At 32.5% G+C, this 71,912-nt stretch overlaps 1 protein-coding gene and 1 long non-coding RNA gene across 3 annotated transcripts; one reads left to right on the forward strand and one right to left on the reverse strand.

The window, feature by feature from the left end:
* The first annotated feature begins 31,299 nt into the window (after nucleotides 1-31,299).
* Nucleotides 31,300-59,929, forward strand: LOC143075864 (uncharacterized). The gene is made up of 3 exons (XM_076251450.1): nucleotides 31,300-31,367; nucleotides 45,132-46,158; nucleotides 56,926-59,929. Exons 2-3 carry the CDS (start codon nucleotides 45,142-45,144, stop codon nucleotides 58,810-58,812), a joined length of 2,904 nt encoding a protein of 967 aa, XP_076107565.1. The 5' UTR covers nucleotides 31,300-31,367; nucleotides 45,132-45,141; the 3' UTR covers nucleotides 58,813-59,929.
* Nucleotides 33,913-40,027, reverse strand: LOC143075862 (uncharacterized). Of its 2 annotated transcripts, XR_012978438.1 has the most exons (5): nucleotides 39,500-40,027; nucleotides 37,539-37,598; nucleotides 36,542-36,598; nucleotides 35,420-35,556; nucleotides 33,913-34,019 (listed from the first exon to the last, which is right to left on the reverse strand). It is a non-coding gene; the product is annotated as an uncharacterized LOC143075862 (long non-coding RNA). The 2 variants fall into 2 exon arrangements; XR_012978437.1 differs by lacking the exon at nucleotides 39,500-40,027 and having other exon boundaries at nucleotides 37,539-37,675.
* Nucleotides 59,930-71,912: the final 11,983 nt, after the last annotated feature.

The raw sequence follows: 71,912 nt of genomic DNA on the forward strand, positions 1-71,912 counted from the left end.
GTCAGTCCTGTTATTATCATCGCCACTTCTCTCAAACACACAACAGAATTTCATGGAACTTTGTAGATAACAAGTACATACTATGTAGATGTACATATCGACAGGAAATTATGATTCAATATTTTAGAGTTATATAAAAATAGGGAGATGTGGTATGATTGCCAATGAGACAACTATCCACCAAAGTTCAAATGAAGTTGATGTAAGCAATAATCGGCAACCGTACGGCCTTGTATCGTATAATGGGCTATAAAAGGCCCCGACATGAAAAATATGAACAATTCAATTGAGAAAGCTAACGGCCTAATTTATAACAGAACAATTTACGATAAACACATGACCGACATGAACCAGCGACAACCACTAAACTACAGGCTCCTGACTTTGGACAGGCACATACAGAATGTGGCGGAGTTAAACATGTTTGTGAGCGCTCAACCCTCACCAAACCTGGGACATTGGTGAAGCACCACAACATAAAAAAACAACTATAAAAATCAGTTGAAAAAGGCTTAACTCATTAGATCGATACAAAGCAGAAAACCAGCAAACAAAAACACAGACCGGACTTGGCAAGGTATTTATCCATCCCTCATCCCTTACAACAAAATTGACTTAAGTACAGATCTGAGAGTACTCGCAGCTACTGACAGCTAGTTCACAGCCAAAAACAACCTCTTAAAAATATCATGTATCTAAGACTAGAATATCAATCAGTACACATCTAAGATCCAATGCATTTAGTATAAAGACGTAATTAACAGTCAGATAAAAACACGACCTTGTGCTATGTTAGAATATAGCTATCGACAGATTGTAGTATCGAGAAAGAACATATGCTTAAATGACAATAATTTTTAGTGTGGATTTAATTTACTGATAACAAAATCAATATGTATACCAATAAAATCATATTCAAAGTTTTAATTACAGAAAATTTTCACTCAATGTTTTGGCTTTTCTGTTATTCACGAAACTTGTATGCACCTTTGAGCTTAGAATTTTGGCCTTAGCATACTACTGCAAAAGTTGTCAACACAACTCCTCTGAAAAAATGTGAAAACACACCAAATAATTTCATGAAACTTTGTAGATAATAGGACATACTACTGGCGCATATCAACAGTAAATTATGATTCAATTGTTTTAAGGAGATATGCCAATTTGAACTTAGAATTTTGACCTTACTATATTACTGCAACAGCTTTTCAGCTTAACTTCTTTAAAACCACACAACAGAATTTCACGAAACGTTGTAGTTAATGAGGGCACAATATGTTGATGTGCATATCCACAAGAAATTTTTATCAGTCGACTTTCGTTGAAAATAGGAATCTGGTGAGATTTTGTTTGCTCAGTGACAATGTGGGACCGTGGGTTATGTGTGCGTGCTACAAAGGTTTTTTTCATTTTTATTGTCTCGCCTTGACGGAGTCAAAAAGCGAAACATATGTCGGCGGCGGCGTCAACAGTGTATTAGTTTGTGATTAGGTCTAGTTTATGGTGAACTTCAAGTGGTAGGTCAATGCTATTTGGTATGCAGTTGTACAGAATTAGCATTGGTAAATCTCATTTCCATGGAGATTAATTGGCCCTGCCCCCTTAGTCATGGTCATGACCTTAATATATTACCGCAACAGCTTGTCAGCTTAACTTCTGTGAAACCACACAACAGAATTTTACGAAACTTTGTAGTTAGCTGGGACTATTGTACTAACGGTACTGGAAACTGATCGATCTGTTGAGTTTTCATTGCTCCGATAGTGGATTATTGGTTTTATGTTTTGATTGACAGCTTATCGTGTCACGTAGTAAATTAGCATTCGGTACATGTTAACAATAGATTTCGGCAAACAAGTCAGCATATAAAGAAAAACAGTTAAAATTGGTGGATTTGAAATAAAGAATAGTTATTGAATCAATTTGTTTAAATGCAAAAAATAGATATTGTTTACGAAAAAATATTAATAAGTAGTCAATATATTAGTGTTGAAAATAAACCAGATATAGTCGAAATGCCGGCACTTTACTTGACCACTAAGAAAACAACGTATCAAAGGTTAACAGATCATAAATAATCCTGATGAAAACAATAAATGTGCAATTAAAACAATGTTGACAATTTCAATTCCTAATTAATTCATATAACAAAAGTTACCCTGGTCTCGTGAAAACATAGCCAAATTGTTTTGAACTTTCGTAAACTTCGTGTTTAAACCAAAATTTCAATATTGTGTTAAACATACACAATTAAACGTACTGTCTTTGTTTAATATTTGTTTACGCGTGCAGTATTATTATTGTATTATAATTGTATACTAATTTCTCTATAACATCATGTTTATGAGAATAAAATATTCGTATATATATTCGTTGTAGAAAGATAGAATTTGCTTTAAAATATAACAATGCATAACTTAATTTAACGTTTCAGTTGTAAATTTAAAAAATGTTGCAAATAAAAAGATTGTTTTCGGAGAAACACAATACATTTAAATGTATCAATAAAAAGTACGCATTTAATGTTGAAGGGTCTGAATTCAAATATTCATACAGAGAGTTTTATATTTATAAAAAAAAATCAAATTTCAAAAAGGGGATTTATATAACATTGTGTTGCTTTTTAAAATTAAAAAAATCTAAAGGATATATAAGTATTAACCTTTACCTGAAGCAGAAGAAAACAATTTATCCTTCACAAACTATATCAGTGCTATTTCATTTCATCCATTAAAATGATCATTACCTATGTTTTATCTTTAGTTCATTATAAAAAGTGAACTCTTATTTAGGTTTGAATATTACAATGGGAAAGGATAGTTTTGTAAGGTCACTCGAAAGTGTGAATATGTTCTAAATTGGTCAGACAATACTTGGTCATGTTTTGTGAAGATTTAAGCCCTCGGCTTCGCCTTGGGCTTAAATCTTCATAATACATGACCAAGTATTGTCTAACCTATAATTAGAGAAAATACAATTCATGTGTTATTATAGATACTTTCATGAGTTGTCTACTCACTATTTTTTTATTTTATTTTCTTAATCTGTAGTAACATATGTTTGCTATTTGTTAAATAAATCATAAATATTTTAATTTTTAGTTGTCACTTGGGAATTCTTGAAACTTTGCGCAGTAACTTAATACATAGCCTTGATAACTAATTTTCCAATTAAATTAATATATTTTTTTTCAACCATGGTAAATCAATGAGACAAGGCGTTTAAGGGATAAACTTAGCTGTAATAACAAGGCTTAGTTATTACAGGCATGTAACTTATTATATGAGACACTTGGGAATTACTTGGAAGCTTGCGCAGAACCTCATTACATGCACTGATCATTATATTTCTTACAATAAATTAAAATGCATTGTGATTAAGCATGCTATATGTCTGAGCAAAGGCTTGAAGTGATGTAGAGAAGCTGTAATAACACCCTTTAGTTATCACAGGCATATTTTTATACGAGTTTACAACTTTGAATTACCTCCCTTACAATGCTTTTAAATTATGTTATAACAAATGTTGTATTGTCTTGAGGTGATTAGTTATCAATTCATTTTTAGAAGTTACTATTTTAATAATTTTAAAATTGCTGATTGAGGTCATTTTTTAGCTATGATTATGTATGTCATTTTTTATTTTAAGACTTTTATGATGTATTTAAATGGGTTATTATGGTTGCAAACTTCATTAGAAATTTGAATTGATATTATGACCATGTCTTGAGGGAAAGAATTTTTTTTTGAAAGAGGGGGGGAGGTTAAATAAAAATTTGGGGTAATAAAAAATTGGTGGTGGGGGTGGGGGAACATTTTTTTCTCCTCAAGATTTCAGAAATCAAAAAGAAAATTTCTTTAAATATTTTTCTTTTTGAAAAAAAGGGTGGGGGGTAAAAAAAAATTGAAAAAGAAGGGGTTGAAATTTATCTTAATTTTTGGAGGGGGAGGGGAGCGGGTCCAATTCGCAACAGCATAGTGTATTGCACAAAAGCAATAAATTGAATATAAATTCAAATCATATAGCCAATTCTAAGTTCTTTGACTACAGTTTGTCTGTGTCAGAAACCTATTATGTGTCAAATATTGAATTACAATCCAAATTCAGACCTGTATCAAACGCGAATAGTGTGTCCATTTTTGCCTCAATAGTTCATGGTTGGACCTCGACGGTCGTATTCGGCTGCGCTCGGCGAAGCAATTTATTTTACTTTCTTGAAAGTTTTTCAAGCTGGCACGCTAAATGTGAAGCGCACCTCACTGACCTGTCATTAACTGACTTTATTGAAATTAGACAACAAAACCTTCCATTTAAGTCCAATCTAAGGAACTCAATACTGCAACAAATAGTGGATTACACCTCAATGAAACAACAACCAAACCACACAAATATCTAAACATCTATTCAAAGGCCAGCGTACTGTCTTCAAAACTTGACCGATGTCTATACCATCTCAAACACAAGTTGTGAAGAAGTCGAGAATATCTATGTGATTATATTTATTATGAACAATCTACAATCTACCGAGTTCTCCACCCCCAAAAAATGTTACGATATATAACATAAGTATATACATCTGTACATGGAGAAGATACTTTCAAGGACAATCAATTGCAACTACCACAAGTCGAAGATAATCTGACAACACCATGGCAAAAAAAAAGAAAAATATACGAAAAGACAAACAATAGACAAATTAACTTGACACCGAAAACCAAAGATTTAACAACAAGGACCCGACAAACAAACTCGGATTTAATTATCTGAGCTTTCTCCATTAGTGACACCCGTTGTATTTCGCATGACAAATTCACTTTCGGCAATATGTCGCATTCCGCAACAGACAAGAAAAGTAATCTAGATAGGATTGTGTCTCCATATTGAACATATACTATAGTACTCGTACCAAGACAGTCTTATCGTAGACTATGTTTATCAATGCCGCCTTCCTTCTCATTTCCCACAGGTTAAGATTATCGGCACATAGAAATTGCTTCAACAAAAACGCCACTAATAAATTTAAAAATATTCCATTCTCCGAGCGCCTGTGATTAAGTCGACGATTTTTCCAAGCCAAATTAAAATTCTAATGAAAAGTGTTTCAACGCACAATCGGGACACGTTAACGACATTAAATTCTTACGTAATATATATGATTTAGGTCTTTTAGTATAATGGTAGTAAAAGGTACAGTACATAGAAAAATCAATAAAATGTTTGATCACTATGCACTTAGAGCATGTAACCTTGGTCTATATAGTTTTCCACTAAAACTGTTATCAGCATATTCCACGAAGTACGATATTAAACAAATAAATATTGACATCCGATTTTGTTATTTAGCAATTCATTTCTCCTCAAAATGTCTTTTTTGTTTTATTCAATTTATTTTTAACCAAAGGTGCATATCAACGTATTAAAAAAGAGTTCAGCCGTTAAAGTATGGTTACCATTGGTCTAGCAATTTCATTTTGACCATCATGTTATCATACACCATGAAATTGATATCCTACGCAACGAAATATCCCAAGCGTATGGTATAACGTTTTGACCCGTCAGTCCTGTTATTATCATCGCCACTTCTCTCAAACACACAACAGAATTTCAGGGAACTTTGTAGATAACAAGTACATACTATGTAGATGTACATATCGACAGGAAATTATGATTCAATATTTTCGAGTTATATAAAAATAGGGAGATGTGGTATGATTGCCATTGAGACAACTATCCACCAAAGTTCAAATGAAGTTGATGTAAGCAATAGTAGGCAACCGTACGGCCTTATATCGTATAATGGGGCTATAAAAGGCCCCGACATGAAAAATATGAACAATTCAATTGAGAAACTAACGGCCTAATTTATAACAGAACAATTTACGATAAACACATGACCGACATGAACCAGCGACAACCACTGAACTACAGGCTCCTGACTTTGGACAGGCACATACAGAATGTGGCGGGGTTAAACATGTTTGTGAGCGCTCAACCCTCACCAAACCTGGGACATTGGTGAAACACCACAACATAAGAAAACAACTATAAAAATCAGTTGAAAAAGGCTTAACTCATCAGATCGATACAAAGCAGAAAACCAGCAAACAAAAACACAGACCGGACGTGGCAGGGTATTTATCCATCCCTCATCCCTAACAACAAAATTGACTTATGTACAGATCTGAGAGTACTCGCAGCTACTGACAGCTGTAGTTCATAGCCAAAAACAACCTCTTAAAAATATCATGTATCTAAGACTAGAATATCAATCAGTACACATCTAACATCCAATGGATTTAGTATAAAGAAGTAATTAACAGTCAGAGCAAAACATGACCTTGTGCAATGTCAGAATATAGGTATCGACAGATTGGAATACCGTGAAAGAACATATGCTTAAATGACAATAATTTTTAGTGTGGATTTAATTTACTGATAACAAAATCAATATGTATACCAATAAAAAACATATTCAAAAATGTGAAAACACACCAAATAATTTCATGAAACTTTGTAGATAATAGGACATACTACTGGCGCATATCAACAGGAAATTATGATTCAATTGTTTTAAGGAGATATGCCAATTTAAACTTAGAATTTTGACCTTAATATATTACTGCAACAGCTTTTCAGCTTAACTTCTTTGAAACCACACAACAGAATATCAAGAAACGTTGTAGTTAATTAGGGCACAATATGTTGATGTCCATATCCACAAGAAATTTTTATCAGTTGACTTTTGTTGAAAATAGGAATCTGGTGAGATTTTGTTTGCTCAGTGACAATGTTGGACCGTGGGTTATGTGCGCGTGCTACAAAGGTTCTTTTATTTTTATTGTCTCGCCTTAACGGAGTCAAAAAGCGAAACATATGTATGCTGTTTCCGGCGTCAGCGGGGGCGTCAACAATGTATTAGTTTGTGATTAGGTCTAGTTTATGGTGAACTACAAGTGGTAGGTCAATGATATTTGGTATGCAGTTGTACAGAATTAGCATTGGGACATCTCATTTCCATGGAGATTAATTGGCCCTGCCCCCCCTTGGTCATGGTCATGACCTTAATATATATTCCTGCAACAGCTTGTCAGCTTAACTTCTTTGAAACCACACAACAGAATTTTACGAAACTTTGTAGTTAGCTGGGACTATTGTACTAACGGGACTGGAAACTGATCAATCTGTTGAGTTTTCATTGCTCCGATAGCGGATTATTGATTTTATGTTTTGATTGACAGCTTATCGTGTCACGTAGTAAATTAGCATTCGGTACATGTTAACAATAGATTTCGGCAAACAATTCAGCATATAAAGAAAAACAGTTAAAATTAGTGGATTTGAAATACAGAATAGTTCTTGAATCAATTAGTTTAAACGCAAAAAATAGATAACTTATATGTGTTTACGAAAAAATATTAATCAGTAGTCAATATATTAGTGTTGAAAATAAACCAGATATAGTCAAAATGCCGGCACTTTACTTGACCACTAAGAAAACAACGTGTCAAAGGTTAACAGATCATAAATAATTCTGATGAAAACAATAAATGTGCAATAAAAACAATGTTGACAATTTCTATTCCTAATTAATTCATATAACAAAAGTTACCCTGGTCTCGTGAAAACATAGCCACATTGTTTTGATCTTTTGTAAACTTCGTGTTTAAACCAAAATTAAAAAAAACCATACAAGACTAACAAAGGCCAGAGGCTCCTGACTTGGGACAACCGCAAAAAATACGGCGGGGTTAAACATGTTTTGTGAGATCTCAACCCTCCCCTATACCTCTAGCTAATGTAGAATAAACAAACACACAGCAATGCACACAATAAAACTCAGTTTAAAAGAAATCTGAGTCCGATGTCAGCAAAGGTAACAAAAGAAACTAAGAAAAATGAAAATGATACATAAATTAACAAAGGACTACTAACAGTTACTGAAATGACAGCTCAAGACCTCAATTAAACTGATTGAAAGAGTATGTCTTCATCATATGAAAATCAAGCGCAATCCCTCCCGTTAGGGGTTTAGTATCATACCATCACAAAACCTGTCATGTTTATAAGTACATGTATTCGGGTAACCTTTAAACAAATTAACTTTCCAAGAAAATCATGCACTGAAGCCAACTATGGTTTTCTCTGAATTCCTTTTTAAATCTTAACTACATAAATATTCGTACCATATATGTAATTTAATCTTTTAGTTTAGCCATGTGACCATCGTTTAATGTATAAAAGGAGATTGTGCTTTTTATCTAATCGCCTCATTCCAAAGTATGCACACGTACTTCATCTATAGTAAATCCTAGGTAAGCCAATTTAGTATTTTCTTTTTTATTTCAATACCATTTCAGAAACATGACCATTTACAGAAACATGGTATATAAAAGGTAGAAAATAATTATTCTCATATTATTTTCTTATTTGGTAGTCATTATTTTTTTACATTAATTAAAAGAAAAAAATTAATTCTAAAGTTTTTAATTAAAATTTTAAACACGTGCACGCAATTTTCTTCTTTTTATTTTCGATTTTATGAGCACTTAGACTGAAGGGTTTGGAGTCTGATTTAAAAAAACAATATATTTACAATCACAATGTTACATGTCAGATGAATATGAATTTTGCTTTGAACTAAACTGACAGACTGAACCGGATTTTCAACGGACAAAGTATGCCCCTTAGCAGAGAAATGTTCCGATATGAGTATATCCGGACCGTTGCTTACAAGTTTGTGCCAGTACACTTTTGTTTTATGATCCCGTTATTTTAATGAAACTCTGTTTTAACATTATTATCAAAAGTCTCTTTTTAAGAACTTATTAATGTATAGTGCTTTATTTGTCGTTTTAGGATGACTGATTTTTGACGAATATATTTTATTATGCAAACAAAAAACTGTGTTTTAAAGTTATTATTAAAAGTCTCTTTTGAACAAATTGATTATTTATACTTTTTATCTGTATTATTGGCGCAAATGAAATGTTTCTTTTTTCGGCACAAATAAAATGCCCTTTGGCGCAAAAGCAAAGCACCGGATAACAGTGAACAGGAAAGGCATGTCACTCTGTACCCAGATACATTATTCTAACTGTAGGCCGATATGTCTTTGCTCTTAATGTCGCGTTTTCATCGGAAAAGCAGCTTTGGTTTCACCTGATCGCGATGATAATTACTTTTTATATCGTTATGGTAAGACCAAATATCTACAAAATTGACAGATCTGCATATCATTTCGCTTTTAAGCTTGTGCTTTTCTTAGAGCAATTTCCTAATGCATGTAGTTTAAAGGTTTGGTTGGCTTGCTTGCTTTGTTTGTAGAAATGTTTGTTCAAGCATTGTTATTAAGATTGACATCTGCAATCATTAGATAGCTTGTATAATGTTAATGGATGTTAAGTACGATGCAGAGTATAATGTATTTATACAAACTTTTTCTTTTTCCAAACAACCTTTTCCTATTTTTTCGTCGCTTGAATTTAAAGTATACTTGAACAATTTCATGATCAACTTTTGGTATGAAATATGTTTTATTTCTTTGTTTAATGAATATTTCTATTATCAGCCTTAAACCTGCCTATTTGGGAACAAGTCCTCGAAATTTTGTAACATGTGAATTTTTTCTTCATTCCGTGTATTTCTCTAACACATCTTTTATTTTGATTTTATCCTTCATTCATTTTTTTTGTACTTCTAAATGTTTCAATTATATATTTTGTTCAATTTGCAATTTATGTTATGAGAGTCTATTTCATTTTTTATAAAGTTAAAATATAGTTAGATTTTGTAAAATATTATTGTTCTTAATTTGTTTTGACAAAGTATCACAAAACAAAATATGTAAATAACAACTTTTCTCCATGTTTATTTTAAGGAAGTTCGCTACTCAGTTTCAAAATAAATAGTTTTCCACAACACTAGTATATATTGATAGGGGATTAATTAAGGAAGCGAAAAAGCAAAAAAAAAAATATAGAGGTCAATGTGCTTGTTTTCGAGATATTAGCCATTGAAATTTTGGCGGGAAAATGTTCTCTATTGATTTTTCATTGCTTTATCATTGACACGTTAAAGTTCTCAACATCTATTAAAAACTAAATAAAATGTTATAAGACTTTACAAATGGCTTATAATTAAACATGTAAAAGATTTATAAAAAGAAAAATGGGGGTCAATGGTCAAAATTTTTTAAGGAATTCAAATGGATAAAACCACAGGATTTCGAAAATCTGACAAAAATTCCAAAACATGACAAGCAAACATCCTTAAGTTACATTGATTAATTACTAGTCATTATGTGATTCACACTCACATCAATGAAGTACTATCAAAATATTTCCTGATTGTTCAACATTTAAACTTAAAATTAGATGGTTTTCAAGAGAATAAACTGAAGTTCCTACTTTGTCCGATATCACTCTAACGACTGACGGCCTGTTTTAAATTACGACTTGCTTGGAGGGGGGGAGGGGGCGTCAGACGTTAAATAAACCATGGAGTAGGTCACACGGCACAAACAAGTCTTAGAATGAATAGTCAGACGTCAGATCACATTGGAATATTTCCCAACGACAGCTGTAAAAATCTCAATATCTGATTGTTTTGGATATGCATTGGTGTGGACTCAACATCTAACATTTTAAAAACTTATTCCAAGTTTTACCATCATGTGTAGTTGATCATAGTAAACCGTCATTTTTATTCGACCTTTCGTACTGCAGCTCTGTGATTTTGACTTTTTTTTTTAGTGTTGTGACAATTATACCTTGTAAACTCAACTCCTCTGAGACCGTTTTGACATAAAGCGTTCATACTTAGTAGAATTGGTTGCCATCATCAGTAATTGACTATATTATGCCGTCATTTTGGTCTGACTACTTTACGGAACTTATTGCACTTTTACTATTTTTTGGATGTATTGTATTATTGTCACCTTATTAATGCAGCTCCTTTGAAACCATTGGACAGAAAATGCTGAAATTGTTCGCCATTATGTGTAAAAAGTAAAATGACAAAAATACCGAACTTCAAGTAAAATTCAAAACTGAAAGCCCTTTAACGAATGGCAAAATCAAAAGTTTAACCACATCAAACGAATGGAAAACAACTGTCATACTCCTGACTTGGTACAGGGATTTCCGTATGTAGACAAGGCGGATTCAACATAGTTTTAGAGCTAGCTAAATCTCTCACTTGTGTGATAGTCGCATAAGATTCCAATTGACCCCATCATACCGTAATTTCATTTGACCATTGCAGTGCTATGGGTCTTCTTCTATAATTTGACAATCGTACCACAATTACACATTGTGACACAAAATTTAATTCCTTCATTTATATGGCGCAGGTTACATTTCCCTACGGCGTAGAAAATCTTGTTTTATATTGATTTCAAATCAATATGGTTTATATAGGTACTTTTCTGTGGAATATAGACCATAAGTAGATACTTCCGCTGTCAGTGTCATAATATAGCGTACTTTACCCTGATTCTGAAAATGTAAGATAATTAGACTCTTATTCTTAAAAACAGTGCAGAAAACAATAATTTCAGTTTCCATAATATCACGTCTAGATAACCTTTTTAAGGTCAAGTACACCTTTCATTATCAGAAGACAATGTGGTTTTTGTAATGTATCAGTTTGAAATATATTAAATTACTTTCAAATTAAGGATGTTTGCTACTCTGTTTCAAAATAACAAGCTTTTTAAAAGACTGTTATGAATTGAAAGTATATATATAAAGGAACTAAAAAGAAGAAAAAATGAAGGGTAAGTCTGTTTGTTTTCGAGATATAAGCCATTGAAATTTGGCGGGAAATAATTCTCTCTAGACTTTTCATACATTTAACATGAGCACCTTTTTTTCCAAAAATATAAAAAAATAACAAGGATTTTATAGGATTTTTAAATATGGCTATTTAAACTATGTGTAATAAAATTATGAAAAGAAAACTAGGGGTTAGTGGGGATTTTTTTTTTAAATGGCACTACATGGATAAAACCAGAGGATTCAGAAAATGTTTCAAAATATTCAAAAACAAGAGTAGCGAACATCCTTAAAACAATTTCAGTGGTAATAACACCTATAAGAAGTCATATGATTGATTCAACTAAATGTATCAAATGAGCATTGCCAAAACCTTAACATCCATTTTATACTTATACTTTATAGACACAAGAGACGCGATAACAAAAAGTGAAATAACAAAAATACCTAACTCCAAGAAAAATTCAAAACGGAAAGTCTCTTATCAAATGGCAAAATCAAAAGTTCAAACATATCAAACACATTCATTGAATGGAAAACAACATAATCATAATGACATAATATTGACATATGACCTCGATATCAGATTCCGAGTTATATCCAATGATTTTTAATGACTTGGTATCAGCTGATATGCATAAAACTACGTAAGTTAAGATTTGTTCCGAACGGACGGAATTTTCTACATGTCCTACGATAAATTAGTACCACGATTGGAAATCTTAACTTAAGTTGTTTTATGCATATCAGGGTCTTTGCGACTTACGAAATAAGGAGAAATAACACCTGTCAAATGTCGCTGGATCACTTCAGTCAGAACTGACCAAGGTATTATAATGATATAACTTTGGTAACGGACGAGAAACGATGACACGAGGGGTACACCTCTTACAAAGAAAAGAGTTAAGCAGGATAAGTTTCAAAATTAAAACAAATGTTCGATATCATATGACAATAATCCGAACAAAACCAAAAGGTATTTACACAGAAAGGTGGAAAGACTTAAAGAACTTAATAATATAACTAGATACTGATTCATTATTTATATATCCGGTTTCACAATATCAAATATTCTTATTGGGTTTTTTTTTTCAGGCAAATATATTGCACACAATGATGAAGATATTGGAATCCGTCGTTATTTTCCTATCTTTCAATTTTGTAAAGCTAGAAGTATCTCCAAATTTTGCAAAATGTATAGATAAGTTTTTCTATATGAACACTGCACCAATATTACAAGGACTGGTCGGTTCAACTCAAATATGTCAACGATTTGGAAACCAATATTATTACGCTACTGAATATGACACAAAAAACAGAATTCCATACTATAGCTTATACACATTGTCGTTTGACAAGTGCGGCAGTCGCTATGATGGTTGGTTTGTTGAGCCTCAACTAGCCGACAACAATTATCCAAGTATGGTACACATAAGCAGGGCAAACAACAATATAGCAACTTTCGGGAGAAAACAAGCAGTAAATGTCGATTACACGGGTAGCGGTTTTGATAGGGGACATTTGAATCCACAGCTTTACCATTGCGAAACTAATGACAGTAGAAAAGCGACAAATTCTTTAACCAATATTGCACCTCAAGTTCCTGCATTTAATAAAGGAATATGGAATGTATTTGAAAACACTCTGTATAACATATCAAAAAAGTATTGTAATTTTGTAGGAGCAAGACGTTATTATATTACAGGCGTTCTACCGAGCAATGATAGGTTCATCAGTAATGGAAGAGTGAATGTACCTGATCACTACTGGACAGCCGTATGCTGTGATTCCTCTGGTGCGAATGGCGCCCTCCGTAACGAGGGGTGGTCGGCAGGATTTGTAGGTGGAAACGTTAATAACTCCTCAATTTTTATCTACTCAATACAGAATTTTTTACCAACCACCTCAACTACACTGTTTGCAGATTATCAAGATCAAAATGGAAATACAGTGAAAAACTGTCTGTTCAACCCGACTAAAGCGGACAATATTATTAACGAGATTGCCCGTACCGACGATCGCTTTATTAAAGAGAAGACTTCTTTGTTTAGTCGTGTATGTAAACATATTTACAATGGAGCGTGTTACCTTTATAATACACTGTTTGGATAAATATGTCCATTAGATATGTCCATATATTTACTTGTTCTTTTAGATATAGTTATATATTTTTTTATTTACTCAATAATATCCAAGATACTAATTTTATATACCCCGTGTGGTTTCATTAAAAATTGATGTAAGCTATGGTTGTGTTGTGTTTTGTTTTATTTTGTTTTTGTTTTTTATCAATGCAGTAGGGTTATAATATTTTTCACAGCAGATGTGCTATCTCACGGGTTTATATTGGTTACTAGTAGTTATTTGTGGTTCTTTATTGCTTGTCGTGCATTCTGTTTGTTGTTGGATAGTTGTGATATCTAGTCAATAAAGATGTGTTGTATTTTATAATAACTACTATATGCTGTTGTAGTAATATGCATATGTGTGATATTGTTGTATTACTAGGAGAATGTTACTATCAACATGATTAATGAGCATCTTATGCGGTTGTGTCATACCAAATAAAATGTTCTTGATTTCGTGAACCACTATTAACGGATTTGTCTATTATGTTCAGATGTACATTTATCCTTTGACTTCGTACTTTATTTGGTATTTTAAATTTTCCGAGAGTCACTGATGAGTCTTTTAAAGGCGCGCGTCTGGCGCAAAAAACTTTACTCCTGGTATCTATGATTAGTCGATTTATTAATCATTTATAAATTGACTAATTCTATACTCTCAGTGGTTTGCCTATGCTGGCCATACTGTTCCATATTACTTTTTATGCAGAGCTCATTTGGAGGCAGTGATGTGCGCAATAAAGTTGATGATTTGGTTTACGTTATGTAATACCTGTGTCACAGTTGAAGACGGCTATGTTGAACTTATCTTTGCCATAATTACACCAACATTCAATGTTGAGACATCAATCAACTCGACTATCACAGACATTTTACTTCCAATGAGTGATACGACGGATGATAGTTGTAGAACGGGAACAGCTTACACTTCGGGAATAATAGCAATCACCTCTAGTTAAGTTTATAAGGAGCTCCTGTTGCTTTTTGTAAAACATTTTTATTTCATTTCATTTTATTTCATTTTATTAATTTTGATTTCTAAAACAGTACTGGGGATAAAATTGAAGTTTTTTTTATTGTTAATGTATGTTTGAAAAGAGTATTAGAGAGTCCGCTATGTCTACATGTCTGATTTCAAGTGTGTACATACGCCTCTAAAAACCCGTCGTCCGAAACGCATTAGCTCATTAGCTAATATAAAAAAGAAGATGTGGTATGATTGCCAATGAGACAACTATCCACAAAAGACAAAAATGACACAGACATTAACAACTATAGGTCACCGTAAAACTAGATAGTTTGATGTGCCGATGTGTCATGGGAATCGATCACCTGCTTTTTAGAGATGCAGGTCACATGATCCATGTTGTTCTTAGACACGAAATATCCTACGGTCAAACAATGTTGGAGTAAGAATGATTAGGAAGTAAAAATAGATTTGAACTTCAAGGTATATGTTTCAAAATTCAATGTCAACCAATTTTCCCCTATCGACGCAACCGGTCTCGTGTGTAGTTAATCATAGTAAACCGTCATTTTTTATTCGACCTTTCGTACTGCAGTTCTGTGATTTTGACCATTTTATTTAGTGTTGTGACAATTATACCTTGTCAACTCAACTCCTCTGAGACCATTTTGAGATAAAGCTTTCATGCTTAGTAGAATTGGTTGCCATCATCTGTAATTGACTATATTATGCCGTCATTTTAATCTGACTACTTAACGGGACTTATTGCACTTTTACTATTTTTTGGATGTATTGTATTATTGTCACCTTATTAATGCAGCTCCTCTGAAACCATTGGACAGAAAATGCTGAGATTGTTTGCCATTATGTGTAAAAAGTAAAATGACAAAAATACCGAACTCCAAGTGACATTCAAAACTAAAAGCCCATTAACGAATGGCAAAATTAAAAGCTCAACCACATCAAACGAATGGAAAACAACTGTCATATTGCTGACTTGGTACAGGCATTTCCGTATGTAGACAAGGCGGATTCAACATAGTTTTAGAGCTAGCTAAATCTCTCACTTGTGTGACAGTCGCATAAGATTCCAATTGACCCCATCATACCGTAATTTCATTTGACCATTGTAGTGCTATATATATGGGTCTTCTACCATAATTTTACAATCGTACCACAATTACACATTGACACACAATTTAATTCCTTCATTTATATGGCTCAGGTTACATTTGCCTACGGCGTAGAAAATCTTGTTATATATTGGTTTCAAAACCATATGGTTTATATAGGAACTTTTCTGTGGAATATAGACCATAAGTAGATACTTCCGCTGTCGGTGTCATAATATAGTGTACTTTACCCTTTATTCTGAAAATGTAAGATATTTAGACTCTTATTCTAAAAAAAATGCAGAAAACAATAATTTCAGTTTGCATAATACCACGTCTAGATAACCTTTTTGATGTCAAGTACACCTTTCATTATTAGAAGACCCTGTGGTTTTTGTAAAGTATCAGTTTGAAATATATTAAATTACTTTCAAATTAAGGATGTTTGCTACTCTGTTTCAAAATAACAAGCTTTTTAAAAGACTGTTATGAATTGAAAGTATATATATAAAGGAACTAAAAAAGAAGAAAAAATGAATGGTCCGTGTGCTTGTTTTCGAGATATAAGCCATTGAAATTTGACGGGAAATAATTCTCTCTAGACTTTTCGTACATTTCACATGAGAACTCTTTTTTTCAAAAAATATGAAAAAATAACAAGGATTTTATAGGATTTTTAAATATGTCTTTTTAAACTATGTGTAATACAATTATGAAAAGAAAAGTAGGGGTCAGCGGGGATTTTTTTTTTAAATGGCACTACATGGATAAAACCAGAGGATTCAGAAAATGTTTCAAAATATTCCAAAACAAGAGGAGCGAACATCCTTAAAACATTTCAGTGGTAATAACACCTATAAGAAGTCATATGATTGATTCAACTAAATGTATCAACATTTCAGTGGTAATAACACCTATAAGAAGTCATATGATTGATTCAACTAAATGTATCAACATTTCAGTGGTAATAACACCTATAAGAAGTCATATGATTGATTCAACTAAATGTATCAACATTTCAGTGGTAATAACACCTATAAGAAGTCATATGATTGATTCAACTAAATGTATCAACATTTCAGTGGTAATAACACCTATAAGAAGTCATATGATTGATTCAACTAAATGTATCAAATGAGCATTGCCAAAACCTTAACATCTATTTATACTTATACTTTATAGACACAAGAGACGCGATAACAAAAAGTAAAATAACAAAAATACCAAACTCCAAGGAAAATTCAAAACGGAAAGTCTCTTATCAAATGGCAAAATCAAAAGTTCAAACATATCAAACATATCAAACACATTAATTGAATGGAAAACAACATAATCATAATGACATAATATTGACATATGACCTCGATATCAGATTCCGAGTTATATCCAATGATTTTTAATGACTTGGTATCAGCTGATATGCATAAAACTACTTAAGTTAAGATTTGTTCCGAACGGACGGAATTTTCTACATGTCCTACGATAAATTAGTACCACGATTGGAAATCTTAACTTAAGTGGTTTTATGCATATCAGGGTCTTTGCGACTTACGAAATAAGGGGAAATAACACCTGTCAAATGTCGCTGGATCACTTCAGTCAGAACTGACCAAGGTATTATAATGATATAACTTTGGTAACTGACGAGAAACGATGACACGAGGGGTGCACCTCTTACAAAGAAAAGAGTTAAGCAGGATAAGTTTCAAAATTAAAACAAATGTTCGATATCATATGACAATAATCCGAACAAAACCAAAAGGTATTTACACAGAAAGGTGGAAAGACTTAAAGAACTCAATAATATAACCAGATACTGATTCATTATTTATATATCCGGTTTCACAATATCAAATATTCTTATTGGGGTTTTTTTTCAGGCAGATATATTGCACACAATGATGAAGATATTGGAATCCGTCGTTATTTTCCTATCTTTCAATTTTGTAAAACTAGAAGTATCTCCAAATTTTGCAAAATGTATAGATAAGTTTTTCTATATGAACACTGCACCAATATTAAAAGGACTGGTCGGTTCAACTCAAATATGTCAACGACTTGGAAACCAATATTATTACGCTACTGAATATGACACAAAAAACAGAATTCAATACTATAGCTTATACACATTGTCGTTTGACAAGTGCGGCAGTCGCTATGGTGATTGGTTTGTTGAGCCTCAACTAGCCGACAACAATGATCCAAGTATGGTACACATAAGCAGGGCAAACAACAATATAGCAACTTTCGGGAGAAAACAAGCAGTAAATGTCGATTACACACGTAGCGGTTATGATAGGGGACATTTGAATAATTCTCTCTAGACTTTTCATACATTTAACATGAGCACCTTTTTTTCCAAAAATATAAAAAAAATAACAAGGATTTTATAGGATTTTTAAATATGGCTTTTTAAACTATGTGTAATAAAATTATGAAAAGAAAACTAGGGGTTAGTGGGGATTTTTTTTTTAAATGGCACTACATGGATAAAACCAGAGGATTCAGAAAATGTTTCAAAATATTCAAAAACAAGAGTAGCGAACATCCTTAAAACAATTTCAGTGGTAATAACACCTATAAGAAGTCATATGATTGATTCAACTAAATGTATCAAATGAGCATTGCCAAAACCTTAACATCCATTTATACTTATACTTTATAGACACAAGAGACGCGATAACAAAAAGTGAAATAACAAAAATACCGAACTCCAAGAAAAATTCAAAACGGAAAGTCTCTTATCAAATGGCAAAATCAAAATCAAACATATCAAACACATTCATTGAATGGAAAACAACATAATCATAATGACATAATATTGACATATGACCTCGATATCCGATTCCGAGTTATATCCAATGATTTTTAATGACTTGGTATCAGCTGATATGCATAAAACTACGTAAGTTAAGATTTGTTCCGAACGGACGGAATTTTCTACATGTCCTACGATAAATTAGTACCACGATTGGAAATCTTAACTTAAGTGGTTTTATGCATATCAGGGTCTTTGCGACTTACGAAATAAGGAGAAATAACACCTGTCAAATGTCGCTGGATCACTTCAGTCAGAACTGACCAAGGTATTATAATGATATAACTTTGGTAACTGACGAGAAACGATGACACGAGGGGTACACCTCTCACAAAGAAAAGAGTTAAGCAGGATAAGTTTCAAAATTAAAACAAATGTTCGATATCATATGACAATAATCCGAACAAAACCAAAAGGTATTTACACAGAAAGGTGGAAAGACTTAAAGAACTTAATAATATAACTAGATACTGATTCATTATTTATATATCCGGTTTCACAATATCAAATATTCTTATTGGGTTTTTTTTTCAGGCAGATATATTGCACACAATGATGAAGATATTGGAATCCGTCGTTATTTTCCTATCTTTCAATTTTGTAATCTTGATACATGATTAATGAGCATCTTATACGGTTGTGTCATACCAAATAAAATGTTCTTGATTTCGTGAATCACTATTAACGGATTTGTCTATTATGTTCAGATGTACATTTATCCTTTGACTTCGTACTTTATTTGGTATTTTAAATTTTCCGAGAGTCACTAATGAGTCTTTTAAAGGCGCGCGTCTGGCGTGAAAAAACTTTAATCCTGGTATCTATGATTAGTCGATTTATTAATCATTTATAAATTGACTAATTCTATACTCTCAGTGGTTTGCCTATGCTGGCCATACTGTTCCATATTACTTTTTATGCAGAGCTCAATTGGAGGCAGTGATGTGCGCAATAAAGTTGTCGATTTGGTTTACGTTATGTAATACCTGTGTCACAGTTGAAGACGGCTATGTTGAACTTGTCTTTGCCATAATTACACCAACTTTCAATGTTGAGACATCAATCAACTCGACTATCACAGACATTTCACTTCCAATGAATGATACGACGGATGATAGTTGTAGAACGGGAACAGCTTACACTTCGGGAATACTAGCAATCACCTCTAGTTAAGTTTATAAGGAGTTCCTGTTGCTAAAACAGTACTGGGGATAAAATTGAAGTTTTTTTTATTGTTAATGTATGTTTGAAAAGAGTATTAGAGAGTCCGCTATGTCTACATGTCTGATTTCAAGTGTGTACATACACCTCTAAAAACCCGTCGTCCGAAACGCATTAGCTCAATAGCTAATATAAAAAGGAAGATGTGGTATGATTGCCAATGAGACAACTATCCACAAAAGACCAAAATGACACAGACATAAACAACTATAGCTCACCGTAAAACTAGATAGTTTGATGTGCCGATGTGTCATGGGAATCGATCACGTGCTTTTTACATGTAGGTCACATGATCCATATTGTTCTTAGACACGAAATATCCTACGGTCAAACAATGTTGGAGTTAGAATGATTAGGAAGTAAAAATAGTATTGAACTTCAAGGTATATGTTTCAAAATTCAATGTCAACCAATTTTCCCCTGTCGACGCAACCGGCCTCGTGTGTAGTTAATCATAGTAAACCGTCATTTTTTATTCGACCTTTCGTACTGCAGTTCTGTGATTTTGACCATTTTTTTTAGTGTTGTGACAATTATACCATGTCAACTCAACTCCTCTGAGACCATTTTGACATAAAGCTTTCATACTTAGTAGAATTGGTTGCCATCATCAGTAATTGACTATATTATGCGGTCATTTTAGTCTGACTACTTTACCGGACTTATTGCACTTTTACTATTTTTTGGATGTATTGTATTAGTGTCACCTTATTAATGCAGCTCCTCTGAAACCATTGGACAGAAAATGCTGAGATTGTTTGCCATTATGTGTAAAAAGTAAAATGACAAAAATACCAAACTCCAAGTAAAATTCAAACCTGAAAGCCTATTAACGAATGGCAAAATCAAAAGCTAAACCACATCAAACGAATGGAAAACAACTGTCATACTCCTGATTTGTTACAGGGATTTCCGTATGTAGACAAGGCGGATTCAACATAGTTTTAGAGCTAGCTAAATCTCTCACTTGTGTGACAGTCGCATAAGATTCCAATTGACCCCATCATACCGTAATTTCATTTGACCATTGTAGTGCTATGGGTCTTCTACCATAATTTGACAATCGTACCACAATTACACATTGTGACACAAAATTTAATTCCTTCATTTATATGGCGCAGGTTACATTTCCCTACGGCGTAGAAAATCTTGTTTTATATTGATTTCAAAACCATATGGTTTATATAGGTAGTTTTCTGTGGAATATAGACCATAAGTAGATACTTCCGCTGTCGGTGTCATAATATAGCGTACTTTAACCTGATTCTGAAAATGTAACATATTTTAAAAGACTTATTCTTAAAATAAGTGGAGAAAACAATAATTTCAGTTTCCATAATATCACGTCTAGATAACCTTTTTAAGGTCAAGTACACCTTTCATTATCAGAAGACAATGTGGTTTTTGTAATGTATCAGTTTGAAATATATTAAATTACTTTCAAATTAAGGATGTTTGCTACTCTGTTTCAAAATAACAAGCTTTTTAAAAGACTGTTATGAATTGAAAGTATATATAAAGGAACTAAAAAGAAGAAAAAATGAAGGGTAAGTCTGTTTGTTTTCGAGATATAAGCCATTGAAATTTGGCGGGAAATAATCCACAGCTTTACCATTGCGAAACTGAAGACAGTAGAAAAGCAACAAATTCTTTAACCAATATTGCACCTCAAGTCTCTTCATTTAATCAAGGAATATGGAATGTTTTTGAAACCACTCTGTATGACATATCAAAAAAGTATTGTAATTTTGTAGGAGCAAGACGTTATTATATTACAGGCGTTCTACCGAGCAATGATAGGTTCATCAGTAATGGAAGAGTGAATGTACCTGATCACTACTGGACAGCCGTATGCTGTGATTCCTCTGGTGCGAATGGCGCCCTCCGTAACGAGGGGTGGTCGGCAGGATTTGTAGGTGGAAACGTTAATAACTCCTCAATTTTTATCTACTCAATACAGAATTTTTTACCAACCACCTCAACTACACTGTTTGCAGATTATCAAGATCAAAATGGAAATACAGTGAAAAACTGTCTGTTCAACCCGACTAAAGCGGACAATATTATTAACGAGATTGCCAGTACCGACGATCGCTTCATTAAAGAGAAGACTTCTTTGTTTAGTCGTGTATGTAAACATATTTACAATGGAGCGTGTTACCTTTATAATAGACTGTTTGGATAAATATGTCCATTAAATATGTCCATATATTTACTTGTTCTTTTAGATATAGTTATATATTTTTTTATTTACTCAATAATATCCAAGATACTAATTTTATATACCCCTTGTGGTTTCATTAAAAATTTATGTAAGCTATGGTTGTGTTGTGTTTTGTTTTGTTTTGTTTTTGTTTTTTATCATTGCAGTAGGGTTATAATATTTTTCACAGCAGATGTGCTGTCTCACGGGTTTATATTGGTTACTAGTAATTATTTGTGGTTCTTTATTGCTTGTCGTGCATTCTGTTTGTTGTTGGATAGTTGTGTTATCTAGTCAATAAAGATGTGTTGTGTTTCATAATAACTACTATATGCTGTTGTAGTAATATGCATATGTGTGATATTGTTGTATTACTAGGAGAATGTTACTATCAACATGATTAATGAGCATCTTATACGGTTGTGTCATACCAAATAAAATGTTCTTGATTTCGTGAACCATTATTAACGGATTTGTCTATTATGTTCAGATGTACATTTATCCTTTGACTTCGTACTTTATTTGGTATTTTAAATTTTCCGAGAGTCACTAATGAGTCTTTTAAAGGCGCGCGTCTGGCGTAAAAAAACTTTAATCCTGGTATCTATGATTAGTCGATTTATTGATCATTTTTTATAAATTGATATAATTGCTTAATCTTTAGTTTTCTATGTTGTGTCAAGTGTACTTTTGTTTGTCTTTTTTATCTTTAGCCATGGCTTTGTCAGTTTATTTTCGATGTATGAGTTTGACTGTCCCTCTGGTGTCTTTCGTCCCTCCTTTACCTTCCAATAACATGATTAATGAACATGGTATACGGTTTTGGCATATCAACTTAAATGTTCATGTTTTTGAGAATCACTATTAACGTATTTCTCTATTATGTTAAGATGTACACTTATACTTTGACTTTGTACTTTACATTTTTATCCGGTATTTCAATAATAAAAAAAAATCGATAGTCATTGGTTGGTCTTTTATATAAAAATTTGTTATATACATTGATTTTAATAACTCGTGGTTGTAATAATAAACGTTGTCACCCTCACGTCAATACGACGTCAATGAATATACAATTATGATTTTATTTCAAAACATGACAGTTACGAAATGTTTGAATTGATTCAAATATTGTACGTTACCCATTATGTGAGATGGGATAACTTTACGTTATATCAAACTAAATTATCATGAGCAATTCCTTTGTGAAATTTTGTCTTGAGCGTATTGATTTACAGTCCTTTTTTGGTTTGGGTGCTCACAAAATTGTTATAACATTCGCTAATTAAAATTTGGACACAAATATGCTTGAGGAAGGTTAATTGTTTCAGAAACAATCACCGAAATATTGTTTTCTCATAGATTTATACCCAACGTTGTCATGTATTCATAATTCATAACACCCATTTGTTCACCACTGAGTAAGTTTGCATGCATCATCAGTCATACTTCAAGGTAGCTGACATACTTACTTCGAACAATAGAAATTGCATCTAAAACGGTTACAAATATTGAAACCCAAGTACATCTTATACAGAAATTCAGAGGTGTCCTTTGTTTTAAATAAACTCTATTCAAACGCTTACTAGCTTGCATATTTTAGAACAATCACACGAATATATACACATGGAAAAAAGTATTGCAACACCAAATTGAAATTGAAATTAAAAAAACACTTTTTATTTTTTTGTGATATAACTTGGTAAAATAGAACTAATTAAACATTATTTAAGTATCACCTGAGTTTAATCAATAAATATCGACTCGATAAGTTTTTATCTGCACATGTAGCTACTGTACCCGTAATCAGCAAAACAGATGTTTTCATCCTCATTGTTTTCAACACTTTAAATAACCAAGTTTTTAAAGTTATGTGATTGACACCTTGTAATGGGTCCTCGACAACTCTAAACTGCAGCAAGATGGCAGATTATCAGCATGAGAGAAACAGGGATGTCGCTGAAACAACTGCACGTATTTTTGGTCATCACCATTCCATTATAAGTCGTTTTGAGAATAAAAATAAGGCACTAAACGATGTTAAAGACCTTTCGAGATAAAGAAGACCCCCTATACCATTTGCTAGGGAAAATCAAGCATAATGAAGGTTGGTCAGAAGGAAACCCATTGCATACAATACAATCCTAAAACGAGAGTGGTGGGCATACAGGAGCCTTTTAACAAGAACTGTTCGAGATCGACTCATCGCTACTGGTTATCGTGCGATAAGACCATTTCGGAGACCTTTGCTTACGAACAGACACACAGTTTTCCGTATCCAATGTAGTGCAGAGCTCACTAAAGTTGAAAACTGGCATCGTGGAGGAAGATCCATTGTTCCAATGGAATTCGGTTCATCTTCCTTGGACGCTCGTTGCCCGGATTTGAACCATATCGAGCATATATGGGACACTATTGGGCGGAACGTGCGCGAAAGGACACCCCAGTTCAAACACATCATGAAATAAACAATGCCCTTCATCAGAAATGGTTGCTGCTACCTTAGTAACAAATTAGTAGATTTTTGGCAGGAATCAGAAGACGTTAAGATGCGGTTATCCGTTTGAATGGAGGCTGCGCACAAAGTACTTATTCTTTGGCGTATAACGATCAACCATGATGTGAACAGTCATCTGAAGATTAATTTTGAAATGTCTGACATTGTAAAGTTCGACTACAGTAAAAGTTGTAAAATGTATTTTTTTGTACAAAAAACACTTCATTTTGTTATTAAAATTGTGGTTATACAAATAATTTTTTTTCAAACATTTTTTGTTCGTTACAATGCCAATGTTATCATAAACTATGTTTCAATAATATTATACAAATATTTTATTATATTTCATCCACAAAAAGAGGCTGATTTTTCAAAATTTAAAAATTCATGGTGTTGCAATACTTTTTTCCATGTGTATATATTAATTGAATTTTTCAATTATGAAATGAATTGTAAATTTCCTATCAAAATGCATATATTGTTAACTTACATGTCTTTGTTCTATCAACAGCTATGACAAGATGCATGTGCTATCAGTGACACCCTTGTGGAACTAAATTGTTTGCTTGCGGCAAACAAAAAGTTTGCGGGAACACAGAAAATAGTGTTTGCAGATGTTTGCCGCTAGCTGCAAACTTCCGGCAAACATTGCATGCAGCTTTTTGCTGCAAGCTTGTGGCAAGTTTGCAGAAACATCAATGTTTGCCGAAAGATTGCCAGAAAGTTTAAGATAATAAAGAATGTTTGCCGCAAGATTGCAGAAAACTTTAACCATTCTATATGTTTGCCGCAAAATTGCAGAAAACTTTGACCATTATATATGTTTGCAAGAACATTGCAAGAATTACACAATATGGACTGGGCATACCTTGTTGACACTTCCTGGAAGCTAACAATTTGAAATTGTGGCTAGGTCATGCTGGTTGTGTTTGGAAAATGCATTTCACATATAAGGCATTTTGGTTCAATAATATAGGATATTCAGTATGTAATTTTGTAAGTACAAATAATTCATGCATAGAACTGCATGTTTTAAAAAAAGGAAACAGTAGTATACCGCTGTTCAAACTCATAAATTCATGGACAAAAAACAGAATCGGGGTAACAAACTAAAACTGAGGGAAACGCATTACATATAAGAGGAGAACAACGACACAACACTACAATGTAACATACACAAAAACAGACCAAGCATCAGACAAAAACCCACGTGAATAACAAATATAACATCAAAACCAAATACATGAATTTAGGATAGACAAGTACCGTAACACGTCTTATCGCAATGTGAATTTACACTCAAAAATAAGAGAAAACAAACGACGCAACGTTAAAATGAAACACACACAGAAACGAACTATAATATAACAATGGCCATATTCCTGACTTGGTACAGGACATTTTTAAAGGAAAAAATGGTGGGTTGAACTTGGTTTTGTGGCATGCCAAACCTCCCTCTTTTATAGTCATGTGAAATATAACATTAAAATGACAACTCAACACCACAGGACTACAATATAAATAAATTGGAGAACACATAAATTAATTAATGTCATCCTCATACATAATTAAGTATGCAACTATACATACATGTATGTGTGTTTGAAAAAGTTTAGCTATTATCTATACTATTAAACGAGAAGACCTCATTTTGTGTGTCGTTCTCTTCTTTCCACAATAAATTAATCATCATGCCTCTGTGTTCTTTAGGTAACATGCATAGTCGCATTTGTCATCCATTCTTATGATTATTTAGATTGAGTTATTTTGGGAGAAAAACGACAAAATAGGTGTCCGGATATTGTTTCCGTTATCAGATCGACTTTTAGTCGTAGATAAGAGTTCCGGTTTTAAACATGCACAAGAGCAACCAATCGTATGATAGATTACAAAATTGAAAAATAAATAAGCCAATCAGAGCGTTTTCCATATCATGGTTTTTAGATCCCAAGAACCACAATTATTATACCTTCTTAGAGACAATTATGTTTTCGCGTTTATCCACCTATAAACTACGATTATACTACTATAATATACAGAGACTCTCTGTATTCTGTATACTTTTTTTCTGAAATATTTACTATCTAAGGGGTCATACCAGTTGCATATATATATTGAAATAAGTAAAACATATGGAAACAAGAATGTGTGCATAGTATACGGATGCGACATCGACACTATCATTTACTATGTTTAGTTGACCGTGAAATGGGGTAAAATCTCTAATTTGGCATTAAAATTAGAAATATCATATCATAGGGAACATATTTACTAAGTTTCGAGTTGGTTGGACTTCAACTTCATCAAAAACTTTAACCTGAAGCGGGACAGACGGACGGACGAACGAACGAACGGACGAACAGACTAGAAAACATAAGTCCCATAAATGGGACATCAAAATTTATTGTTGAAAGTGAAAACTTTAACCTGAAGCAGGACAAAAGGACGGACGAACGAACGAACGGACAAACAGACTAGAAAACATAATTCCCATAAGTGGGGCATACAAATTTATTGTTTAAAGTGAAAGTAGTGATTTGGCCAAAATGAAAGTAAGGTAGAGATAAGAGGGAGGCAGGATTTATTCGGGACGTCGGGATCGGGTGTTTTTAAGCTCGGAATTACGGGATTGATCTTTACGGGATGTGGGATATTTTTTTTTAAATTTCGGGATGTCGGGATATGAATTTCGTTTAAATACTTACCTCGGGATTTCATGTTTTTAAGCCCGGGATTTGGGGATCAGGGCCCCTCAGACCACCCTTCAAATGAGCCTTAGTAATTTATACGAGATTCAAATCCTACCATTGGCATGTTAATAGGGCTCTCAAAAGGAAAAGCACTAATGGACTGTCCTAGAAGCACATTTTATTAGAATATTATAGTGGTCTATAAGCAGTTTCATTTATTTTATGTTTGAAGCGGTGCAAATTTTTAATTTAATTTGACTTTTACCAAAAAATACATTGTAGCAATTAAAGGGGAAGAATAATTGTGGTGTAAGGCCAGAAACACGAAAAATAATTGAATTTAACAGAAAGGAATTACATAACGGACTTTGGAAAAACGGGAGAGGGCTTTTGATACCTTATATGAAATTCTCCAGTCATAATATCTTTTACAAAAATTCATCCTACAACAGTTTACAAGCTGTATATACCCGCGATTTCGCGGGTGTGTTCTAGTATAAGTTTGAATTTTGTAACTGATGTACTGTACCATGTTTATTAAAATTAAGTTCAATTCTGGAATGCAATTATAACCTAGCGTTATACTCAATACACATTTGAGATTTATCCTTTTTCATTTCTTAATACAGGTATATGATGTCATTTGAGAATGACCCCTGCCCCCTTTTTCAAAACTCAAATGCATGTAATACATGTATGTATTTCTATAAATCTCATAAGTTTGCAAGAATTCTTTCAATTACTGTTTGTATACAGGCAGGAATTGACTTTTTTAAAATGCTGCTGTGTAATTTGAAAGAGATAAATTGAATGTGTCTACACACATGACATTTGTATATGTGTAGTTCCTGCAAGTTTGCAGCAAGTTTGCAACAAACAATTGCCGCAAGCTTGCAGCAAAGAATTGCCGCAATCTTGCGGCAAATCTAATTTGCATAATTATGTTTGCAGCAAGCTTGCCGCGACCTTCATTTGCATGGTAGAATGGTTGCGGCAAGTTTGCAGCAAATGTTTGCTGCAAGATTACGGCAAGTGTTTGCCGTAGGGCTTATATTTCGGTAAGGGCAATGTTGAAATAGTGCATTGAAAAACAAACAAACAACTTCCGCGCTCCATACAAATGTGTTCGGTCAACACTTGTACACCCAAATAAAATTATAACAAGAATCATTAAATTCTATGAATGTTTCATTAGAATCCGTAATTTTGACAACAATCGCGAGACATTCAAATATATCATATTTTATTTCCGTGTAAACATGATAAGTAAAATACAATAGCTACGACTGCACGTGCTATTCGTCACAATGTTAAAAATAATGCATTAAAAAAAATGAAACCTCTTCTGTGAATCTAAAATTAATGGTTGTAGCATACAAAGGAATTATGAGTATTGGTTGCTTCTTTTTGTCGAGCCTTTAGTCGAAAACGCGAGACATAGCGATTCTACATTCCGTCGTTGTCGTCGTCGTCGGTGGCGATCACAAATATTCACTCTGTGGTTAAAGTATTTGAAATTTTAATAACTTTCTTAAACTATTCTTGATGTGTACCAGACTTGGACAGAAGCTTGTTTATGATCATAACATAGTATCCAGAAGTAAATTTTGTAAAAATAAAATCATTTTTATCCGTATTTTACTTATAAATGGATTTATTTTTTCTGCCAGGACACTATACATTCACTTTGGTTAAAGTTATTTTTGTTTAGGATGTTTAATAACTTACTTATACTATCCTGGATTTGTACCAAACTTGGACAGAAGCTTGTTTATGATCTAAAGCTTGTGTCTAAAAGGAAATTTTGTTTAAATTTTGTACATGTTTATCCGTATTTTACCTATAAATGGACTCAGTTTTTCTTCCAATTAATATAATTACATACAGCCTAGATCTGCAGATAAAGTTTTTTAAACATTTTTAGATTCATAAACTATCCTGTATTTTTAACAAAATTGGACAGAAGCTTCTTACAATCAAAAGATGGTATCAAGAGGCATATTTTGATTGATTTTCCATCAATTTTGTTGGACCTACGATTAAAAGCAAAAGTAGGCGAGACACTGGGTTCCGCGGAAACCGTACGAATTTTTATAACTGTATAGGAATGTTACAGCGTTGATCTCGGGCGCACATCTTTAACAATAATATTATTGTGCATCGGTCAACGATTTTTACCCGAATAGAATAAGATGTATTTAATTCTTAGAATGTTGCTTTTTACAACTGAAATTTTAAAACAGAAGAAAGTGGCAAAATTAGGTTTATCTGTTTAAGACCATTTGCTATTCTGCAAAAGTGGAAAGGGGGGGGCTGGAGGATTTTGAAAATAAATAACTCAGCCTTGATAATCCCAAAAAAAATGGTTTGTTCTGTGGTAATTTGAAAATAAAATATAACTTCCAATGTATGGAAAATAAATAACTCGGCAAGTCTGTTAAGCCATTTTGTAATTGCTATTTGTAAGTATGAGGTGGCACGAGATTCTTCATTAAATTCATCTTTTTTTATTTTTTAAAAGAATGTCGGACACAGTTCCCAAATCTTTTAATAATAAGAGTATAAATCTTATCTAAATATACTTGAAATGTCTGAAAGGAGGTGTCATTTAACTTGAGGTTTATTTTCTCAGTAACACTTAGCTCACTTTTTTTCACAGCTAGGGACGTAACTTCATTGAGACAAATGACTCATCGACGAAATTTCAAAACCAAAAGCTTGTCTTCATATCAAATTGTTTTCAAGCCACATACCTATCTAATTTTTGAATAACATGTTTGCTAAATCCTACATATTGGTCTGTAGATGTTGGTCCTAAAACCTAAAGACTTTTACTGAATCTATACATTTTGCTTTGAGACCAAAATATTGTCAAAAATTAATAAAACAGAGTTTGCGTTTTCATATTAAGAAAGGGTCTATAGGAAACGCAAAGAACGCATTTTGTTCATTTGTTCTTATATAGCTTCTTGGGTCCTTCAGCAGTTCAAAAATTCCTTCGAAGTTAATTTTTTACACTCGCTCTGCTCATTGAAAATATGTTTGGCAATAATTTTAAAAGAGGCTTGTTACAGTCCAACTTTAATACCGTATATGTATGCAATCCATGTATATGCAGTCAGAAATGAATCAGCTCGGAAGATTAATTTCATCGATATATTCATTTCTGCAGATGACGATGATTTATTCTGATTCAATGGTACATAATGACTTGATTATACATGTATTATTTTATTTGATTTATAAAGAATAAAAAAAATGAATTTAAAATTTGTTTTTATAAATATTTCAGAAAGTTATGAAATTAAATAATCGGTCCCTTGTTTTCATAAAAATGAAAAATCCTGCTTCAACAGTGCAGAAAATAAATAATCGATCAAAAAGAAATCCTCCAGCCCACCCCACACCACGTGAATATCATGATCGTCCCCTTACCTGCTTACGCGTCCGTTAAATGATGAATCAAGCTAAAACAAAATTTTGCTTTGCCATGATGCCTTCTTACAACACAAAAAACAGATTTTCATTTATTTCAAGATTTCATAATTATTTAGACTATTTTCTCAGAAATAAAGCTGGAAATTGCAATAATCCATAATAATGTACATGATTTTTTAAACAAAATATGTTTTAGTAAATATGCTAAAAAATAATTAACGTTCGTTGTACATTTATTATGTTGTCTTCTTTTGTGTTTTAAATTTATTTTATGTCTAGATGATTCTATGCAGATACAGATATCCCAAGTGACACAAGTCTGAAAACCGGAAATGTAGGATTTTATTTAGGATGTAAGCTAAAGACCGAAAAAATCAAGGTAGCGTCATATGAAAATCAACAATCCTCTATCGTTTTGAAAACTATAATTATAACATTAAACATGACAAAGAAGATATCGTACAAAGAGCCTTCGAAATGTTTTATGAGCTCCTTTTTGACCATTTAATATCTAGGAAAGAGTAAGTAAAGAGAATCACTAACTTTGAACTTGTTTTATTTTATACTTAAACTAACACTATAAACAGTATACTGTATAGTATCATTCGGGTAGGATAGTCCAAATCACAGGAGGTTGAAATCCTATCAATGAGGGTCTATAAATATGTCAACTCGACTATCACAGTAGAGCTTCTCTCGTAGAGAGAAGCGACAGGAATGCAACGCGTTTTTCAATTTTTTTTTAACTTTTTTGAATCTGGGACTTTTTGATCGGAATAAACGCTATGCGTCAACTAATAAACATATTGTTACTTCAATTAACCACTTAAACTACTTTGCAGGTCACTAATTATTAATTTACAGCTTCTTTTTACGTCCTGACAGAATCCTTGTCATTATTTTTGGCCATGGGAGGAAGTCGAGGAAATTCCAATCAGCAGTGAATATATGTAAATGAGGTATAGTATTTAATTAAACAAACAGTCGAAATAAATCATACAAATTTATCAAGTACTTTCTCATAATTATTCCTAAAGTATTATGATGTCAAACTATTAAAAAATCCGTCCCTTCATTAAATTTAATTGTTCGCTTGGAAGTTCAAGGGAAACAACTCTTCTGTGTAAAAAGTTTACATGCGGGAAATTTAAATTTCACAATAATCTGAAGAATTCTTCTTTCTATTACTGTTTCAAGTGATCATGTCAAAGCAAATAGATACAGTTATATGGTAATACACGTTTTCATCAGTACCTTAAACCTGTAACCTGCCCAATTATATCCTTAATTAGAATTTCTAAGTGAAAACAAAAAAGGGGGAGCACAGACCAAAATAAGAAATTTGTAATTTTTTATTTATGTTCAGTATCAGTTCCAGCAGTGGATAGCTTGATTTGCACTTTTAAAAAAATGAAGGGGTCCTTATGTTAGAAATATTTGTAGAAAGGGGATGTAAACTAAATGATTATTTGGAAAAATATATTAGTACTTTGGAAAAAAATATGCCCAGGTTCTTGAAATTTTATCAATGGATGTGTCAAAAAAAATTGAAAAGATTTCAACAACTAATGATTTATGGTTTTAGAAAAATAATTAATAATTAATTAAATACATATTACAGATGGTGCAATAATAATCATTCATTTTGGTTAGGACAAATAAAAATATATGGGGTGAGTTTTCAGTTACCCTATACTTTTTAGTCTTAAAATTACTAATTGCCTACCCTACAGATTTTTCAAAATAGAATAAGATTTGAAAGCCTATAAATATAAATAGCACCACTGGTATAAGAGTCAATGCAAATTATCTACATGTCTCTCATTAATAGCATACCACAAAAATAATCTTGAGAGTATAATCTGTAAGTTTTTTAAACCAAAACCAATATGAATCTCCTGCAACTCTGTTACAAGCAAGATTTAGAAAAGGCCACTATTGAAAATGGACCAAATCTTAAATTCTGTAGTCTCAACACTGAAAATGGTCAACAGACAGACTGACCACTGCAATAACCAGAGAACCTGTTATTTTCAATTCAAATAGAGGACACACTTAATTGAATTATTAATCTCTGTATGGAATAAGCTTATATGCAAAGGGTCTGTAAGCAGAAAAAAAATGAAATACATATCTATCCATGTTTATGTAAGTTTCCTTTCTACATTCAAGTTTGATTGTCCCTTTCAAGTCGGTTTTACCTTTCTTTTATCATTATAAAATTATGTACTTAATATCAATTGAAAACTGCATGAAACTGAAAAAAATAACTCTATTTTCATCATGTTGGTTGATGGCGTCATGGGGTATAATTTTAACAGAAACTTAACTCTGTGGTGAAGGCTGAAGGCTGTACTTTGACCTATAATTATCAACTTTTTATATATTGTGACTTTGATGGAGCGTTGTCTCATTGGCACTCATACCACATCTTCTTATTTATACGATTAGATGTTCTAAATACGATTCTGATCAGTCTATAGAAGGGAAGATTTTTAAAGCAACTTATGTGGATAGCAATATGTCAGTCAAAATGGTTGTCTGTTTTCAATTACAAACTACACTACAATTACACTACAGTGGAAGGAAATTACAGTAGCAGTTAAATTAAGGGTTACCAGCAATCAAACAATAAGTAATTGATGGATGGATGGATGGATGGTTGTTTAACGTCCAGTGGCAAGTCAGATGCATATTCAGGATGAGAACATGATAATGATTAATGAATATTAACCCTGCTTTGTACTCGACCGACACACTGACCTGGATTTTTAACATGCTAGCTCACAGGGTAACAGTTCGCAGGAATATATGTCACTTACCCAGACACATTATTCTGACTGAACAGTCCGGGCCGAACAGTCTTTGCTCTAACTCCTTATTGCCGCGTGCTTGGCGAAGAAGCAGCAAATACCAATTTTCAAGTCTTTGGTTTGACCCAGCCGAGGGTGGAACCCACAACCTACCGCACTCGAGGCGACCACACTAACCATTACATCACCGAGGCGGTGTAAAGAATTGAATATAAATCTTCTCATTCTAAAGGTCAAATACAAAAGCTTGAAATGAAATTGGAAGCAATTTTTTTTTATTTAGAATATCAATAAACTGCATGTCCCACTTGTTTCTATAGATGTCCCAGTGTTCATGTGATGAAATATTGAAACGTCTCACTGAAATAATAAGAAAACTATATATTGTCAAATGAATAATTAGAAAAAAAATTGTAAAACTGTTTGCTTTTATCATTTAAAACTATAACAGCTACGTATGATGAATAATGCAGATCCGGAAATTTATAATTAATTTACTGTGTGGACACAGACATGCATGGATAGTATCCAGCATTCAAGACCAATACTGGTCTGGACCTGCGTCACTGCATATATTTGCTCTACAGAAAATCTAAAACAATTCCTTCAATAGAAACCAAAAAATTTTGTCTAAAAATTTTCCTTGTACAATAAGTGGCTAAATTTCAAACTTTCGGCAAACAGGAAGTGGCTGCACGACAGATCTTTAAATTTCTTACACCCTACAACTCAACATAGTCAAGCTCTGTTCCAAATATAAAATCATTCCCTTTCATAGAAGCCAAGAAAACTTTGACGAAAAATTTTCCTTGTACATTGAGTAGCTAAATTTCAAACTATCGGCAAACAGGAAGTGGCTGCACCGCAAATCTTAAAATTGCTTACACACTACAACTCAACATGATCAAGCTCTGGACCAAATATAAAATCATTCCCTTTCATAGAAACCAAGAAAACTTTGACGAAAAATTTTCCTTGTACACTGAGTAGCTAAATTTCAAACTATCAGCAAACAGGAAGTGGCTGCATCGCAGATCTAAAAATTGCTTACACTTTACAACTCAACATGATCAAGCTCTGGACCAAATATAAAATCATTCCCTTTCATAGAAGCCAAGAAATCTTTGACTAAAGTTGATATGCAAGTCTTTCGGACGGACGGAATGACGGACGGAGTCGAGCGGTTACTAGACCTGCTTTCACCGTTGGTGACGCAGGTAAAAAAAACACCCCTTTTAATCCAAATAATTACATTACAGTACTAGTATATTTCAACATATAAATCTGTTATTTTGATTGGCTAACAACAATCTCACGTCATTCTTCATAGCACACTGATATGTAACACCCATGATAGCACATGCTTTATATGTACAGGTAAATATATAAAAAATAAAAAAATGATAGAGATTGTTTTTTCCTTCATCCTAGCAAAAATATGTAATTATAAGAATTGAATGGTCTTTGAGCAATATAATAGGCTTGTCAAACCGTTGATCGTGCACGCAATCCAAGAATGGCTTCATACAAAATGTATAGCTTTGTCATCATGTCTCAATTGTTTTTTTTTTAATGTTTTTATCACTATTTTTTTTTTAAAGGTGACTTTTTCAATAAAAGTTTGATGAAAGTATTCAAATATGAATAAGATGTGGTATGCGTGCCAATGAGACACTTCTCCATCCAAATCACAATGTATAAAAAGTTAACATGCAAAAAAATACATGAACAAGATCACTTTTATCTAGTTAAATTGTTACCTGTTGCTTTAAACTATTTTTTTCAGCCAAGGATGTTTCCATTTATCTTCCAGAATATGACATGATTCTTCCATGTTCAGTCTTCTTTGCTTTACATCCTCTATTTGTCTGTTTTTTTCTCTTGAGTGAGTCAATACCTGTGTCATAAATTACATAACTATTACATTGTCTTATTGGCACTTATATCAAATATCATTTTGTCTTATGCTCTAGATTTTTTTTTTGCCTAACTAATATTTCGATTTGAGTCACTGATAAGTGTTGATTACACAAAACAGGTGTCTGGTTAACATTAAAAGCCTGGTACATTTGATATTATTTAAAACATTGAATTTATTGACTAAACATTAAACAGTCAGGGGTACTACTTAAACAAGTGATTTCAGGATCACCTATTAAAGTGATTGCGCTATTGAAAAATGAAAAATGTTTATAAAATTAGAAACACTTTTTAAAATCACTTGCATAAGTGATTTGAGATGTAAACATTAAATCACTTATTATAACATTTTCTCAATAATTTACCCACAATCTAGATTTACATAGGGTTAAAAAAACTATTCTATTGAAAATACAACTGAATACATGCAAAAATGCTCTTTTGCTAAATTATTTTGTCAGTTTTTAAAATTTATTTGGATTATGCTTAAACTGGGATAATTTGTAGATACGGTCAAAACCTTGAAGTAAATCATACTAATTATAAAGAAAACAAAGCAGATTACATAAATGTGTTGACCTTTATGTTATTGGTAGAGTAGTAAACTCTAGAAATATAGTATATAGAAGACAGAAATAGTCCCAAGGGTTCTTTTAAAAGCTTCAGCGCACTAACTTGCTGCCCAAGCGCACTGATAAAATTGATATATCAAGATAAAGAGATAATTGATCCATGTAGACAAATTTCAGAAAAAATTGCCATTTCATGGAAAATTAGTGAAATCAGCATTTGAAGATCAAAGAAAACACCAAAATCACTTAAATAGGTGATTACTGAAATTTGAAAATCACTGAAATAAGCGATAATGAAATCACTTGTTTGAGTCATACCCCTGACTGTTAAATCTGGGGCATTTTTGATTTTCTATTTTAGTTACTGATTAATATATATATATACTTAACTGAAAAAAAATCCAGTTAACATCCTGTGTTCTTGTGATGAAAATATTTCACTTCTTCCTGTAATAGTTAGTTATGAAAATAATTATGTTATACATATTTTATAGTTTTTGGATAGTTTTTCAGTGTACTGTAAATGATACCAAGGTTTTTGTTGACATCCCTGGACGTTGTCTTGTGAGGTTGTCCATGGGTTTTCAAACAATACTGATTTTTATAGTTCGTTCGTATGTTGTACTGTTACCACTGTCTCAAGTTAGGGGAGGGTTAGGATGCCGCTAACATGGTTAAGCCGCCACATTATGTATGTTTGTGCCTGTCCCAAGTTAGGAGCCTGTAATTCGTTGTTGAGTTACATATTTGTTTTTTGTTAATTTTTTTGTAAATTAATCAGGCCATTATTTTTTGTGTCATTTGGTCTCTGGTGAAGAGTTGTCTCATTGGCAATCACACCACATCCTCTTTTTTATACATACATAAATTTGCAGTGACATCACAACTTATAACTGACCAATCAATGATTAGCATTTTTGCTCGGGCATTTTTGTTATGTAAACAATGTTGAGAGATGAAACTAATAGGAATCCTCTAGACTTTTCATAGACTTCAATGCAAATGAATTTAATTGATATGTATCGACACCAGTTAAATATCACAATTTTACTCTTTTAATGTTGTTAAAGACACTATATAATATCTCCATTTTGATTTTTTTCATACTATATCCATCGGTTAAAAAATAATCAGCAATAAAAATATTCAGTCATTACCTTCAAATAGAGGAAAAATCTAGAGGATTCCTATTGGCATCACCACCTGAAAAATTGAAATGCCAGGATGTCCGGATTTATGTATACGTTATATTTAAATTTTAATATTCTAACTTCAGGCATACTGAATTCGGACCCAAAAAAATAAAAAAAATAAAAAAGTCTGGGATGACATAATGATGGAGAAGGAGACATTAGCCTGACTCAAATATGTGAAGATTTAGATTTACCTGTATATAGGAAAAGATCCAATCCTTGACAATGACAATTACAAGGACTTTCACGAATTGCTGCAAACGTAAAAATAACATTACATGGACAATTTTAAGAATGAATGTTTAAAGATGGTTTTTGTCCAGCTATAATTTTGTTGCAATGGAGATTCAGGATGAATTGCATGGACGAAACGACACAAAGATGTGAAAGCTGATGATGGACAAGAATCGATTTAAATAAATTTTAATGAGGGAGAGCAGCAAGGACACATGTCAGAAGAAATAGAATCTTGTCAACGGGGAATCAGAAGATTAAAGCTGATGATGAGTTTACAGCTTTTGCTGAAAAGGCTCTTTTCAGAGCCAAAAAGATATTTCAAAAAGAATTCAAATTGTTGTGACATCATAAAACTATGGTATAATTGTGGTCAAGGTCGCTTTTAAATAGAACAATTGCTAAAAATAAACCATGGTATAACTAAATAATATCATAGTTTGCTATGGTATAATCTTAAGAAAATGGGATTTGCTCATTGTTGAAGGCTATACGGTGACCTATATTTGGTAATTTCTGTGTCATTTGGTCTCTTGTGAAGAGTTGTCTCATTAGCAATCACACCACATCATCTTTTTTATATTCATGTTGTCTTTGGTATTCATGGTATAAAATCAAGTTCTATCAACAAATATGAAAGAAAAAAATCCCAAAAAGAAGTTGAAAATGACCTCAAACCTTTGATTTGATTTTATAGAACTATAATTTACTGCTTGGTTTTGATTGATATTGTGTAATAAAGAATCAAATAAAAAAAATATGGCTTAACATACCTTCCTCTAATCACTCAATTTTTAGGGTGCATTGGGTGATTATATGTGTGATATCAAGTTTTTAAAAAGGCACCAACCATTCATCTTTAGAGGGGTGGGAAACCTTTATTTTCTCAGAACAAACTTTTTTATGTTTTAAAGGAACAAACTAATGTTTTATAGCATACAGAAACAACAAATATTTTTCTGAAACATAATGTATTTTTTTTGTACTTCTAACTGTTTAAGTGACCGGTCAAAATTTCTCAATGCATAAGACCAATGAAAATATGCATGGGACATAGATTTTTTTTATTGAAACAAATCATTTTCTTGACTTGCAAGACACAAGACAAGTCACACATACTTAGAAGTTACAGTTTGTTTGGTATTTTGGTTATGGCTGTTTATAGTTTAGAATTAGGCTATGATTTAATTTTAGTAGGGGGGAGGGGGGGGGGACTATATTTTGGGCTGCCTTTTTCTAGTTGCAATCTCTGTCTAACATTTTTATTTTTTTTCACTATATGTGTGATATTTGGTCCCGTCTCTTTTTTATAACTTAATCCTGGATTGATTTGTCCAGCTGCTCCTCCTGCTTTTCACTCAAAACTTTGATCCTGTCCTGCCTTTTTTTAAATTGTATCCTAGCACGGGTTCAATGTCTTGATAAATTTGTACCGGGTTTAATGTTCAGTTTTTATATCCCCTCCCGTAAAACTTTTTTTTTAACAAATTTCAGAAATTATCAAACATTTTTTCAAAAAAAAAAAAACACCCAACTTTCATTCAAAAGATGAATGATCAGTGCCTTAATTTAATTCACAATCTTTATAATAAGAGGACCACCATGCCAAGAATACATCCAATCCTCATTCATGGCATACTATCAGAAAAATGCGCCAATTTTTTTTCATCAAATTTTATCAATAATTTTAATTCATACGTGAATAAAATAGAATAAAACTCGAGATATTATATTTTTTCTGTTTTATTTATGCTTTTTCATGTTGAGATGAAGTAACAATCTCTCGAACAATCTTTATGCCTCAAGGACCCCGAGGCAAACAGGGCATACGACCAAAAATAACTTGCGCCAAATTTTCAGAGCTTTTATGTTTTACTTTTATCACGCATTTTTACTAATTGCTGATGAAATATACTCATACTTTACAATACTTGTCTTCCCTGTTCCACACATGCCTGTAATTAGCAAATTATGGCCCTCTCTTGCTTTGGCGAACGAAAATTCTCGTCTATTGTCCATTTTGACAGCTCTGGTAGAAAGAAATAATTTTGCGGGAAAGAAACCGGAAGTTCATGATGGTTCAAAAGTTCAAAAGTTCAATGTTCTAATGTTTATTCATGAGATAGTCGATCGATATTCACTGCTGATTGGAATTTCCTCGACTTCCTCCCATGGCCAAAAATAATGACAAGGATTCTGTCAGGACGTAAAAAGAAGCTGTAAATTAATAATTAGTGACCTGCAAAGTAGTTTAAGTGGTTAATTGAAGTAACAATATGTTTATTAGTTGACGCATAGCGTTTATTCCGATCAAAAAGTCCCAGATTCAAAAAAGTTAAAAAAAATTGAAAAACGCGTTGCATTCCTGTCGCTTCTCTCTACGAGAGAAGCTCTACTGTGATAGTCGAGTTGACATATTTATAGACCCTCATTGATAGGATTTCAACCTCCTGTGTCCAAATACAAATACCGAAATATAAACAAAATAAAATACATTGTACCCTGAGCTGTAAAATTTTTAAAAAAGTGAGGATGAAGATGAGGACCCAGCAGTTGCAATATCTGCAGATGTACAAAAACTGTATCAACTCCAATCACAGGGGCTTGTTTAGGAATCGCGCGGAATCGGGGTCCGTTCGCCCTGATTCACATTCGCCCTAGTACCTGTTTGCCCAGGGTCTATTCGCCCTGATTTTTATTTTTTTTCTTATTGTTGTCTTAGTAAGTTGCATTATTTTAAGTGTTTGAAAAAAATATGTTAAAGTTTGTTGAAAAATTGACAAAATATTTATATTGCCGCAATCAATTTATCATTTTCCCTTTGATTTGCAGAGTAGAATACTGGAATACACTGTATTTATCTTTATTGATATTTGTTAACAAAATAATTGTATTCAGCATGTTCAGTCAAGATTTCACAAATGTATGCAGTATCTTAGAGTATAAATAAATGAACTTGTAAATCCATTTCATATTTTACAGTTCCTACATCATTGTTTTCATTAATTTCAAGCTGAATATTTTATCAAAACAAAACGTTTGTTTTTATTATTAATCCATCAAAAGACAAGTATCACAATAATCATGATAATCAGTTATCCAAATTATTTTGTCATTGAACAATTAATGATCCATAAACTTTTAGATATTTTAATGTTTCCATAAAAATGATAAATTTCAACCATTTCCATTCTCAATTTTATGATATATACCATAGAAATATCTGAATAATTTATTCAACTTCAATGCTCTGAACATCACCAGTCAGTGCACTTACTTAAATGAGTGATTTTCTAAATATTCACTGATTTAAGTAACATTATTTCCATACAGATTGGAAGTAAGAGTTGTCTTTCTTTGATAATCACCTATTTAAGTAGTACAAATTAATCACTAGAAGAAGTGATTGAATTTTATTATAGCTTTAAATATAGAATACTAATGATCCAGGGACTAATTATGTTTCTAAACTTATCAGAACCAACATCTGTGTTGTCTAGGATGACTAGGTCATTTCAGGGGATGACCTTGTACTGAATCTAGTATAATGACATAAAAACCACTTGTTTATAATAAGTATCATACCTCAATTTCCTTCCCAAAAATCACTAATTTAAGTATCATTATTTTAATAACCCCCCACTAATTTCAACACCCCCGAACAGTGAAATTTTTATCGCCAACAGTAGAATTTTATTACATAATCTGAAAGATGAAACTTTGAACTTTACAGGAAAAATACTCCCACTGCTGGGAAAAAATCTGTTAAGAAAGTATGAGTTTATTATAGCATTTTTCAACTAAAATAGAATTTGAAGATAAATGATAGCATCAAAGGCATAAACCTTGCTACATAACAGAAGCAAAAAGTTCATTTTTTCCAATTTTATTAATGAAAAGATATTATTCATGTTATTTTAAAAAACATGTAAAACCTATGTGTTTAAAATTTGAGTAAAACTACAAAATCACAACTTCAATTTTGCTACTCAAATAAGTGATTTAAAAATCACTTATTTCAGTAAGTCCCCTGACTGCTGAAAATTAATATTTTTATAGTAGGGCAAACGGACTCCATCACGTCTATGGGCGAACGAACTCAGAGTGAACGGACCTAAGGCGAACATGTTATTAGGGCGAACGGTGCCGACACCTTGTTTAGTGGGTCAGACAAGGTTTTACTGTCAATGGCGGTCGCTATCCACCGTTTAATAATAGATAGAGACCGCCATTTAGGTGTTTTGTATCATTGTATAGGATAGCGACTGCAATGAAGGTGTCGACCGCCATTGAGGTGTTTTATATAGGATAGCGACCGCCATTGTCAGAGGTGTTTTATATAGGATAGCAACCGCCATTGAGGTGTTTTATATAGGATAGCGACCGCCATTGAGGTGTTTTATATAGGATAACGACCGCCATTGATGTGTTTTATATAGGATAGCGACCGCCATTGAGGTGTTTTATATAGGATAGCGACCGCCATTGATGTGTTTTATATAGGATAGCGACCACCATTGAGGTGTTTTATATAGGATAGCGTCCACCATTGACAGTAAAACCTTGTCTGACCAACTTAATATTTACAAATCCCTGTGCTCCAAGGCATAGGAGCAAAAATCCTGCATAAGAAACTTTTAAACTTTTACAAAAATCTTCTATTCTGAAACTACTGGGCCAAATTTAACCAAACCAGACAACCCGTTATTGGGTTGCTGCCCCGAAATTAGTAATTTTTAGGAAATTTTGCAGATTTTGTTTATTATCTTGAATATTATTATAGAAAGAGATAAACTGTAAACAGCAATAATGTTCAGCAAAGTAAGATCTACAAATAAGTCAACATGACCAAAATTGTCAGTTGACCCCTTAAGGAGTTATTGCCCTTTATAGTCAGTTTTTAACCATTTTTCAATTCTTTTACAAAAATCTTCTCCTATGAAACTTAACCAAACTTGGCCACAATCTTCATTAGGGTATCTAGTTCAAAAAATGTGTGGCGTGACCCGGCCAACCAACCAAGATGGCCGCCATGGCTAAAAATAGAACATAGAGGTGAAATGTAGATTTTGGCTTATAACTCTGAAACCAAAGCATTTAGAGCAAATCTGAAGTGTGTAAAATTGTTAATCAGGTCAAACATCTATCTGCCCTGAAATTTTCAGACAAATCAGACAACCCATTGTTGGGTTGCTGCCCCTGAATTAGTCATTTTTAGGAAATTTGGAAGATTTTGGTTATTATCTTGAATATTATTATAGATAGAGATAAACTGTAAACAGCAATAATGTTCAGCAAAGTAAGATCTACAAATAAGTCAACATGAACAAAATGGTCAGTTGACCCCTTAAGGAGTTATTGCCCTTTATAGTCAATTTTTAACAATTTTCATAAATTTTTGTAAATTTTTAGAAAATATTTTCCACTGGCACTGTAATTATTTGGCCAAGTTCATTATAGATAAAGATAATTCTAGCAACAAGAATGTTCAGTAAATCATTGTGGTAAATAAAGATCTAAAAACACATCACCATCATAAAAACACAATTTTGTCATGAATTTATCTGTGTCCATTGTTTATTATGCACATAGACCAAGGTGAGCGACACAGGCTTTTGAGAGCCTCTAGTATAAAAGACAATAGCTCTAAAATGAAATATGGAATCATCACCAAAAGTATACAGATCTTTAGATTAATATAGGTCAAAAGTGTGTAAAGTTTCAAGCATTAATCATAAATTATTTTAAGATATGGGGCAACATGTGAAGAAAAAAACACACCTGTTTTAGTTACAAAGTCCTGTAATTCTAAAAGTTTTAATCTTATTTTCACTAAAAAAGTAAACAGATCATTTGACCATCATGATTATCTGATTATAAGAAACAATTATGGTACATGTATAAGTCTTATGAAATTTAGATAATTATATATATAAATTGTTCTCAAGTTAAGGTGCAACATGTTTACACCAGACAGATGGACAGAAAGACGGACGCCTGACATTTCGCCTGACAATTTTGACATGCACATCAAAAAAAGAAAAATTAGGATGGCTTTAATCATGTTAATAATCCAAAGTAATATCATGAAAATTGGCTTCTTGAAAGGTTATTTTATATTTTTACTAAGACACCTTCCTGTCGCAGCAAAATAAAAATAGCCTTTCGAGACATCATAAATTATGAGATGTATTTTATTTTCAAGCTCCAACTATCATGACTATAGTCCCTGTCACATAATAGTTATCAAAGGTACCAGGATTATAATTTAGTACGCCAGACGCCCGTTTCGTCTACATAAGCATGATAAGACTCATCATTGACGCTCATATCAAAATATTTATAAAGCCAAACAAGTACAAAGTTGAAGAGCAGTAAAGATCCAAAATTCCAAAAAGATGTGCCAAATACAGCTAAGGTAATCTATTCCTGGGATAAGAAAATCCTTAGCTTTTCGAAAAATTCAAAGTTTATAAAATTGGCACCACAGTTTTTGTGAAAAATTATTAAACTACCCGCCACATTCATTCTAGGTGACTTAGTCCTGGACTCATGAACACCTACAAATGTATGTGGACTCATCATTTTAAAACTGATGAGTCCACAGATTCATTCTTTTATTGTAGTTGTAAGTTTTAATTTTTCAATTGTTATATACAAATGTTAAATTAAACAAATATTTCATACACTTTTTCTTTTTAAAAAAAATATTTCAAGTTCTAAGAAAAAGACATCCATGCTATATCCAGTAAAATATGTGAAATTACAATACACTGTTAAGAAGTTTCCATGGGAGATATATAATCTTAAATCAGTTATCATTTATAATAATTATCTTCCCTTCTCTCCATTCATGCCATTTTAAACTTCAAAGACATATTTTAAATGTGTTTTAGCTTTTTGTAAATGTATTTGTGCCAATAAAATATTATCTTTTGCATACAAAAACACATGATTTTCATTTTAGAAGGGAAAAAAATCAAAAACTTGAATGTTAACATTTTTAGCTCACCTGGCACAAAGCATGCTAAGATGTTAATTGTCTGGCAGAAAGTAGAGAATGCTTAGTCAAGCATTTTTACTAAATAAATGAAAGAAATACACTATGCATCTGTTTCAACATGTCCAATATTCATGATATTATTTAAAACACCTTGAATTCTTGTCCATTTCATGCCAATTGCATGATACATGTATGATACACAAGAGTTCTTGAGGAAAATATGGTGGTCCTTAATATTATTTGTATTACAAACATGACAAAATACTAAAATAGGGCGGGACCTTTGCAAATTTTGTTGGTCAAATGATAATAATTTAAACCCTTGGAACTCACTCATTTCATTTCATTTTGAGACTTTGTACACATGATACATTTTCATGTAAAAATTATCATTGATTGTTAAGATGAGACAGAAATAAGACATTGTATTAAAGACCAAAATTTAAAAATCAATTTGATCAAGTTGGTAATTTACTATAGCTAGTACAAGATCATAATCTGAATAATGATTTATAAATATAATGATTTATCACAATGTAATTTTCAATAGGTGCTAAAACATGGAAGACAGCTATTCCATTCCTAGTCATGCAGAGGACCTGACGAAATGTATGTATGAACTACAGCAGGATGGGACATTCTGTGATGCAGGCCTTGAGTGTAAAGACGGAATCATATTTGTTCATAAACTTGTTCTAATGGCATGTAGAAGTCCATATTTGAGGAATCAATTGGCATCTGAAAGTCAAGGTACAAGAGTTTATGTTAGTCTTAAGAATTATTCTTTAAAAACAGTTTGCTGTTTGGTGCAGACCCTATATACAGGACAGTCAAATATTTCCCAGGAGAATGAAGTAAATTTTAGACTTTTGTGTGAGACAATAGGGCTTGACAATATAAAATCTGCTGCTGAAAATTTTATTCAGCAAGACCAAAATGTTAATGAAGTGGAAAGCATAAATCCATTTTGTGCTGTTCAAGTTGAAGAGGAAATAATAGAATCCCAGGACTTGATCACAGCAGCACTGGTGGCATCTGTCAATCATGGACCAGATGACAACTTAGTTGACAGTACACACACTGTTGATAATGTAGAGGATCTCAACAATGACATCAGTGATGTAAAAGTTGGTGGTGATACGCTTAAAAGAAATCAAGATTTAGTAGTTGAAAGGGAAGCTAACAAATCTTTGGATCCACCCACAATAAGAGAAACCAGAAGCAGCAAGAGAAGAAAAATTTACCACACTGATAACACTTCACAAGCAAAAGACAATGCCACCTCAGCTAACGTGGCAGAAATATTGGCCATTGCAAAGCAATTGTCTGGAATAGATGAAGCCCAGCCATCTAAACCTGCTTCTTCTTGTTTAGATCAAACTAAATCCAGTTTATGTTATCTATGTAAAAAAGAATTTGTCAATAAAGGGGAAAATGTTACAGATCCAAGCAAGACAGTTTGTACAGAATGTATGGTTTTATTTAGTGAAGAAACCAATCATGACCAAGAGATAGAAACTAAACCAGACCAAACACAAAGTTACAACAGTGAAGATGCTGGAGAAGACAGCGAAAAGGTAAAAACAATGTTAATTTTAACTTTTTCTTTTACAATTTTTATACGACAGCAAAAATTGAAAAATTTTTGGTCGTATATTGGTATCACGTTGGCGTCAGCCTCGTCACCATCGTCATCGTCATCGTCGTTCGAATAATTTTGGTTTTTCCACTATAACTTTAGTTAAAGCATGTAAAGTAAATAGAAATGTATGAAATTTAAACACAAGGTTTATGACTATAAAAGGAAGGTTTGGATTGATTTTGGAAGTTTTGGTCCCAATAATTTAGGAATTAGGGGCTAAAAAAGCCCAAATAAGCATTTTCAAGGTTTTCGCACTATAACTTTAGTTTAAGTTAATAGAAATCAATGATATTTTGACACAAGGTTTATGATAAAAAAAGGAAGGTTGGGATTGATTTTGGGTGTTTTGGTTCCAACAGTTTAGGAATTAGGGGCCAAAAAAGGGCCCAAATAAGCATTATTCTTGGTTTTAGCACAATAATTTTAGTATAAGTAAATAGAAATCATTGAAATTTAAACACAAGGTTTATGACCACAAAAGAAAGGTTGGGATTGATGGGCCCAGTTTTCAAGTTGGAAAAGCAGGATCCAAAATTATTATATTAAGTATTGTGCAATAGCAAGAAATTTTCAATTGCACAGTATTCAGCAATAGCAAGAAATCTTCAATTGCACAGTATTGTGCAATAGCAAGAAGTTTTCAATTGCACAGTATTGTGCAATAGCAAGAAATCTTCAATTGCATAGTATTGTGCAATAGCAAGTATTTCCAATTGCACAGTATTGTGCAATAGCAAGAAATATCTAATTGCACAAGAAATTTTCAATTTGAGTTATCTTTCTTTGTCCATAATAGGAGTTGAATCAATTTAAATCATTGTTTTATACAATATACAATTATATTCACTTTTACTACCAACTGATAAATTAAAACAATCTTAACCATTCACATAATTCAGTGATAGTAAGCACTTTTTTACATTTTAATATTTTATGATGTATTTAAATGAGTAGTTATTGTAGCAAACTCCATTAGTAATTTGAATTGAAATCAGTTTTGGAATAAAGGAAAGGGGCATGTGAAAAAAAAGGGGGGGAGGGGGGTTCAATTTTTTTCATTTCAGATTTCATAAATAAAAAGAAAATTTCTTTTTTGAGAGGATTAATATTCAACAGCATAGTGAATTGCTCAAAGGCAAAAAACAAACTTTAAGGTAAACTTTATAATTAGACCACATCCATTCTGTGTCAGAAACCTATGCTGTGTCAACTATTAAATCACAATCCAAATTTAGAGCTGAATCCAGCTTGAATGTTGTGTCCATACTTTCCCCAACCGTTCAGGGTTCAACCTCTGCGGTTGTATAAAGCTGTGCCCTGCAGAGCATCTGGTTGATTATGGGCCCAGTTTTCAAGTTGGTCCAAATCAGGATCCAAAATTATTATATAAAGTATTTTGCAATAGCAAGAAACATTCAATTGCACAGTATTCAGCAATAGCAAGAAATCTTCAATTGCACAGTATTGTGCAATAGCAAGAAATTTTCAATTGCACAGTCCCTGGGCAAGTAAAACTGTTAATATTACTTGTCCGGAAAAAAAGTTACTTGCCCTGATTGGTCCCAATAAATATTGTAGTATTTTATTGTTAGCCAATATATGATTCTTAGCACTGTTTTGCATCCCAAACAAATCAGTGAAATCAATTGATTTATACATGTATGTGTAAAAAATTTATGAATGTTGGAAATGGGTTTATAACATCTATGGGACAGAAACTCAAAAGCAAACCAACTAAATGAAATGACATGTAAAGGACAAGTTTGCAGCATTGTTTTTTTGTCGAGCCTGCAACTTTTGTTGCAGAAATCTCGACATAGGGATAGTGATCCGGCGGCGGCGGCGGCTACGGCGGCGGCGGCGTTAGCTCACTTCTTAAAAGCTTTATATTTTAGAAGGTAGAAGACCTGGATACTTCATACTTTGTATATAGATGCTTCATGTTACGAAGTTTCCGTCAGTCACATGTCCAATGTCCTTGACCTCATTTTCATGGTTCAGTGACCACTTGAAAAAAAAGTTCAAATTTTTTGTAATGTTGAATTCTCTCTTATTATAAGTAATAGGATAACTATATTTGATATGTGCGTACCTTGCAAGGTCCTCATGTCTGTCAGACAGTTTTCACTTGACCTCGACCTCATTTCATGGATCAGTGAACAAGGTTAAGTTTTGGTGGTCAAGTCCATATCTCAGATACTATAAGCAATAGGGCTAGTATATTCGTTGTATGGAAGGACTGTAAGGTGTACATGTCTAACTGGCAGGTGTCATCTGACCTTGACTTCATTTTCATGGTTCAGTGGTTATAGTTAAATTTTTGTGTTTTGGTCTGTTTTTCTCATACTATATGCAATAGGTCTACTATATTTGTTGTATGGAATGATTGTAAGGTGTACATATCTAGCGGGCAGATGTCATGTGACCCTGACCTCATTTTCATGGTTCAGTGGTCAAAGTTAAGTTTTTGAGTTTTGGGCTTTTTATCTAATACTATATGCCATAGGTCAACTATATTTGGTGTATGGAAATATATTATGATCTTTATGTCAGTCACGCAGGTTTTATTTGACCCTGACCTCATTATCACAGTTCATTGCACAGTGTTAACTTTTTGTGTTTTGGTCTATTTTTCTTAAACTATAAGTAATGGGTCAACTATATATGTTATATAGAAGCATTGTTAAAAATGTAGCTGTACATGTCTGCCTGGCATGTTTCATCTGACCTTGACCTCATTTTCAAGGTCTATTGGTCTTTGTTTAGTTATCTTGGTTAATGTTAAGTTTATGTGACAGTTGTAATAAAGCTTAGCTTTATACCTAGGACTATCAACATAATATCAATGATTAGTATAGAAGGCGAGACATTTCAGCGTGTGCACTCTTGTTTAATAAAAATTGTAGCCAGTAGGTACACTACATATACTAAATTTAGAGTACAGTAAGTGAAGAAATGGAAACTAAATTAAATAATAGATTAACTAATTATTTCTATCAACTGACACACTTGGTTTTTTCTTGGTAGTTGAACACTTCTATTTACCACTTAGACAACACATAAGGTTGCCTTTGATCTATAAATAAGACAAAAACAAAACTGATTATCTGAATTTCTTTCCAAGGGCCTTAGGGGTAATCTGATATTCACAATGTCTGATATTCTCGCTTCCTTTATTTTTTTTATATACACCTTGACCCTAATCTCCGTTTGCGTTTCATGGTTTGGACTTGACTTGTCATTCTTTTTGTCTTGCTTGTCTGATGTTTTTTTTTAAAAGTATTCATCAATATGAATCTCGATTCAAAATGTTAAGAAATGACACTTCCGGTGAATAGTGAATAAAACATAATCGACTCAAATTAGAAACTGGGAGATATTCCAAATTAGAAGTTCATCAAAGAATTTGTGTTAAATGCAATTTAAATAAAGTGGAAGATGAACTTCATTTTCTTATAGAATGTCCTGTATACTCTAAGGATAGAGACCTGTTATTTGATCTGATATTTAAAGAATGTAAAAAATTTTACTCCTTAGATATGGTCAATAAAATTTGGTTATTAAATTGTGAGTCTATTAATATTTTGAAACAACTTGGCTATTTCTTATCAAAGCACCTGCCTGGAGCAAACATTTGTTATATAACACTGGGATACTGTTAACAATATTTATAACGTCTAACTTTAGCATACTGTTTTGTTGTTCTGCTTTATTGTATTTGTAAATTATAACTTTATATTGTCATATATGTATATGCACTATGCCCCTTGAGGGTACCTCTTATGGAAATAAAAGATATTCTATTCTATTCTATTCATAATCGACGATCCCGGGTCAATGGGCAAAGCCAATGCAATATTACGCGACTCGGTTCATTTTAAGTTCATTAGACAACATTCATTCTGTGTCAGAAACCTATGCTGTGTTAACTAATTCATCACAATCCAAATTTAGAGCTGAATTCAGCTTGAATGTTGTGTCCATACTTGCCCCAACCGTTCAGTGTTCAACCTCTGCGGTCGTATAAAGCTGCGCCCTGCAGAGCATCTGGTTAATATTTGGGCCCAGTTATCAAATTGGTCCACATTGAGGTATAAAGGGGCTAAAATTGAACATTATTTTATTTCATCAAAAAATTCTTGGGGTTCTATGATATGCTGAATCTAACCATGTATTTAGATTTTGGATATTGGACCATAATAGGTAAATGTCCAATTAAATTTTTTTAAGTTTAAGTTCTTAGACCACATTCATTCTGTGTCAGAGAACCTATTTTGTGTAAACTATTTAATTACAATCCAAATTCAGAGCTGTATCAAGCCTAAATGTTGTGTCCATACTTACCCCAACTGTCAGGTTTTGACCTCTGCGGTCGTATAAAGCTGAACCTTGCTGAGCATCTGGTTACTACTGCCATAATCCATGTCATCATAACAAGGTTGGAAAAAAGTGGTCAATACTAGTATTGACCATGCCAGTGGTAAATACCGGTAATTACCGGGAAATACTGGCAAATACTGGGAAATACCGGCAAATACTGGTCGATTGAAATTTTGAGTGGTCATTACTATAAAAACCAATCTTTACCTGGTCAATTATAATTACTATTAATAATTAAATACAGAAAGTGTTCAAATCATTTTCAATGCTTTCAATTCTATTTCTATTGTAAGTTCAAACAAACAGGGATGTATATTGATTAATGTGTAGTAAAAGATAATAACTTTTTGTCCCTGCTTCAAAATTTCTATTTCCAGCATGAAGAAGGTTTTTATCACACAGTTAAATAGACAGGAAATAATTTATTGTTTAAGGGAGTCTTTATATATATCACTTTTATTACTTTCAACCGGCGTTTTGCATTTGCGCCGATCTGCATTTCATTTGCGCCGATTTTTGTTTTCATTTGCGCCGATTTTTTTACAGGTAAATTACGGGTTACACTAAAGACCTGAAAGTGGACCTGAAAAGACCTGAAAAGACCTGAAAATATACGATTAAAATTATTCAAATTGCAATAACTTTTTTATTATTGGATAGAATTTCTTCAAGTTGAAAATTCGGACCTTGTCGGGGAAGTAAAAGACATGAATAGATCATAGGGGTAGATGTATTTAAATTCGTACAACAATGTTTTTTTCTATTTGTTTTCATTTTAGACAAAAGTCTATTGAAGAGAACGAATGACTTTATATTTATACAGAAACATATTTGAATACAAAATACCTTTTTGTTGATGAAAAAAAAAAAAGAAGATTGCCCGTTGAAATTATTCAAACCAGAGACATATAATAAATAGGATTATATGTCTCTATTCAAACTAATTCAACTTGCTTAAACTGCATTAATATATATTAAAGCAGGTCTTAAACATAAAAATGAAAATAATAGTATTGCTTCCCCAGTAAACTATATATTATTTAGAGACGCGTGTTCGTCGATTGGAATGTTTTAATTACGTGAACGTGTGCCGGTTGTAATTCAAACCTTCTATTGATATTAGCTGATAATTGGATCATTAGTCTAAATAAACATTTCACTTTAATCTTTTAATTGGATTATCACTATATCTTGTTACCAATGCATTTATTTATAAGATTTTTACCCAATTTTATAGTATTTCATACTTCATAGTTAACATATATCTTTTTTAACCTAAGAATTATTTACATTTTAAGCTACTTGTCCCATTTTGAATATAACTTTTATGAGATTATTTACAAGTTTAAATAGTATATTTTGTAAATATTTTGATTTTAAGCATCTGTGTCTCAGTAATTTTTTGGCTGGATATTGATCATGTTGATTGTTGTTTGTGTGTATATGAATATTTTGTGAATGTCTTGTTTCAATCAATATGTGACACTATAGTAAACAATTTTATTCTTTATTCTCTTCCGTCAATTAAAAATTAAAAAGAAGATGGGGTGTGATCCCGGCAATGAGACAGATCTCCACAAGAGACAAAATGACATCGAACATGAAAAGTTTACAACCATATTTTTTGTCTTTGCAATGAATTGTCTAGTTAGACAAATCCTTGGTCTATGTTTCTTATTTTTCGTTTAAATTTTTTTTAGCGGAATTTTAGGCTCATTCAGATTTTTAATTTTCCGTTCAGGTCCGAGTTTTGACACCCCAACAATATGTTTTCAATAATTTTTTTAATATTATCATTATATTGCACCCTTTGTTTCACAAAATCAAAAGTTGAAAGAAATCCACTGAATAATAAAAAAGTTATTGAAGTTAGAATTAGTCCGACCATAGATTTTTAGGTCCCTTCAGGTCTTTTCATTTCTCCGTTCAGGTCCAACTTTTAGCATCAAAAATTTCTTTTTAATTTAAAACATTTAAATTTTAATTAAATATGGATATTAACAATTAATAAAATTCCAATTTGGAGAAATTCCATCCAACAATAAAAAAGTTATTGCAATTTGAATAATTTTAATCGTATATTTTCAGGTCTTTTCAGGTCCACTTTCAGGTCTTTAGTGTAACCCGTAAATTACAGGTTAATTACAGGTGGATAGACATAAGAATAATTATGTGGTATGAGTGCAAATGAGACAACATCCAAGATTTTTTTTCAAGATTTTATTCATAGTCATGTTATTTTTCATTTAACATTATAGAACTCTTCCGTTAGCCAGTTGTACACTATATTCACATATTTTAAAATCAAAAAGTAAAATCCTTAGATAAAAAACTCTATATTTACAGCATTAAAACGGAATACATTAAAACCATAAATCTGTTGTTGCTGGGTATTTATAGGCGATACATCTAATATATTACTTTCTTGTTATTTCGACTCTTCTATATTTGTCTGGCTTACGTATGTGCATGTATAGCCGTCGATGGTTAAAAAAATGACTCCTCGGCTCGTCGCAATGTGCAATATGTCCATCGTGTTACAGCAAAGTTCAGAACAATATGAATCAAAATTAACTAAAACCTATGTTTTTAACCAGAGTTTACCAATATACCTTAACTGTATAGTACATGTACAAGTATTAACTTACCTGTAAATCCAATTAGGGGCAAATATAAAATCGGCGCAAATGAAAAAATGAAATTGTCGCAAATGAAAGAATGAAAATTTAAAAAATCGGCGCAAATGTCATACGCCCCTTTCAACACATGTACTGACAACTTTTATTGGGGGCTGTTGTTTTAGTAATTAAAATTTCACACCTAGCAATGCCAGGTGATAGGTAAAAACACACATGTAACTTTTTTACCTGTGGTTTTATTTGCCTTTAATTTTAATTACCTGTAAAATCATACATTTTGAATAAAAAATATATTGATTTATAAATGTTGAAATAATATGTACATTTTTATATATATCTTAAGTATACAATATCATAATTTGAATAACTAAATTTTAAATCAGTAGGAATAAGTGTTATAAATGAATAAAACATATCAAATTGATTAATTTTATAAGCTGACACATGCATAAAAATTAAAGTTTAAGTATATTTAACTTTTTATCAAGTTTTTACTTCAATTAATAGTAAAAACAACCATGAAAATGTCAATTGACCAGTATTTGCCAGTATTGACCACTTGGAGAGTATTGTCCGGGGCGGTAAATACCGGTAAATACCACTGGTAAATACCGGGGGTGGTATTTACCGCCCAACCTTGCATCATAATAATAATGAAATGTAATGAATTGAAGATTGTTTTTGTCGAGCCTGCAACTTTTGTTGCAGAAAGCTCGACATAGGGATAGTGATCCGGCGGCGGCGGCGGTGTTAGCTCACTTCTTAAAAGCTATATATTTTAGAAGGTGGAAGACCTGGATGCTTCATATTTTGTATATAGATGCCTCATGTTACGAAGTTTCCGTCAGTCACATGTTCATTGTCCTTGACCTCATTTTCATGGTTCAGTGACCACTTGAAAAAAAAGTTCAGATTTTTTGTAATGTTAAATTCTCTCTTACTGTAAGTAATAGGATAACTATATTTAGTATGTGCGTACCTTGCAAGGTCCTCATGCCCGTCAGACAGTTTTCACTTGACCTCGACCTCATTTCATGGATCAGTGAACAAGGTTAAGTTTTGGTGGTCAAGTCCATATCTCAGATACTATAAGCAATAGGTCTAGTATATTTGGTGTATGGAAGGACTGTAAGGTGTACATGTCCAACTGGCAGGTGTCATCCGACCTTGACCTCATTTTCATGGTTCAGTGGTTATAATAAGTTTTTGTGTTTTGGTCTGTTTTTCTCATACTTTATGCAATAGGTTTACTATATTTGTTGTATGGAATGATTGTAAGGTGTACATGTCTAGCGGGCAGATTTCATCTGATTTTGACCTCATTTTCATGGTTCAGTGGTTATAGTTAAGTTTTTGTGTTTTGGTCTGTTTTTCTCATACTTTATGCAATAGGTTTACTATATTTGTTGTATGGAATGATTTTAAGGTGTACATGTCTAGCGGGTAGATGTCACCCGACCTTGACCTCATTTTCATGGTTCTGTGGTTATAATTAAGTTTTGGTGTTTTGGTCTGTTTTTCTCATTCTTTATGCAATAGGTTTACTATATTTGTTGTATGGAATGATTGTAAGGTGTACATGTCTAGCGGGCAGATGTCATCTGACCTTGACCTCATTTTCATGGTTCAGTGGTTATAGTTAAGTTTTTGTGTTTTGGTCAGTTTTTCTCATACTTTATGCAATAGGTTTACTATATTTGTTGTATGGAATGATTGTAAGGTGTACATGTCTAGCTGGTAGATGTCATCTGACCTTGACCTCATTTTCATGGTTCAGTGGTCAAAGTTCAGTTTTTGAGTTTTGGTCTTTTTATCTAATACTATATGTCATAGGTCAACTATATTTGGTGTATGGAAATATTTTATGATCTATATGTCAGTCGTGCAGGTTTTATTTGACCTTGACCTGGTTTTCACGGTTCATTGCTCAGTGTTAAGTTTTTGTGTTTTGGTCTATTTTCTTAAACTATAAGCAATAGGTTAACTATATTTGTTGTATGGAAGCATTGTTAGCTGTACATGTCTGCCTGGCATATGGTTCAACTGACCTTGACCTCATTTTCATGGTTCATGTTAAGTTTATGTGACAGTCGTAATAAAGCTTTATATTTAGGAGTATCAACATATATAGTATCAATGATTAGTAAAGAAGTCGAGACATTTCAGTGTGTGCACTCTTGTTTTTTATGCCCCACCTATGATAGTAGAGGGGGATTATGTTTTCTGGTCTGTGCCTCCGTTCATTTGTTCGTTTTTCCGTTCGTCCTGCTTCAGGTTAAAGTTTTTGGTCAAGGTAGTTTTTGTTGACGCTGAAGTCCAATCAACTTGAAACTTAGTACACTTGTCGCTTACAATAATATCTTTCTAATTTTAAAAACCAAATTAGACTTTTGACCCCAATTTCACGGTCCAATGAACATGATAGAAAATGAAAGTGGGAGTTTCAGGTTAAAGTTTGTGGTCAAGGTAGCTAAACAACTTGAAACTTAGTACACATATTCCCTATGGTATGATCTTTCTAATTTTAATGCCAAATTAGATTTTTTACCCAATTTTACGGTCTATTGAACATGGCAAATGATAGTGCGAGTGGGACATCCGTGTACTTAGGACATATTCTTGTTTTCATGATAAATTATCAAGTAGGATTAGTTTAATCATTCTACATGTTCTAATAGCAATTACAATGTGAAGTTTTGATACAGTTTTATAATTTGTCAATTTAACATTAAATGAAAAAAAAGATTTAACAAGTTTAGTGTAGTGTCTTTATACATGATTTTGGTTGGAGTTGTTTCCCTTTACTGACTTGTTGAAAGGGAATAATCTCATTGCCATACCAGCAATGACTTGTTGACTTTTATGACAAAAATTACACGTTGTACATTTGAAAATATTTTAATTATTTGCACAAATGTACCATTTTTACATGCACATGCAAGTCGAATCATTTAAATAAGTCTTTACAACGATTTATCAACCCAGACAAACTCTCATGATATTTGCTGCTCTGAATATAACATTTAATCAAAAAGGGTTTCAAATGCTTTTAGCCAAAATTGATGTTAGTAAGATTTTTTTTTCATTTTTTCTGGTCAGAACAAATCTTTTCTGGAATCTGAGATTCTCTCATGCAACCCAAGGAAATTAAGATGTCTTGATTTTAAAAGCAGGTCTATACCTATGAAATACAAATTATCTATAAAAAAAATAGTAAATCACTTTCTCAAATTTATTTATGCATACACTGCCTAAACAGAGCAACACATGCTCCTTGGAGCATCAATTTCATCTTTGACTAAGTTTGAGTTGATTTCTTTTTTCCACTTTTTAAAAATAAATTTTACCAGTGATCGATGACATCTGTTATATAAGCATACTGCTCTTGGGTAAAGGTGTTGTGATAAATTAACACATTAGAGAAAACACATTTTTTTATAACAAAGGGCCTAATGAATGCCTTATTATTCACGTGTGCACTATTTTGTAAGAAGGACATGAATTCTAAAAAGATCAAGTGTTCATTAAACATTGTTGACTCATGACTTAAATGGGGCTGACAATGCAATAACGGCTTTAAACGTTCATTTGTTATTTAAATTGAAAAACATCACTAACATTTAAGATCTGCAAGAATAAATATTTGCAATATCAAATAAAACAGAGTTTCAATCTGATTATAGGACAGTGTTGATTTGGAAGAGGAATGTTTAAAGAAGACTTGTGAAGAAGGATCACCACTTCCGGACCACATTTCCTTAGAAGAAAGTGACTGTGATCCATTACCATTGTTACAACAACAAATTGTCAATGAAATAAACGATGAAATATCTGACAGAAGGCTTAAAAATAAGAGCCAATCAGAAATAGGAAAGGATGAAACAGGTGAGACCAATCAAGAAATGTTATGGCATTGTAAAAAGTGTGAATTTTCAACATGTGATAAGAAGGAACAAGAGAAACACCGAAAGCATCACTCTTACCTCGAACGAAAGCTCAGAATGTCTGAACTATATAAATATCAAAAATACTTCTGTCATTTATGTGGAAATAAATATAAATCAGAAGACGGTTTGCAAAACCATAAAAAATTCATGCATCCGGACAAGCCATTATGGATATGTAGGCTTAGCGGGTGTGCAGCTCGTTTTATGGAAGAATCTGCCTTACAAAAACATTTGTTATGGCACAAATCACAAGGTCTTCTGAAATGTATGAAATGTGCACAGGTATTCGTACTTAAAACTGCACTAAAAAGACATGAGGATTATTGTGTAAAACAACTAATGTTTAGATGCGACATTTGCAATAAAGTGTATAAAGCTAAAGAGAGTCTTTCAAAACATATGAGAAAAATACATTTTCAAGGGGGAAAAGGATTCAATTACAGGGCATCCTTAAAGTTTAGCAATAATATTAACAGTATGACATCTGAAAGTGATCAGAATAAAGAAGCAAATTATCCAGTCGAGAATACATGTTTAGAAACCACGATGGAAGAGTTTAATGCTGATAATTATAATGTTGAGGAATTTGTTGAACGAGTGAACGAAATTTTACTCACTCAACAGAATGACAAATATTTAAAAGAGACTCCAGATGTTTACCGTTGTTCACAATGTGAGTTCTCAACAGAAGATAAGACACAGTATACTAAACATTACAAACATCATTATTACATTATTCGCAAGCAAAAGGATGCTGAACTCCAATCACAAACACCACATGATTTGAAAGAACATGATGGTATCTCTGATAATGTTAATGATATTGACATGGATGGTGATGATGATGATGCTGATGAGGATGATACTGAGGGTATTGTTAAAACGTTGAATAAGGCTATTGATAAGGAACGAAAGTCGAAGGTTTATAAATGTGAGAAATGTGATTTTTCAACGAAAGATAATAAGGATTATGACAAGCATAGACGCCGCCATCTTTATTTAGAACGGAAAGAAACACATATTATTTGTAGATATTGTGGGTTGCACTACAGTAATAAACAAGCACTGAGACGACATGAGATCGCAACTCATTCCGAACAATCTTTTAAATGTGAGGTTAAAACCTGCAGTTGTGTATTCATGTATAAACATCAATTAGAAAAACACATATTAAATCATAAAAAAAGAGGTCTCCTGAAATGTAAGAAATGTAACAAGAAATTTCTTGTTAAAAGTAAGTTAACACTTCACGAAGACTCGTGCATAAGGAATATGACAACAAATGAACAATATCAGTGTCACTTATGCGGAAAACAGGTCGGGTCCAAATCAGGATTGTTAGGGCACATGAGGAAACATAATGATGGATTTTTAGATTGCTTTTGTGGAAAAACTTTTGACAGTATTAAAAATCTTAATCAGCATAAAAAATGTCATAATGTTAATACGGTTAAATCATGTTGTGAAAAAGAAGTTTCCGAGGAGAGTGAAGAAAGCACCGATTCAGATTCAGATGAAATGGAAGATAGCACATCTGAAAGTTCAAGTGCAATGTTTAGTTCGAAAAATAATACAGAAAAGCAAAAAAGTATTCGAATAATGCAAATTAAGAGTTCGTTATAGAATATGTTAATATCGCAGATTGTCACAAAATAACATCCATTGACATGGTCGAATGGTAACAGCAAATGCAATAAGGAAGATGTGAGAAAGGAATATGACATGGCGTTTGTGAATAAGGGGGTTAGTTAATATTGAAGAACATGAAGAATACACAAAATGATAGTGATATGCTAAACGCTGGCATGGAATGAATTAATTTCTCCGATGTTGTAAAAGAAAGATATAATGGACTTAACGTAGTCCGGCTAATATATAGACACTCAAAACAATAAAAAAAGAAAAGTTCGAAATTGATGTTAATATGTATTTTTAGCTATAGAAAGATATTATTGACTTAACGTAGTGACATTGAATACTCTGGCTAATATATAGAAACACAAAACAAAAAAAGAAAAGTTCGAATTTTATGTAAAAATGTATTATATTTTTTCTGATGCGTTTGACTGATATTGCAGAAATATCGACATAGGCGATCTGACACAGGCGATGGCAGTCACGTCGGTGTTAGCAAACCTCTTTAAAGTTAAGTATTTCAGAAGGTACAAACTGTAGAACAAATTATTCAACTCAAACACGCCCTTATATACAAAGGTGCACTGGATCTTCTCTTTTCGATACAATTGTTACCCATTTTTTTTGAATTTTTTCTTGAGTCACATTATGGAAGGGCAGATACGAAAATTACTGAATTAATAGATTGATATGTTTTCTGTCCGTGGTAAATTTTTAAAAAGTCGGAGATTATGCATTTTCTACATCTAACTTGAAAGATATACATGTCGTCGACTTGATATCTAATTGTTCTGCTTACCTATGCACTAGACCAATTGAAAACCTATGCAAATGGTGTTTTAAAATAGAACACTTTGTAATTGAGAAGAAAATTGTAATTTTGTTGGTTTCTATTATCTTTTAAAAGTTATCTCACTATAGTAAACATTACATTAAGCATTTGCCGCCTTCTCTAACAAAGAACTTCGATTCTTTTGTTTTATTCCAACCGAGTACCCGACTGAGTATGGTTAGGTTGAGTATATATTTATATATTTTCGACTGAACTTTAACAATAAAATGGCTCAATAAACCTTGTATTATATCTTTTGATCTCAATTTTTTTCTGTTTTTATCTGCGACTTCTTACTTTCTGCCATTTTCATGATTATGCCAGCAGAAGAATATATATATTTCCATGTACATTTTGAACAATCTCATCGTTAATGTTTTAATCAACTATTTCGGTTATAAATTATTGGCCCTAAATATTCAGCTTTTAGTGTTCCTGAAGAAGGTTGACCCAGAACAGCGCTTCAGCCGTAACTTTTAACATTTTGTTTTCATTTTTTATCAATTGCATGACGATCATGTGCACATATTGCCTTGTATCAATGGTTTCAGTTCGAAGTATTGGTACGGTAGGATCACACTGAATTCATGGTGTCGCAATGAACGTTGTGCTAGTCTGGAATGTGGGAGGTTTTTGATATATTTCTTACGCTGAAACTAAGAGTAAGATCAAATATTAGTAGCTTGGAGCCAGAATAGTACTGTTATAAGGTATCTACATAAACGCATCATAAATAGATAGCAGGATGAACATTTTGTATTTGCGCCAGACGAGCATGTCGTCTACAAAAGACTTATGTAATAGTTGCCGTTGTACATTAAGCGCCAATCTATTCATCTGTAGGTGCCGGCATTTTGAAAATCATTTTCAAAAGTTTTATATCGGCGATAAATGGTAATCTCTTTGGGAATCTAATAAAAATATTTTCATCACGGTGCCACTTTTTTTACTTGGATACTTCCAAGAGGGACTTTAATAATGGTACATACAAATATTCTGATCCCCAATTCGATGAGAAAAAAATATTCTGTGCAAGTAGAGGTAAAAAACAAATTATTCTGAATTCAGATATTCACCATACCTTAATATAGTGTTAATTTTTTTTTCAACTAAATCATGTGATAAATAGCGATGAAAACTGAATAAAATTGTTAGCTCTTGTTATTTGTGCATTTTTAAGTTATCGTACGACAATCAAATGTAAAATCACAAAAATACTGAACTCAGAGGAAAATCAATTCGGAAAGTCCATAATCACATGGCAAAATCAAATAACAAAACGCATCATAAACGAATGTACAAGAACTGTCATATTCCTGACAATTGGTACAGGCATTTTCAAATGTAGAAAATGGTGGATTGAATCTGGTTCTATAGCGCTAACCCTCTCATAATTTAACAGAACACAAAAACATCAACTTTGAGCAAAGAAAAAGAACACAGGTGTGTCCAGTCAGAATGTGCCGTGTAAAAGGAGTGCCACGCTTTTAAGTGCATGAGGAATTTTTCCATTTTTGGCGAAACACCAATGTTGCCCTCGAAAAACCTGTACAAGGTAAAATGCGGATTTTTAAGTCAAGTATTCACTTCTGGAACGCCGCTGAAAACTGGATATTTAACAGTCTAGTAAATATAAGAACCGAAATAATTGAAGAGGTTTTTGGCCAAAGTGACGATAAACATATCAAAATCCATCTATAAGGGCTACTTTGCCCGAGGGAGTTGATTCCTATAAGTTTCTTTGTAATTTGCATGTAAAACAACCTATTTTAAATAATCGGTTTTTGGTTGCCAATGACATATTTCATGAATTTTCAGGAACAAACTAGCAATAAATGCAACAAAAAGGGATTTTGCTTGTTATTCATAGTGATGAAAACGTAATTTTTCAATTAGTTTTTTTTATGTCTGAAGCTAGCATATGTCAGTAACTGCTAGAAATTTATAAAGTAGTCCTTTGTTAATTTATTATCATTGTCATTTTGATTACTTTCTTCTGTTCCTATTCTGACATATAATTTGGATTTCTTTTAAAGTTCGTTTTACTGGCGTATTGATGGGGGTTTGCTTTTTCTACATTGGCTAGAGGTAGTGGGGTAAGATTGTGGTCTAAACATACATGTTTACTCCCGCCGCATTTGGGAGAGATCCGTTTGTGCCAAAATTGCGTCCTTATACTTTTTTCTCCAATGCTACGTTTGCGCCACCTATTTTAAAATTACATGGTATCATTTGCGCCAAACATAAAACATACGATTGCACCAATAAGAAATAAAATGACTTTCCGCCTCCTTTTTTCTGACTTTGAACCGGCAGTTCACAAGGCATTTTTTTCCTTTTCTGAAACATTCTTTCTACTTACTGCTGTTGCATGGGTATTTCCCAATTTAATGTGTTTAGTAGCTTGTAACTTCAATTTATTGTTCAGTTCATAATAATTCCTGTGGAATGCTCCTGCTCCATTACTGGTTACTGGTACGTGTTCTACTCTATTCTACCATATAGTTAGTTACCGCCTTCATCAAATTGAAGATTATGTCACAGGAGAAAACTTATTACAACAAGACATAGATAAAAAAAAATGTACATTTTTTTTAATACGAAAATTTAAAAATAAATGTTAAGATGCTATAATTGAGTTAAAAGTGATGCTTTGAAATTGAAGATTTGAAAGAGTCTACTGATGTGCAATTTACAATTATATCCGGTAGTTTGTTCCAGTCGGTAATAGTTCTTGGAAAATATTATTCTTTTCTGTGCTGTGATGGAATTTGGACGCTTTTCGAATTAGAATGTCTTGTTTGTCTCTGAATTATTTATCTCACACTCTAACCTTATATTATTATTAGAGATTTGGATCAACTAATTTGATGCCGGTTTAAATATTTTTTTAATAGATGCACGACTTTAAAATTTCTGAACACTGCTATACCATTTGATGTCTATTATGTTTTATAAAAAAGACGTCTTCTTTTAATTATTATACGACCGCAAAATTTGAAAAAATTTTCGTCGTATATTGCTATCACGTTGTCGTCGGCGTCGTCGTCGTCGTCCGGCGTCCGAATACTTTTAGTTTTCGCACTCTAACTTTAGTAAAAGTGAATGGAAATCTATGAAATTTTAACACAAGGTTTATGACCACAAAAGGAAGGTTGGTATTGATTATGGGAGTTTTGGTCCCAACATTTTAGGAATTAGGGGCCAAAAAGGGCCCAAATAAGCATTTTCTTGGTTTTCACACTATAACTTTAGTTTAAGTTAATAGAAATCTATGAAATTTTGACACAAGGTTTATGACCACAAAAGAAAGGTTGGGATTGATTTTGGGAGTTTTGGTTCCAACAGTTTAGGAATTAGGGGCCAAAAAAGGGCCCAAATAAGCATTATTCTAGGTTTTCGCACAATAACTTTAGTTTAAGTAAATAGAAATCAATGAAATTTAAACACAATGTTTATGACCACAAAAGGAAGGTTGGTATTGATTTTGGGAGTTTTGGTCCTAACAGTTTAGGAATAAGGGGCCCAAAGGGTCCAAAATTGAACTTTGTGTGATTTCATCAAATATTGAATAATTGGGGTTCTTTGATATGCCGAATCTAACTATGTATGTAGATTCTTAACTTTTGGTCCCGTTTTCAAATTGGTCTACATTAAGGTCCAAAGGGTCCAAAATTAAACTTAGTTTGATTTTAACAAAAATTGAATCCTTGGGGTTCTTTGATATGCTGAATTTAAAAATGTACTTAGATTTTTAATTATTGGCCTAGTTTTCAAGTTGGTCCAAATGGGGGTCTAAAATTAAACTTTGTTTGATTTCATCAAAAATTGAATAAATGGGTTCTTTGATATGCAAAATCTAACTGTGTATGTAGATTCTTAATTTTTGGTCCAGTTTTCAAATTGGTCTACATTAAGGTCCAAAGGGTCCAAAATTAAACTAAGTTTGATTTTAACAAAAATTAAATTCTTGGGCTTATTTGATATGCTTTATCCAAATATGTACTTTGATTTTTGATTATGGGCCCAGTTTTCAAGTTGGTCCAAATCAGGATTCCATATGAAATATTGTGCAATAGCAAGAAATTTTCAATTGCACAGTATTGCACAATAGCAAGAAATATCTAATTGCACAATATTGTGTAATAGCAATTAATTTTCAATTGGAGTTATCTTTCTTTGTATAGAATAGTAGTTGATAATATATGTTGGAAATTTGCCAGACATGACTATGATGTCATTTTCTATTTTTATTTGCCAATAACTTTATGTAAATGACTTCATTGGAAATTTGCCAATATAAAATGTTGCTGATGAAGCTTTTTTTCCTTATCTTATCTAAAATGTTTTTAGATAATGTATGTTGGACATTTGCCAGACATGACTATGATGTCATTTTCTATTTTTATTTGCCAATAACTTTATGTAAATAACTTCATTGGAAATTTGCCAATATAAAATGTTGCTGATGAAGTTTTTTTTATTGTTTTATACAATAAACAATGTATATTCACTTTTACTACCAACCAATCTTTACCATTCAGTGATAACAAGCACTTTATTTTACAATTTAATATTTTATGATGTATTTAAAAGAGTAGTTATTGTTGCAAACTCCATTAGAAATTTGAATTGATATCAGTTTTGGAAAAAGGGAAACGGGGATGTGAAAAAAAGGGGGGGGGGTTAAATTTTTCTCATTTCAGATTTCATAAATAAAAAGAAAATTTCTTCAAACATTTTTTTGAGAGGATTAATATTCAACAGCATAGTGAATTGCTCAAAGGCAAAAAAAACCTTTTAAGTTCATTAGACCACATTCGTTCTGTGTCAGAAACCTATGCTGTGTCATGAGCAACTATTTAATTTTAGATTTAAAAAGTTTGAAGAAGAAATCTTTAATTGATTTGTAAAATCTTGACATTTGTTTTGTGTAAAAAAAACCCATGTAATGTCAAAAATTTGATCACAATCCAAATTCAGAGCTGTATCACGCTTGAATGTTTTGTCCATACTTGCCCCAACTGTTCAGGGTTCGACCTCTGCGGTCGTATAAAGCTGCGCCCTGCGGAGCACCTGGTTTATTTTATATTTAAAAATGATTTCATATAGTTCGTTCTATTTATTCCTGACTAATGATAATTATTAATAGTGATAATTTTCCGTATTTTACTTATAAATGGACTTCTGTGGGGAAACATCAAATTCACTTTGTGGTTAAAGTTTTTAAAATTTTAATAACTTTCTGAAACTATCCTTGGTTTGTACCACACTTAAACAGAAAATTGTTTATAATCATAAGATAGTATCCAGAAGTATACTTTGTAAAAAAAAAAAATTTTTTTTCGTATTTTACTTTTAAATGGACTTTGGTTTTTTTTTGCGGGGTAACATTACATTTACTCTGTGGTTAAAGATTTTTAAATCTTAATCTTTCTTAAACTATCCTGGGTTTGTATCAAACTTAGACAGAAGCTTGTTTATGATCATCAGATAGTATCCAGAAGTAAATTTTGTAAAAAAAATGATTCATTTTTTCCGTATTTTACTTTTAAATGAACTGAGATTTTCTTTCAGATAACATTACATACAGTCTGCAGTTTAAGTTTTTAAAACATTTATTTGATTCAAAAACTATCCTAGATTTTTACCAAACTTGGACAGAAGCTTCTTACAATCAAAAGATAGTATCAATTAGGAGGAATATTTTGATTGATTTTTTTCCCTCATTTTTGTTGAGCCTGCGATTTACAGCAAAAGTCGGTGGGAAACAGGGTTTCGTGGAACCCTTACATATTTTTAAGATTGAAAAATGAAAAATCACTTAAAGAGGGAAACTCATAGATTTTTAGTTATAACTAACATCGCCATTTCTTTAATTTAAAAGAATATGTAAGGAAACAATAGTGCACACGAGAACCATCATAGTAAACAAAAAACCTATTAACAAGAACCTCACCCAAATCTGGGTGTGATCTCAGGAAATCTGAGAAGGTAAGCAGATCCTTGTCCTCCTGTAGAAACATCCATATCGCTCACATGCTTGCATTTCCTATCATGATTTTCTTGATAGAGGGTTACTGCTCACAAGGATGCTATTAAACCAAGAGTTCCAAATGGTGAAGTTGAAATCATCCCTTCGTAAATTTTACGGACGCCATCACGAGTTGGTTGACCGTTATGGAATAACCGTTTCACAAATTATATCGGATATGTTCCTTACGTCGTAGCTACAATCCCCTTCCCTTTCATGAATTTGACCTACCGAATTAGACTATTTACCGGATTTGTAATCACATAAGCAACACGACGAGTGCCGCATGTGGAGCAGGATCTGCTTACCCTTCCGGAGCACCTGAGATCACCCCTAGTTTTTGTTGGGGTTCGTGTTGTTTATTCTTTAGTTTTCTATGTTGTGTCATGTGTGCTATTGTTTTTCTGTTTGTCTTTTTCATTTTTAGCCATGGCGTTGTCAGTTTGTTTTAGATTTACGAGTTTTACTGTCCCTTTGGTATCTTTCATCCCTCTTTTATTACGAGCCTTATAAGTCTAATTCTAAAACTGGCTCTGCAAGAATAAATTGTATTTAAAATTCTAAATGAAAAATAAATAATTTCAATTTAATTATAGGATATTGTCGATTTGGAAGAGGAATGTATTAAGAAGACTGGAAAAGAAGGATCAATACTTCCAGAACGCATTTTCTTAGAAGAAGGTGACAGAGATCAATTACACTGCTTACAAGAACAAATACTCATTGATGAATGTGAAAGCTATCAAATATCTGACAAAAAGCTTAGAAATAAGAGCCAATTAAATAAAGTAAGGAACGAGTCAGGTGACACCAATCAAGAAAAGTTGTGGCATTGTAAAAAGTGTGAATTTTCAACAGGTGACAAGGAGGAACAGGTGAGACACAGACAACGTCACTGTTACCTTGAACGAAGACTTAGAATGTCTAAACTATGTAAACCTCCAAAATATTCATGTGATGAATGCGGAAAGGAATACGAATTAGAAAACACTTTGATTAAACATCAAGAAATAGTGCATTCGGCTAAGCCTATATTGAGATGTGTACTTGGAGGGTGTAAATCACGTTTCGTGGAAGAATCTGCTTTACAAAAGCATTTGTTATGGCATAAATCACAAGGAGTCCTGAAATGTAGGAAATGTACACAGGTATTTGTACTAAAGGGTGCACTGAAAAGACACGAGGATTATTGTGTCAAAAGATTAATGTTTCGATGTGACATTTGTAATAAAGTGTATAAAGCCCAAAAAAATCTTTCTGAACATATAAGTAAAATTCATTGTCAGGGGGGTAAAGGTTTCAATTATAAGGAATCTTTAAAGTTAAGCAGAAGTATCAACAGTATGGCTTCTGTAGTTGATAATAATAAAAGAGCAAGTTTAACAGTCGAGAATACTACTACGATGGAAGAGTTTAATGCTGATAATGTTGAGGAATTTGTTGAACGGATGAATTCAATTTTACTCACCCAGAGAAACGAAAACAAATCAAAACAGACACAAGACGTTTATCGTTGTTCACATTGTGAGTTCTCAACAGAAGATAAGACACAGTATACTAAACATTACAGACACCATGCTTACCTTATAAGAAAGCAAAAGAATGCTGAACCACAATCACACACTTGTGATAAGTGTGAAACCGCGCATAAAACTACGCTTGCCTCGAAAGTTCAAACGGAAAAGGTACATTCTTTGGTATTTGAATGCTTAGAGAAAGGTTGTTTTAAATATTTTTCTGATGAACACAAGTTGAATGAACATTTATTAGAGCATAAGAAAACTGGTTTAATACAATGTGGGAAATGTGCAAAATCCTTCGTTACAAAACATGATTTGATAAAACATGAGGATAGCTGCCTTCCTATGGAAACTGGTGGTGAAACCGATGAAAACAACGACATGAACGACGATGATGATGATGATAATGACGACATTGAGGGTATTGTTAAAACGTTAAATAAGGCTATCAATAAGAAAAGGACAAAGGTTTATAATTGTGATGAATGTAATTTTTCAACGAAAGATTATAAGAAATATAACAACCACAAACGACGCCATCCTCATTTAAATTCGAAAGAAACAAAGGTTTATACTTGTAGATGTTGTGTGTTGACCTTCAAGACCACATCAGGAAGGAGTAAACATGAGCTCACTTTTCATTCGGATCAATTTTATAAATGCAATGTTAAATCCTGCACTAGTGTATTTAAGTATAAACATGAATTCGAAAAACACATATTAAATCATAAAAATAATGGTCTTTTGAAATGCAAGAAATGTAACAAGAAATTTGTTTATAGAAGTAAGTTAACACCACACGAAGATACATGCATAAGGAATATGACAGCAAACGAACAGAATCAAGGTCACTTATGCGGAAATAGTTTGGAAGAAAATCAGCAGGATTATTTGGACATGTGAGAAAACATAAAGATGAAATGTTCGATTGCTTTTGTGGACAAATATTTGACAGTTTTCAAAATCTCAATTAATATTACAAAAAAATGTCGTAATGATCTTATGCTTGAACCGTTTTGCGAGAAAGAAATTTCCAAAGAGAGTGACGATAGTACCGATTCAGATTAAGATGAAATGGAAGACCGCACACAAAACCCGAGAAAAAACAAAAACGTTTGAACTTTATGTTTTCGTGCATAAACATATGAAGAGTGATCCAGCGGCGGCGTGGGAACAGCAGTGTTTACAAGCTTCAAAGGCTTAATTTTTCATACTTTAAAATCCTTTATATTTTGTCAAAAATATTTATGCTAGGAAGTTTTCGTCTTTCATTTGTCGATTTTCCTTTACCGTATTTAAATGGTACAGATCTACCTTATTTGGTATATGAAATAATAGTACTTTGAACATATGTCCATTTGGCAGGTGTCATCTCCCTTGGCCTTATGTGCAATGGGTCGGTGTAGAGTGAAGTTTTTATGTGTTAGTCTATTTTCTTATATTGTATGCAATAGGTAAAGTATATTTAATGCATAAAAATATTTTACGATGTACATGTCAGTCGAACATGTTTTTATTATACCGTTTTTTGTTTTTTGTTCTTTGGTTCATTTCTATTATTTAATTCTATAAGTATTCTGAGTCATCTATATTTGGTGTATTGAATGATTGCAAACCTTTGTTTTCATTTTTTCACTTTTTTATGATTCAACCAGACAAAATCAAATTCAATTATTTGTTCATATGTCGTTGTCAATTGTCTTAAAAGAAACCAACATTTATAAATAAAAATGCTGCCTAAAGCAACCAAGAATCAATCAATTGATAAATTAAAAAAAATAGATATTTAAAATTGAGAATGGAAATGGGGAATATGTCAAAGAGACAACAACCCAACCATAGAAAAACAACAGCAGAAGGTTACCATCAGGTCTGCAATGTAGTGAGAAATTCCCGCACCCGGAGGCGTCCTTCAGCTGGCCCCTAAACAAATATATACTAGTTTAGTGATAAAGAACGCCATACTAATTTAAAATAAAATAATACAAGACTAACAAAGGCCAGAGGCTCCTGACTTGGGACAGGCGCAAAAATACGGCGGGGTTAAACATGTTTGTGAGATCTCAACCCTCCCCCTATTCCTCTAGCCAATGTAGAAAAGTAAACGCATAACAATACGCACATTAAAATTCAGTTCAAGAGAAGTCCGAGTCTGATGTCAGGAGATGTAACCAAAGAAAATAAACAAAATGACAATAATACATAAATAACAACAGACTACTAGCAGTTAACTGACATGCCAGCTCCAGACTTCAATTAAACTGACTGAAAGATTATGATTTTATCATATGAACATCAGGCACATCATTAGTATCATACCATCATAACATATATGAGAAGAACATAACCCGTGTCATGCCGACAACTGGTTTTTGAATAAATGTGTTTAGTTCCGATGCAAAGACCCTATAAGTGAATCAATATGAACGCCAAAATATGCAATCTTTAATGACCTGACAACAGTATCGTAACTATATCCCTTCTCAATAAGTCTATACAAAGGTTTTGTTAGTTTCTAAGGTAAATACTGACACCTTTGTGCTTTATAAAGAATATTTTCATAAAAAATTGGATGTGAAATACCTGAACGTATAAGAAGTCTGCATGTTGACCTATATTTACGAATGATGTTCTTATACCGATGATAAAATTCAGTAAATGTTTTGACTAGTTTGTGATATCGATACCCCTGGTGTAATAATATTTCAGTAATACATAAATTTATCATATACTTAGACTAAATAACATATGATTTTTACTGTATGATAATAGCATTAAATCAACGTAAATTCCATATTTTTCGAATTGGTGCTTAGCGGGCTGATATGAAAAGTTTATCACATGCTTCGATTGTTATCACATGCCTTTCCGTAACGTTATCACATGGCATTCCAGTGATACTCGGCAAATTCCGGAAAATACACCCAAATGCTACGTTTTCAGTGAAAAACATTACGAAATAGTGTACAAAACAATTATTTACTAAGTCTGATACTGAAAAGTATATTGTGTAAATTAATAACAACAAAAAAAATAAAAAATAAAAAAACAAACAAATTATTAAATAAATGCATTCTTTATAAGTTTCAAACATAATTTAGAAAGTTACTTTGAAAAGGTTGACTTTTACAAACAGTGTTCATTATGTATATTGTTGGTTTTTTTTGGTTTGTCGAGTCGTCCATATTAAAAATGTGTTCTGCTCTGCTGAGGCATATGGTAGAAAGATTTGATATCGAATGTACTAAATTTGGGTCCGGCGTCCTTGAACTTTTCAATCTTTGAACTTCTATTTGGGAACCACGTAAAAGGATCAATATATGAATCTGTTATTTTTCTCCATTGTTGAAGCATATGATAAAAAGATCATAACATGTCATTTTTCATATCGCATGTATTTTCAGCCCTCGGTCAATATCAGCCCTCGAGCCATGCGGCTCTTGGGCTGATATTGAACCTAGGGCTGATAATACATGAGATATGAAAAATGCCATGTAATAATCTGATATTATCTCGTTTAGTATGCAAATGTTTCAAATGATAAACATATATTTAAGGTCAAAATGCAAATTTGATAATACAACGTATAATTCCTCTTTTTTTCATGCATGTTAAATAAGACATAATAATACATGTTATCACAGGTAATATTGTGTTGATAATTTGCTTGTTGACACTTCATCTTAATGCAAGATGATTGCTCTGAAACTATTGGTTTTTTTCAAACTTTTTTTACTGTTGACTCTATTTATTTATTTATATTTTTAATATCTAACATGTCTAAGGATTCAGGGGGCACGATCTATATGAGTTAATCATGTAAATAATGTTTATAGTATTACTCAAATACTCGTGGATGAATTATCACGTGCTTTGTTAATGTAGTGTTCTACGCTTCTTTCTGCATGTTATGTAAAAGGTAATAGCCCAACATACATGTGAAATAGTGAGAAAAAATAGATGACTTCAATAAGTTGTACATATCAAATTTCAACATGTCGAAGGAAGCTTAGGCCGTTAGTTTTCTCGTTTGAATTGTTTTGCATTGTCATTTCGAGGTCTTTGAGAGCTGACGATGTGGTATGGGCTTTGTTCATTGTTGAAGGCAGTACGGTGACCTGTCCGTGTTAATTTCTGTGTTATTTTGGTCTCTTGTGGCAATCATACCATATCTTCTTTTTGTCGAGCCTTCGACTTTAGTCGAAAAAGCGAGACTAAGCGATCCTACATTCCGTCGTCGTCGGTGTCGTCGTCGGCGTCGTCCACAAATATTCACTCTGTGGTTAAAGTTTTTGAAATTTTAATAACTTTCTTAAACTATACTGGATTTCTACCAAACTTGGACAGAAGCTTGTTTATGATCATAAGATAGTATCCAGAAGTAAATTTTGTAAAAATAAAATTCCATTTTTTCCGTATTTTACTTATAAATGGACTTAGTTTTTTCTGCATAGAAACATTACATTCACTCTGTGGTTAAAGTTTTTAGAATTTTAATAACTTTCTTAAACTATCCTTGGTTTGTACCAAACTTGGACAGAAGCTTGTTTATGATCATAAGATAGTATCCAGAAGTAAATTTTGTAAAAAAAATTATCCATTTTTTCTGTATTTAACTTTTAAATGAACTTAGTTTTTCTGCGGGGAAACATTACATTCACTCTGTGGTTAAAGTTTTTAGAATTTTAATAACTTTCTTAAA

Source organism: Mytilus galloprovincialis, chromosome 5 (assembly GCF_965363235.1).
Source record: "Mytilus galloprovincialis chromosome 5, xbMytGall1.hap1.1, whole genome shotgun sequence".
Classification (NCBI taxonomy): domain Eukaryota; kingdom Metazoa; phylum Mollusca; class Bivalvia; order Mytilida; family Mytilidae; genus Mytilus; species Mytilus galloprovincialis.

Bases quoted from the DNA above. Each gene is read 5' to 3' on its own strand.
- LOC143075864 (XM_076251450.1), top strand. From the start codon at position 45,142: ATGGAAGACAGCTATTCCATTCCTAGTCATGCAGAGGACCTGACGAAA. The intron at 46,159-56,925 runs GTAAAAACAATG...ATCTGATTATAG, and splicing joins CTGGAGAAGACAGCGAAAAG to GACAGTGTTGATTTGGAAGA.